This window comes from Microchirus variegatus, assembly GCF_963457635.1.
Source record: "Microchirus variegatus genome assembly, chromosome: 12".
Classification (NCBI taxonomy): domain Eukaryota; kingdom Metazoa; phylum Chordata; class Actinopteri; order Pleuronectiformes; family Soleidae; genus Microchirus; species Microchirus variegatus.
Genome location: NC_139813.1, coordinates 7,098,108 through 7,170,196, shown reverse-complemented (window position 1 = coordinate 7,170,196; position 72,089 = coordinate 7,098,108). Strand labels below are relative to the sequence as shown.

General features: G+C 41.5%; 4 protein-coding genes across 4 annotated transcripts; 1 reads left to right on the top strand and 3 right to left on the bottom strand.

Moving 5' to 3' along the window:
* Positions 1–11,729: 11,729 nt before the first annotated feature.
* On the top strand, positions 11,730–44,226 carry disp1 (dispatched homolog 1). The gene is given in 11 exon segments (XM_083898500.1): positions 11,730–11,834; positions 18,569–19,307; positions 36,807–36,836; positions 37,307–37,430; positions 37,576–37,703; positions 39,061–39,155; positions 39,751–39,848; positions 39,952–41,541; positions 41,667–41,930; positions 42,016–43,482; positions 43,486–44,226. Coding segments are annotated over 10 exon segments (4,701 nt in total). The 5' UTR covers positions 11,730–11,834; positions 18,569–18,609; the 3' UTR covers positions 43,693–44,226.
* Positions 44,227–50,750: 6,524 nt separating this feature from the next.
* On the bottom strand, positions 50,751–57,792 carry tlr5a (toll-like receptor 5a; the record flags this gene model as incomplete). Its single annotated transcript, XM_083898499.1, has 5 exons — positions 50,751–50,978; positions 52,344–52,432; positions 52,585–54,865; positions 57,039–57,102; positions 57,776–57,792. 5 exons carry the CDS (start codon positions 57,790–57,792, stop codon positions 50,751–50,753), a joined length of 2,679 nt encoding a protein of 892 aa, XP_083754625.1.
* Positions 57,793–60,004: 2,212 nt separating this feature from the next.
* LOC310935084 (thrombomodulin-like) lies at positions 60,005–63,399 on the bottom strand. Its single transcript, XM_083898920.1, has one exon. It carries the CDS (start codon positions 63,209–63,211, stop codon positions 61,559–61,561), a length of 1,653 nt encoding a protein of 550 aa, XP_083755046.1. The 5' UTR covers positions 63,212–63,399; the 3' UTR covers positions 60,005–61,558.
* Positions 63,400–65,419: 2,020 nt separating this feature from the next.
* LOC310934703 (thrombomodulin-like) lies at positions 65,420–67,361 on the bottom strand (the record flags this gene model as incomplete). The annotated part of the gene is made up of 1 exon (XM_083898498.1): positions 65,420–67,361. The coding sequence occupies one exon, from the start codon at positions 67,359–67,361 to the stop codon at positions 65,769–65,771; it is 1,593 nt and encodes a 530-aa protein (XP_083754624.1). The 3' UTR covers positions 65,420–65,768.
* Positions 67,362–72,089: the final 4,728 nt, after the last annotated feature.

The window sequence follows — 72,089 nt, the reverse complement described above, 5'->3', positions numbered from 1 at the left end:
ATAGTATCTACAGTGTGTTTTAATATCTGCAGTCTGCTAAACTTTAGATGTTGACAAATGCATTGAAAATTAGGTTGACGCCCACTGAGGAAGTTGTCTCAATATTCTCACAAAAATAAGATTTTTTTTTGTACAGGGAACATTATCATGTGTTGATATAAACACCTGCTGGAAAATGCCATGCTCCTTTCTCAAAAAGAGGATGACACACATGCACATTGTGTTTGTTGAGTATAGTGGCTGGGGGATGTCGAGCTGTTGGCTCTGTGTGTGTGTGTTTGGGCAGTTCCTGAAATGCTGTTCCCCTTTTGATGAGCAAACGCTAACTTTAGTCTCCTCAAAGCCTCTCATTCTTCTCTCCTTCCGACTTTCCCTCTTCTCCCACGGCCTAACTTCCCTGTTGTCCTGTTTGTTTCCAAGATCAAACCCAGGACTTGAGTTCAAACTAATCTTACTCTCCTTTCTCCTTCTCTGCTCTGAGGTTTTGCAGACACTCCTCATTTGCTGCCGCTTCCTCTCTTCAACATGATAAGAACCCTGTGTTTGCATACCACCGCTCTCCCTTCTTTACTTTCTCCTCTCATGGCCCGTCCCTCCCCTCCCCACTTGTCTCCCTCTCAAAGACAATGGAAAGAGGAGTTTGGATGGAACTGTGTCTTTTCCCAGACCAGAAAGTTCCTCTGGAACCTGAAAAAGGGACGAGGGAGATGTAGAAAGGAGGGAGGAAGAGAGGGTCGGTCAGTGTTAAAGAACAACAAAGGCCTGGTTGAGCTGCTCCAAAGCCCCTGACACCATGTGAAATCCTCAGGAAAAACAGATGCAATTAGATGGCTGCGCCCAGTTTTGTGCCAAAAGTGTGCATATTTTAATGCGTTAAAGCAACAGCAGTGAAACAACAGGCCTCTGTTCCTAATTTCTTCACACCGTCTTGTTTCGTCCGCCAAGTAATAGCAGCTGTCCAGTATTGATTCTGTATGCGATATGAAAACCTGATAGTGTTGTTGGGATTCTTCATAATCAAAGTGAGGTCTTTTTATTTCCACTTATTCGAAAGTCAATGATCCTAATCCTAATGGAATAATCATTGTTAAACCTAATAATATTCTTTTAAGATTTAAACAAATGTTTTTACTGTAGAAATGGTTGAGAAATTTCAAGATTTACTTCTGTCGTGCAATGAATTAACTATTAGACATGTACCACTTTAAATCTGGGGTCTGAAACTCATATAACCTGGGGGTCACTGAGCATAAAAGTCTGGTCAGGAGGGGCCAGTTCAGTGAAAAAAAAAAAAATCAAATTTTTTGGTTAAGGCAACTGTTCAGTAGTAGTGAGCTTAAAGTCAATCAATCATATTGCAACATTTGTGATGATATTTCACAGAATTTCAAAATTAAAAAAGTCTGTGTTGATGTGGAACAATATAAAGTTCACAAAAAAATAATAAAATATTATATTACTAATAAAATGTTACAAAAAATAATAATACAACTAATAATTAGATATTAAGTGACAGGTTGCAGGTCTGCTTTAAATGTACTGTGTTTCTGGTTGAAATCAGTCACTATTTGCCTTTGTTCTTCCTTCTGTGGTTGTTAACAATCTGGTAAAATAATCCAGAAATCTACAATGAAAAAAAGGAAAAATCTTGAATAACAGATTGAATTCCCTGGGTTCCCTGGGATTCATTTCGTAACACTATAAGAGGTTTTCTCTCTTAGAAATGGTCCTAATCCTGATTGGAAATTGATGACAGAAAGTCTAGAAGTAAAATAATAAAGGTGAAAATATAAAATTAAGATTTATAAGGTTTTTCTTTTTATATTCTTGCAGACAAAAAGCTATCCTTTAACTAAAATTAGAAGTAAACAAAACCTCAGTCACAGTAGGATGGTCAGGCTTGGTACCAGTCTTGTTGTAACTTTGTGGTTATTCAAAATGAGAGAGAGGAGTTTTTTTTTTCTTTACAGTTTTAAATTATTCTCAATGTAATATGATCATTTCCCCATATGTCAGGATTGTGCGTCTTAAAGTACAACTCTTCTCAGCTAATTACACAACATTTGGGCAGCTCTGGGAGATATAAGCTGTAAAACTGTAGGTTGAGCGATGGCAGCGACAGCGTTTTGGCTCTGTTCTGGTTTATTATCTCAAACTGCAATGGAATCATAGCACATTAAAATCATTTCCTCATCCACAAATCAACAAGTATTTCAGCCTTTGGGTTTTGCACCTGCCAACCAATGTGAGTCAAACATGTGCATGTGATGTCATTCACACCTTTCGAGTTGCCAGCACCTCGGAGAAGAATGTTGACTCTGTGAAGAGCTAAACCGCTCTGCCAGTCTGTTATAGTTGGAGCCAGCTGCTTTTTTTTTTTTTTGTTTAAATTTTATTTTCTCGTGCCTTTGTATCTGTCATTTTCTTTTATCTCCGTGCCGTGTGTGAAAGGAAATGATAAGAAACAGACAGATGGGTCATCTGGATCCCGCATGTTGATGTGCAACCACAACAACATGGCTGCCCCCTCGTTCATCGCACGCCCTCCTTCCAAACTAAAACCAACTGCACAGCATGTGTCATTTTAGTGTGATGTATCGCTATGTATCGTTAAACTGAAGAGGCACATAAAAATCTGAGCCAAAGTCATTTATATTTTAATAGAGTTACTGGATTGACTTTAAGAAAAAAAGTAAAACAAATATAGTATGTGCAAGATAAATATGAGGGCTTTGGAAGTTTGGGAACCGTTCAAAATGTGAGTACTCTGTGCATCACTGGGCAAATTGCAGTGCTGACTGTTGAGAAAGTGCAGAACCTCAGGGTCCTAAAGGATGGAAGCTGTAATATCAGCTTTAATGTAAATAGTAAAAAAATAAAATAAAACAGATTTTTAACCACTTAACAAAAGGCTCACCCAATATAATCTAAAATCCCTTAATTCAGTGATAAATTGAAAATATCTTAATAATTTTGTCTTGCCATTAATCGGCCTTTTGTGACTAGAAATTAAAGATTGTAAACCCCTAAGTCCCCTGTACCAAAGTCCATATGTTTTTAGCTCAAAGTGACACAGGAGCTGCTGCTTGCTCCCTCATTTGCTAAGTGTGGGTCATCTTAATAATTCAAAATGAAGAATTTCAAACAATGCAATCCCAACATAACACTTTCGAACTTACTGAAGGAGGCAGCAGTTCATCAACAACTACCTGTGTGCCGTCATGAAAAATCGACAATTTTCTTATATGGACTTATATGGTGTAGAGGAGAAAGCCATTTTTAAAAAATGACACACGTTTACGGTACCACATCTATATGTATTTCTGTGATACATCTAATAGTTTCATGGCATGATGATCACTCAAAACTGTAGCAGGTTAACCACTTACATGAACAGTAGCTGAGAATAAAGTCAATCAGAATTGTTTTTGGCTGTGTGTAGGTAGGCAGACTACCTGTATGTTCGTGTCCCTTTAAGACACTCGGACACTTATGTCAGGCAAATGGTCAATTATGCAAATTAGGCGATGACGTCATTCAGCATCTTCAAACTTATCGAACATTTATCGCTATCGAGGTGAGCTGCTCAATATATTGTGATATTGATTTGAGGCCATATCGCCCAGCCCTACCCTGAATGTATGTAAATGCATTCTATTAATTAACATCTGGTTGTTTCTGGGACACAACATTCACTCATTAAAGTCGCATACACTGACTACACTGACTAGTTCTATTGATGGAGCAGTTTACAGTAGTTTACAGTGTTATAGTTCACTTATCTTGAGCATGAACTGAACATTTGACTTGATTAACTTCCTCCTGGTCAGTAAAATGGACATCTGTTGCAGTCAAGATTTTTTTTAACCTGACCTTCATATGTAAATCAGCATACTGTTGTCGTTTTGACATCTACTCAGACTTGAATACATGTTGTGACAATAGGCCCTAAATCAAACCAACCGCAGGTCATCCTTCCGTTTGATGTCTAAACTTAAAAGGCTGGTACCGTCAAAGTCAGCTCTACAGCACGTCTTTATCTGAAGCACCATGCATTAGACACAGATATAGTATATACTGGGTATGAAGAGAACTGCAGATGGGCACTCAGCGGCTGCTTTACAGTGCAAACATACAGTAGCTTGCCAAAGAAAAGTCAGTCTATTATATCATCTCTTTACAGCAAACTAAAGCATATGTACAGATTGTTCCCCATGTCAACACAGATTCACGTGTAACAAAAAAAGTGCTTTACAGTCTGTAGACCAAGGACAAAAGACTGTGCACACATCTATGACAAAAATGCAGGTGCAGGACAAAAGGTCTGTACTATACTGTACTATAGAGTACGTCATTTATTTTCTTATCTACTGAAGATGTTCTATTAACAATCCACAAGATCCTCAAATAATAGCTTTAATATGTATTTTGAAGAGGTTGAATTTTTTTCCAGAGATCATGCACACATGGTGCTTCTTTTTTGGGGGGGATTTTTTAAATATTCATGGGTATTTTTAATATACATTTTACAATATTGTTGTTCTATTATCTTAAATCCTGTGCAAGTAACACTTTTCTCTTCTTCTCTTTTTTTAAATGTAATGTTTGTCTAAATAGTACTTATTTCCTTTTAATGTGTTTAATGTTTTGAGTCTTTTCAGTGGATTAAAGTAGGGCTGCACCAGTTTACTGATTATTCATCCATTACTAAATTATTATTTAATTATTTTTGATTGTTGATTAATTGGTTTCTTGAAACTTGAAGCAAGTTCTGTGAACATTTCCTGGTTTCCTCTGGCCTTTCCTCTTTGACAAAAAGAAACTGACTACCTTTATTATATTTTTATATCTTTATATTCACATAGGTGTTTGGACAAAACAAATTAAAAAATTGAGAGAATATTCTACTCATTAATGTATAATGGAAAGCCCAAGAATAAATAAATAAAACACTTTGTGGTTGTGAAAAAAACACACAGTTGCAGATGGAATTAAACGATAGTCTGGGGACATTTCACCTGGTGAAAGCATCTATTAAACAAAACATGGAGTGTTTACAACAACAGTTTGTGCCTTTGCAATGACCCCACTTCATACAGACACTAAAAGTTATTCAGAGCACCAACAGTAATCTTACAGATCAGAAAAGTCTCACTTTTCCTTTGCATTTTTGTATTATAAATGTAATTTTTTTTTTTTTTTAGATTGACGTCATAAAGAGAAGGGGCATAAAACACTTTCACACAAGACCTCTTGTTTCTCAAACTGAATGCAGAGAAACTCGAACATTAGCCTTCATTCATGTTTCAGCCATTCCTCAGACCCCTAGGGTCCTTCTGGGCAGACGTCAGGGAGCTCAGCACTAATTGGGTAGGAGATGTCCGTCCTCACTGCCAAGGTGTCGAAAGGGATTGGGTTTCCCTGTTGTGACCCACAGAAGCCAGAGAGCAGCGTGATCAGAGCCGCCTGTCTGCTTTTTGTCTCAGGCTCTTATTCACCCACTCAATTACAGTCACACTCCCCCCCCCCCCCCCCCGCCCCATTTTCTCTTTATTCAATTATTTATCCATGAACACTCTAAAACCACATTTAATGCCGTCCCCCCTTCTTTCATTACCCTCACTCCTTTACTTATACTAGACGGACATTATCACATGCAGCGTTCGGTGAAAAGCTCAGATGGTTTCTGAAATGACCTGCCACCTTCCTGTACATGTCAAAGCACATGATGGTCCAGCTCCTGAACACTTTGTCATTAAGACTCTGTTGATGTTCCTTTAAATCCCAGAATCATTTGGATCATAAAACTTAACAGGATGAAGAGATTTGCATATACTGTATATTTCCCCTTCTCTTGTTCCCTTATCTTGCGTGCAGCTGTCAAATTTTTTGTGCCCTACCTTTATTTCACACATTTTACACCTTAGTTAGCACATATACATAGTTGTATAGTTGTTTATTTCAATGTGGGTTAAAAAAAAGGCAATTTCCTAGTGATTGGCATTTCTAGCAATAATGCTATTGAAATATTCAACAGTATTGTTAGTTAAATAATGACAGCCAGGCAATGTATTGTATTGTTCAAAGCAGCTTACGAGATGCATTCAAAGACCCTGGTAAGTTTCTTAACTTCTGGGGGATCTATAGCGTGCTGAGCTTAGAGGAGCGGCTTCAAGATGCATTCAAGAAAGCTTGTAAATGTCATCGCGTCCGCAAGCACACATTAACTCCACCAACTAAATGCTTGCTGCTGCCTCCTTGTGGTAACGGATGTATGACAAATTAAATAGTCATGGCAAGATTTGGAGTTTGCCTTTTTTGATTTTTTTGATTTTGATTGGAAATAAATGTATCCAAATCAGCGAACAACAAATGAATGAAACTGCTGTGTAAACCATTGACACACATGACAACAGTATGTCCATGAGAGCTTTTTTTAACTTCTGTCCCCTTTTCAAACTTAAAAGTGGTTCAACCACTTTTCGATTGCTGTTTGAACATTGTGCACTCTAACGTCACACCAGAAAAGCTGCATTCTCAGCATCTAGACTGCGAAAATAAAGTCGTAGAAGACGTTTTGAGAGTCTTGATTGTAGCCAGAGCTGATAAAAACTTGTGTTGATTGCAGAGTCATTTGACCGGGAAGTAAATGCTGATTTTATCAGATAATAGTGGGTTTTGTTGAAAATAAAATCAACAAATAGTAATTTTCTGTTTGGGTTTCATGTCTGCTATGGACCTGCCATACCACAGCCTATAATGGTTTAGAAACACCTTGTCCTCTTCTACGCCCTCCTTCCTTTTTGTTTAATACTAAATTTGTCACTTTGACAAGTTGTGTGCAGTCATCCCTCAGTTGGCTTTCACCACGGCCTCCGTTCTTCCTGGTCCAGTGCAGACTTTGATGTGGCTGCGGTACCAGCTTTGGCCCAGGCTGGCTCAACCCAAACCCAGTTTCTCTCATGTTGTTCAGCACCACATACGAAATCAATGTTGTTCTTGGAGGAGGCAAGAATTTAAGTTCATTTAATTCTGAAATACTTTTGGTGCCATCATTTCAAGGAACTGTCCTGAGCTGACCGGCTGCGTGACCACCATCAGTGGGGCTGGTGATGCAATAATTTACAGGCAGCTCCCACAGAGAACTGGCTCTGAGCCTGAGCATCATAATTTGAAGTATGTTTGGGACCTGAAAATAACTGCACTGAGATGTTTCTAAGAGGCTGTATGATGGGTACAGATTTTTGGGCAAAGTCTCTTGGACAGTGGTGATGTTATAAATCTAAAATATGGTTTTTAAGAGGCAACAGACTTCCATGTCCCGAGTGGTTCCTGTTTGGTCAATGGCCTAAGGATGCAGCCAGGCATGGGAACAGCATGAGAATTTGTTTTTCACCATTAGCCTGACCAAAATAACTATGATTCTGCGATGGCTGGATGATAAAACAACATAATTTGTTAGGGTTAGGCTTAGGGTTTGGTCAATCATTAAAGCTGATGTAGCTTTAATGATTGATTGGTATATAAACATATGTCTCGAATAGAAATGTAAACTTAATTTTATTATTGCAGATGAAATATAAACGGTACAAAACACGATGAGCTCTACACAGTTTATAAAAACAAAGCTATTTTCATTAGCGACAGCTACAAAGCCCTGAAAATCTAAGGTTTTTGGCTGAGCCCTGGGGGCCAGCTGTGAGTGAGTACCTCACTACTGCACATGATAACAGCTTGCTACATGAAGCATGTCCTAATCCTGCTGGACAGCTGAAATGAAAGCCAGGTACGGCCCTCTTCCTTCCCAGAATTCCCTGTGATGAGCCTCCTCCCCTGCTGAGAGGAGTCAGTTGTTTGTGAGCAAAATGTTTTTCCAGAAGAATCTCCAGCTATTTCTCTTTGCTAATCAGGGACATCTGATGAAAATGAAAGATTAAAATGAATACTCTAAATGTCTGCTTTGTTTCCAGCCTAATATTTTAAATTGTGGATGATAAAATTATCCTGTTTCATATCAGGCATTTTAACTGAGCACATTCCCTGGCTCAGCAGACACAATGACTCCACTTTTTCAACGACATAAACCATCGCTGCCATTTTGCTCTCAGCTGTTTATGACATAATTGACAATAAGAACAACACACAACAGATTTAATTTACCACATGAAGCACAGTTGTAAGAAATATAAAAATTGTTGCTGCTTGTTAAACACACAGTATGTAATATCTGCCACTAGGGGTCTCTCTATCGAAAAACAATAACAGAAGACTTAGTTTGATTACATCGTAAAGACCGGTGGAATCATGGGAATTGTTGTTCGGGGAGAGCTCTGGCAGCAGAACACACAGCAAATGGCGATTTCATCCACTTGTGGCTCAGTGGCTTAGTGGGAGAGTTGTCTTTATCTGCAATGTGTGAAAGATGTGTGACTAAGCTGCAACGTGAATGGTTTTGAGAGGTCATCAAGACAAGAAAAGTGATACGATAACATGCAAAAACATAAGACAACACACTGGCTAACTAGACAACTACGGTAATAGTTGCCAGATACTTCTCAGAAGCTGTAGCTGTCATAGATGGTATTTCATAAATTCGGTTGAACAAAATGAAATGGTCAGTTACCTTGAATATAAATACGGATTTCCAGTGTGTTGGAAATATTTTCAAATATATTCCAAAAACAAAACTCATCACTATAGATACAGTATGTAAATGCTGAAATGTTACATATTGTATCTTTAAACTCATGCCTTTATTTTACATCTGTTTTTTTTAATTATTATTTTGCCTTTAACTTACAAGGCTTTTTAGAATTGGGCTTAAATGAACTATCTCATCTGTGTGGGTGTTTGTGTGTGTGTGTAAGTGATGTTCTGAACCAGAATAACCTGGACTGTATATTCCAAAATGAAAATATTCAGTCATCAAGGATTTATTGACTTGGACAGTTTCTACACTCGCTGAGGTTTGAAAGAAACCACTGTTGCCCTGGGCTTTTGTTGCCTTGGATGGAGTTGGAGCGAGGAAACGGAGCAAGTAGTTATTAAGCTAAACCTGGAAGAGCAGCCAACACATCTAAACAGAAATCTATAATTAAAGTAAACTGGTGTGCGAAGAACGGGTGTGGCTGTATTAAGGAGTCATGTGGTAGAGTTTCAGATAATTAAAGGATGTTTATTATGCTTGGGGTTGTTGAAAAGCCTACTGTGGTAATTTCATCAAAATCTACTTAACTGAATATTATCATATGCATATTGTTTATTATGTAGTAAATGTCATACTTACATACTGTTAACTGTTGTTCAGTATGTATACTGTAGCATTTACCATCAAAGCCTTAAGAGACTTGTGTCCTGGTGCAAACATTATATAATGTAGAGATGTATAAAAGTTTTTCACTCACTGTAGCTTTAAAGTTAGCTATGAGGGATTTTTTAAGCAATTCAGCAGGTGACATTAAACCTCTGTGGACGTCTGTGGATTTTGGATTGTTGCATAAAATATTTCAGTGACCAACACAAATGTGTGAAGGTTTTATCCCTGAAGATATATTCTTCGCAAATGAACACAACTGAAATCGGCTTTGAAGCCTAAATACAATCGAGTGAATTGATAGGTGGCTCCTCTCATTTTTCTCCTCCATGTATTCATTGTATCTTCAGACAAATTCCTTATGTCCCAAGTACTTGGCCAATAAAGTTGATTCTGATTCATTTGAAGTGGGATTTTAGTAGCTGATTGTTGTGCTAATATCATCTGCCCTTAAAAAACGAGCAGAACATTTGCAATAAGTCAAAATATCGTTTTTTACAAAAGTTTCTGTGTGGACAAAACTGTAAATGTGAGTAAATGCTATGGAAATGGTTTCAGCAAATAAGCATTAATCTAGCATTACCCCTGTCTTCTTTATTGTTTTATGCTTTGGGTTATCTGCAAAGCCTTTCACCATCATTAGCATAGTTAGCTTCCGCTTAAAAATGTGAAAAGCAATCCATTCCATTCAGGCTCTGTGTAAAAACATCATAGCTTAAGGTGGCAGCCTCCATAAGTCCCCTCTTCCTTATGTGTACAGTGTATTAAAGGCTAAATCTGACCGTGTTCACCCATGACATGACTAAAATGTGTTTGTGCGGCCAAATTACATACAGCGTTGATGCATGTTCTTGTGGTGTGATGAGTTGGAGTAGTTCAACTTCCGTGTTAAATGGTGCCATCCAGTTCTATTTGGAATTTCCAACTTGGAAAATCAGAGCAACTCCACAAACCAATGTAAATGGAAAGCACCCAGATTAATTTGTTGACTTCCGCCAGGAGATATAGCAACATAACTCGAAAAGTTGCAGACGGATTTGGATGAAATTTTCAGGAAATGTACGGAAAGGAAACAAAGGAACAAGAACAATCGATTAAATGTTGGCCATGATCCGTAGACGCCATCACTAATTTTATCGCTATTTTGTGGGGGGCTGAGCTGCCACACGGTCGTCCTCAATCTCCCCTCATTAATGGGACAATGTCCATTGCAACAAAATCTGGTTGTGTGTGTGTGTCTATTTGGGATCAAGCACAATAAAACCTGTGGTAGACTTTGCGCGCACATTGCACATCGCATATCGTGGACCCTGGTATACTGGCGTGTCAGGGTCCTGTAGTATTCCACTTCTCCATCTGGGTGGTGGTGCAAGTCTGGTCGCAGGGAATAGGACACTTTGCTTCCAAAGAATAAGAGGACGATGCTCCAGCTCCCTCTGACACGTCTGATTCGAACGGCAATGGAAATTCAGTTTTGCGCTGACCACAATGCACCCAGCGCGGTTCTTTGCCCGCGGTTCAAATATCTGAGAAATTTGCAGCATGCACGTGGTAAACATTGGGTCTGCGTGCCGTGCGTCCATTACGGTTACTACATTCTAATTCAAAATACAGAGGTCTTCTAGGTTTCGTTTTTTGACGTAACTGACAACCCGAGGTTGCTCGGCAGCTGAGGTTCTACTGACTGCAATGATTGGTAGATGGCGGTAGGTGGCGCCACATGCCAAAACATGATTTCAAAACATAAACATGATTTGCACTCTGCAAAATATATTTTTTATGGAAATATTTTGTCTGTACTGTTGTTGTTGGCGAGTTCAGTTTGTTATATGAACATTATTCTTGAGTCTCTGTGACATTAGGAGGATTTTATGGCTAGTTGATTTAGATTTATTACATAATGCACCTTTAAAACTACTTAAAAAAAAAAGATTATACACTTATTATGGCGAATATGATGAATTTCTGGTAATGTACCCTCCAAAATGTCGCACACTGTTATGTTACACCTTTAATAGCAGTTAAAAAAAAAAAAAGGTTTCTACAATAAACACGTCTTGTGTTTACTTATGATTGGTCATATCACTCATGTTATCATGTGTCATAGCATGGTGATGCTGCTGTCCTTACTGTGGCAGTGAGTGGGTTAAAGCTGACAGTTTGAGCGTCCTATCAGTGCTGCGCAGTGTGTGTGTGTGTGTGTGTGTGTGTGTGGCAGTTTGTCATCCTGGCAGCAGGACACACTCCATGAGAAACAGCCCTCTCTCTCTCTCTCTCTCTCTCTCTCTCTCTCTCTCTCTCTCTCTCTCTCTCTCTCAGACTCGTTGCTGCTTCTCGGGTGAACTGTTTGTTTAAAAGAGCCTCGCGGATATTTCAACTCAAACCAGAGGAGTCCCGAGTGTGTGTGTGTGTGTGTGTGTGGGTGCGTTTCTTTTTTTACACTTGGTGGAAACGAAGCGCCGCGTGCTGCAGATTTCACCGGCGATAACGAGCGCAAAGCACCGGGGAGACACGAGACACGGTAGGAGATCTGTGTGAACGCCGTGTGTGTGTTTGTTTGCGTGCGTGTTGTCCTACGTACGTGTCCACTCCACACTCCGTGGACTCGCCTCCCGTGACTGTTTGAAAGTGGCTGCAGTGCGAGTGTGTTTTTCCTGAAGTTGTGGGGAAACACTCAGTGGCTCCACGCGTCTCCTCTGTTGTTGAGCGTCAGTTACAGTTACTCTGTGTGTGTGTGTGTGTGTGTGTGTGTGTGTGCATCAGGGTTTGCTTTACAAGGTACATTCTCAAAAAACCTGCCCTTATAAACATTTTTGTTTGTTTTTCTCCCCCAAAAGATACTTTTCTCTAATATCTGTCATTAATGCTATAGGTAAATTCGTGATAGGACGATATGGACAAAAACGTTATTACACTTACAAAAGTGTTGATCATTGTAGTTGGTGTATTATAATTAAATATAAATTTGTGTTATAATTGTGGTTTTAACATTCTTTATGGACAGAAAACAACAAACACAACAGAGAAACCTCTATACAAATCTCAAGTCAAACATTTTTGTGATCATTTACATAATTGATTATCTGTCAATCAATTTCTCCATGAATCAATTAGTCATTGGTCCATAAAATGTTGAAAAATGTTGTTTAGTGTCTCCCAAATCTTAAAATGATGCTGTTTTCAAATGTCAAAGTGCATAAACAATATATATATATATATATATATATATAAATATATATATATATATATATATATATATATAATACTCCTTGTTCTATTGTGTTATATACTGTGATTGAGTTATTGGCCGGCCCTCGTCCACTATGACTTTGATGCCATACTATGATTACATTTCTGTCGGCCAAAAATAAATGTAAATCAATTTACCGTCCACTTCATCCCTAAATCTGATGGAAGAATAAATCCATCTCCACCATCATCGTCTGTTTATTGATGTTATGCTTTTGTTTTGTCTGCAGCCTCCTGGATGATGCTGGTTTTAATATAACGAAGGTTGTAGGACATCTTTCGTCATGTATTTATGTCGTGACTGATCCGTGATTTTGACTGTTCCAAGATTTGGACGAATGCTTTAAATGTCGTAACGGATGATTTTTAAATGAAGAGCAGACATTATGCTGCATTGCCACAGAATTAAAAACAAGTTAGGGCTGCGGTTAATGATTAATAGATTATGACAAAAAGAACAGTTTGTTAGTTATTTCTTGATGACGTCCTCAAATGCTGTTTTTTTTTTGTCAACACATGAAAGCTGTTAACTGTCATAGAGGTGCAGAGAAACAAGTCTTCACACTTAAGTTACGACCCAAACCAGTGACTCTATTATCAAAATAGGTAGGTGATTTATTCAGTAATTGATTAGTAATCCATAAACCACCGTAGCCTTAAATTCTGTGTGCGCATTCACAGTCTTGAAGTGAATCATTTTTTTTCGGACTTTGTAACAGGCATTTCTGTGTTGAAGGAATGATGCAAACCGCAGGTTGTCTGAGTGCATTCAGACTCTGCGCGCTGTCGCCTTTAGCCATCACCGTCACTCCGGTGTGTTTAAGAGCCCAGCTGTGAAAGAAACATTCCCTGAGGGGGTCAAAAAATGTGCAATATCTCTCCTGACAACCAAAAAACATGTCAAAGAGTGTGAGCGTCCTAAAGTCATGTCGAGCGTAAACGCTCAGGCCTCCTACATAGGGGCGAGATGGCTGCTGGTGTGTGTGCTGTTATTATTAGGAGCAGTGTGTGGTTATTAACCATCTCTTGACTGATTCCTGGTAATTGCTGCCTATTAGTTTTAATTAAAGGGAAGCAGGGATGCCTCGCCTCACGTTGCATTAGCCGCCTGTCGCCCCGAGGTCTCTCCATCGCTCTCACACCCCATAATCATGACCATGACATGAAAGACGGGAGAAGAAGTGCTTCGTCATCACCTGCTTTTTAACCTAACCACTTGCCCCTGGAATCATTAAACGTATGGCTTTGTTTTTGATCCGCTTTCTTTGTTATTTAAAAGTTTGGTGGATTAAATATTCCTTGTGGCTTGTGGTGGGTGAATAAAGTGCAACTTCATCCCTTCTGGCACAAGTAATCCCTTTAAAGCTGCATGCAGGTTTGGTGCAGAAAATAAGCAGGAAATGACATGTCAAATTTTGGAAGTCTAGACAGAGTTTGATCTGTTGGATTAACTGTGAGTGATGATGTTAGATGCAGTAGAGCTCCACAGTAAGATAAAAAACATCATATTGTGATTAAATTGACCAGTATTGTGACTGTGGCGTGATTCACGGTTGGTAGGAATCATCACTTTTGCATCTTAATCGTCATTTTCACACAATGTTGGAGACAATCAGCCCTGTTATTGCATCTTATTTTTGCATTAACATTTGATTTAGCATTCTGCAATTCTGATCATCTTGTTATTAATAGCGCAGCCCGAGGATGGTCACATGCTATCGTCGTTATGTCACAATGTGAGGTCAAGTTTTGACATTCCTTCCTGCTCTCCCTAATTTTTCCTTCCCCTCCTCCTGAAACATTACTTAAATTTAATTAAAGAAAAGTTAATTCTTGCCTGATTAAAGGTCTGCAGCCCAGATGTGTGTACGGGAGAAATGAGGGAATGAAAGTAGAAAATCTTAATTCCACTACTTAATACACTGCTCCTTCAATACTTCACTCGGTAGCTAGCATTACCTTCCTCTTTTTCCCTCCTTGTAATTACAACCAGGCTACACTCACCACAGAGCTAACATACTTACATCCAGTTATTCTGACTCCAAAATCAAGCTATGTTTCTGAGAATAATAGATTGGTGGCATTTTTTTGAGCCTTTGCTTGGTTCAGCTTAGTCCAGCTGTCAGCTTTTATTTTTGAAGAGAGACACAAGACCCTGCTTGTGTCTGCACAGACCGTCCTAGATGTCTCACCTGCCTGTCAGCGCTCAGCTCTGGTGTGTACACACACACACACACACACACACATACACACAGAGAGTGTTGAGGCTAAATTCCAGACTACACAAACTCTTGGGTGCACATGTATGCTGCAGTGGAACAGACCTTATTCTTGCATCATTGTTTTCATGCTTAATCCCTATTAAACGTTCCTGTTTCCGTGTCGTCCCCCCCCCGCGTCAGTTCACTCTCCTGACAGCTGTGGGAGACATACTAATGACTTCATCTGGACTTCCAGAGTTATTCTTCCTCTCCTCCTCCCCCCTTTCTCACCCACACCACCTCCTCCTCTTCCTCCACCACCCCCTGACCCGGCGAGGCTGTCATGCTCATGTTTCTCCGCTCGCTCGCTCGCTCATGTGGAGGTGTCACAGACCGCATTGGTCACATACACCGCATGTCTTTCGCTCGGGGGTGGGATAGGAAAAACAGGCCAGTGTGATGCATCGCTCGGTGCTCAAATGCAAGCACGTCCATTTTGCGGCAAAATACTTTTCAGGGGTCATGGCATGGTTGAAATGGAATGTGTGTGTGTGTATACGTCGGCTTTTAATGGAAAAAACAGACTAATCATTTTATATGGACATAATAGAATAATTCACTTGCATACCTTATTTAGTTCATTATGTTGTTTCATTATTATGTTTTCCTTAATTTAGCATTTTGGGTGTCTGATCACAGGTGTATGCTTTTTCCATAAGGATACCCAAACAGATTAGTAGTCAATAATTGGCTGATCATTAACGGGAAAGAAATAAAAAGATCAAAATGCACCTCCTTATATACCAGAGCTAGTTTTTTCATAGTTTAGAGCTTAAAGGTTCATTATGTAATAAATCTAAAGCAACTGGCCATAAAATCCTCCTAATATGTCACAGAGACTCAGGAATAATGTTCATATAACAAACTGAACTCACCAACAACAACAGTACAGACAAAATATTTGCATTAAAAAACATGTTTTGCAGACTGCAAATCATGTTTATGTTTTGACATCATGTTTTGGCATGTGGCGCCACCTACCGCCGTCTACCAATCATTGCAGTCGGTAGAGCCTCAGCTGCCGAGCAACCACGGTTTGCCAGTTATGTCAGAAAACGAAACCTTAAAGACCTCAGTGTTTTGAATTTGAATCTAGTAACCGTTTTTGGCCACATTCATTACATATGGCACCTTGAAATATTCTACATTAGCAGCACATTGTGTGACATTAATGTAAGGAATCACGAAAAGAGAGAATAAACTATTAAAACAATGATACTCTTTCATGAGAAAGCAGATATTACAATTGTGGTGTGGGATTGTCTGAGATTAGCAGCACCATAGCCATGAGCGTTTTCCTTCCTTTTGACCGTTTCTCCTGCCAACTATGTTGGGTATGTGATTGAAATTCTCCCTCTGGTGATGTTATACATGTGAGTTACTGGACACTGATATACATATAAACATATAGGAACTAATTTATTCCGTGGTTAAATTGTTTTCTTAGTTAATTAGTGGATCATTAACATCCCTAATATACTATATGTGTAAATAAGTAGTATCTCGTATGTTGGGCTACTGACAACTCTGCATAACACCTGAGACCAGAGCTGAGAGTAGGAGTGTGACCTGTGACTCACTCTCATGTGACAAAAGATTAATATATGACAGGAAATGGCTGCACAGGACATTAGTAATCAGTTTAGCTCTGCAGCATCTGAAACACCGTTCACGTCACCAGCCTCCACTTCAGCGTCTTATCTCTAGATGGCATCACAGATGGCACAGAGTCTGAGCTTGATGTCCACATGCATCAGAAAGTGAGTTATTCACAACACGGTAGCCTGACGCAATCGCGTGACGTTTGTAAAGCAGTTGCAGCTGTGATCCTCCACAAACACATTATTTCTCTTCAGCTTACTTCTAGAAATAGATATGTGTGGACAGGAAAAATAAGTCAAGCAAATTGTGCAAGTGAAGATCTCAACCACAGTATGAAACGCCGTAGGGCTTTTCACACTTTTCATACAAATATGAATTGTAGCACAAAGTGCTTAACACAATAAAATCATCCTCCCCATCCCAACCCCACCCCCTCTTACTTAATGCTTTGATAGCCTATTATAATTGATGCCCTAGCTAAAAATAAAATAAACAATCAGTTCATTCTCATCATACTTAGTAGAGCAGAAAAGAATTGGCCGTATAATCTGTAAGCATGTTGAGCCATAAAAAACACACACATTTGAATAATCATTTAATCTTTTTGGTTGTAAAACCAAAATAATACAATTAATAATAATTTGTTCTTCAATTTTCAGTGTTCATAGAGCATAACTTTTAGCCGCACATAGTGGAATTTATATACTGTAGGTGAGCTATTCTTAAAAAAAAGTTTAAAAGTAACTTTAAAGTCTTATTTGGATTACATAATTATGCATTTCACAGTGTTCAGCCACGCTCTTGTCTTTAGCTCACATTGTTTGGAGGCTTTTCAATTGATTATTTCCATTAGTGATTGATTAAACTGCTCTATGATAATTGTTTTCATAAGTGGTGACATAAACACTTGTTGGTGGAGCCCAGTTTGAAAACGGAAACACATGCACAGGTCAGATTTATTGAAATCAGTTGAAAGCAAACATCTGCCAAGTCAGGCAGTTTACTCCTGCAGTGTCAAAACAATAATATTTCCCATCAACATGGGAGATTGGTTTAAGGACACTTGAGCACATGGAGGAGCAGATGATCGAACCACTGACCTTCTGTTTAGTGGAAGTCCTTCTTCACCTCCTGAGCCACAGCTGCCCACTTTCCCCCATCTAATGTAGCCTTAATGACGCCACTGTGGGTCTGTAATTTGGGCTCAGTTCCAGCACAGCTCACCCTGACCCCGCATTACCTGAGAAACACACCTCGGGCTGTGTTTGAAGTGCATCAAGCATGAAGCAAATCACACATGCTTTTTTTTTTCTCTCCTCTCTTTTTTCCCCCCTCTGCTTCACTAAAATAACACACAGAATGTCATTTGCACACTACGGTCTACTTTGAGAGTTCTGTAGTGAAAGAAAAAAAACCACCAGGGCTGAAACTGTAGCAAAACAAACCTTTTCTCAACCTGAAATCATTGTTTTCTACAAAGCTACTGAATGCAGGACCGTCCCATGCTTTGTAATGTACAGTTTATGAACACCACCAGTTCTAATCAGGTCTTTTTCATGCCCCATACAATAAGATTGGTTTTTGAAAACTTCAATTCATAGGTGTCCTTTTCGGTTTGTTTTTTTGTGCAACCTGTATTACTCCAACACATGTGTGCCAGGAAAAAAAATCCATTAAAGGCAAAATTGTTTAGTCTGGTAAATCTCTCTCTTAATTTCTTTGAAAACTACAATGTGAGACTGCATCTCGGTGAAGTTTTGGTCAGTTTTGGTTATTTTTCACTCTCTGATGACGTCTTTCGGTGTGTCAGTTTAGTGCCAAACTGGATATTGCTACCCAAAATGTTTATATAAAGCCATTAATGCTATTTTTTTTGCTTTGTGTAAAGTGTGAACAGTATCAGTATATAGATAGATATATAGATAAGATTGTGGTATTGTTATTGGACATGAAACAGTGGTTTGGCGCTGTTTTAGGAACAGTCAATCAGAGCACATAATCTTTAACGTACCTTTCTTACTTTTAAGAAGTATCATCTGCTCAAGGATTTTTGATCAATGTTTACGTTACCTCGCATGTTACCAATTCTCCTGCTCTGATAATCCTGACATTTTCCTCTTGTGTTTTTTTCTTTTCTTTCCAGAGGAGTGACAGTGTCCCTGCCGGGCCGACTGGGAGAGGACCATGGCCCTGAGTGATGTGAGCGTAGACCATCTGGCCCTCAGTAACGGAGGCCACCATCCTCTGAGTGCCAACGGGACCGCTGCCCCCCCAAATAACATTACACTTGTCAGCAACAACCAGGATCCTCTCACAGCTTCCTCTAGCAGTGATGGAGATGAACATGTGACTGTGAAGGATGTATCGTCTAAAGCTCACCAGAAACCGCAAAGATCACTTGTTGTCCAGAGAACAAACAGACCAAGCCAAAATGGCGGCGTGGTCAAACAGAACGGCTCCACGAGGAACCTTTCTCCATCCTCTGTCCCCGTCTTAAATTCTTCCTCCGTCGCTGTCACCGAATCGCAGAGGCTGGCCAGCCGCCACATGCCCTCCACGCACTCCACGCCCTCCTCTTCACCACCTCCTCACCAGCCTCCGCCAGTTTGCTGCCAGCACTGTCACGTCCACTCCACCCTCTGCTGCCCCTGTGGACAGCAGGATTGTCCACTCTTTCAGAATCCAGGCACAGGCACGGGGCCTGGCTCTGTCCCTCCTCACCCTGGGACCACTTCCTCCTGCCCTTGCTGCCTCTCTGCCTGCACTTACTCCCACCCTCATCCCCATCCTCCTCACTCATCCTCCCCTCTGTGTCTCCATCACCACCATCACCAGCGATGGCAGGAGCACCTCCAGAGTCATACACATACCACAGGAATCAGGTACGGGAAAGGGAGGGGACGTCATTATGATGTATGATGGTTGACTGATATTGGATTTTTTTTTAGTTAACAGCACAAACAAGGCTATTAATTGGGAAGTTTCCTAAAGGGAAAAACATTAGAAATGAAAGACTGTCAGCCACTACAATTTACAAGGCCAATATTCATGACAGAGTAAAAAAACACAAAACTTGACAATGTTTAATTAACGATTGCAGTAATCAGTACTGCATCTACTGCATCAGTACTGCATCTATTTTTGGTGGCAGCAGCAGCAGCACGTATTTGTTCAGTGGACTGCATTTATGTTTTCAGAAGCACTGAAATGTACTAGTTTGAGTGAACTTGCTAGTACATTTGCAGAGGTATTGACAATTCTGGGGGTCATGAAATGGACCTCATAACAGGCTGTGGACCCTGCATTACGAACAGTAGCTCTCATGTGCTGGAGTTTAATTTTGTTTGTTTTTATGGAGTGGAGAATTGCCCTTAACAGTTGATTTGGTTATTAAACATCAGGAGAAAATCACAATTCTAGAAAAAGTGGCCTGGACCCATAATATGAGCTTGGCCTGCTACTTTAACCTTTTCAGATAGTCACACAGAGCTAGTGCAAACATTAACATGCAGTATTTCAGTTGCCAGCAAGTGATTTGGCGTCCTACCTTGTGGCCGAGGGGACATTTTGCTTCAAAATCACGTAGTTTCATTGAGGTATGACATATTTTAGACATTATAGCCTTCTCAGCCCCTTTTAGCTCTTGACATATCTGTAAACGGTTTATGCAAGTAGCAAGCTAGCAGCATCCACATGAAGTGCAGAGGCAGCACAGCAGTTGGCCATTATTGGAGCCAGGGTCCATGGATACAGAGTAAAATGGCCTACGTATCACAGCCAAATTTGACCATTTGGTCATAGACTCCTGGAAATATGTATGATCAATGACAGACAGCCGTTGACAAGCAGGAGACTAGTTTTAAAGAATTTGGTCGTGTACCAATTGACCAACTAGTGCAAGTTTGAACCTGTAGAGTGACCTGTTGGACATGTCCTTAACAGACAGACAGACGGACAAACACGCCTTGCATTCAAGGGTACAGACCCTCCTGGCTACAGGGATACAACCATCTAAAGCAAAGTTTATCCACACGATGAGAGAAGAGTTCTGTAAGTTGTTCTTGAAATTTTGCAAGACCTACATTCAGGCGCACACATGTGCTCACATGTGGCGACCATGCCTTCTCCAGTCGAAGCAGAATGTCAGCATTGAACTCCTTTGGTTGGCAAACTCCTCTTCCTTTCCTCAAGTGATCCATTTTTAGTGAGTTGGTTCTTTCTCTTTTACTCCGAAACCACAGGCCTTCCACCGCATCTGAAACTGGAACCATTTAATGCCTTGCATAATCATTTGCATAATCCTGTATTTACCATCTCCACAGAGAAGGGGAGGCAGGAGGTGAAGGCTTTGCTGAAGTAATTATTTACTTATGTCCGCTTTTTTTTTAATGGTGGCGGAATCTGCGAGATGAGACCTTATTCCTTGTTACTTCTCATCGTGGAATTTTCCTTAACTCAAATTAAGTCGGGTCTCCCCTCATAACTGTTTCATTAGAAAGAGGGACGTTGTGGGTGGCGTTGAAAGATGAGGTTTGTGTAGCCACAGTGGGTATGTACACCAAACCTGGTGTGCACACATTAAACCCTGGGTGGGCAGAGACTGAGAGCCAAAACAGTATTGTGTTGCAGGCTTTTATTTGCCTTCACGAGCATCTTCTCCCTGCCCTTTGCTATTTAAAGTTTTCTTCCCTCAGTTTTGACTCTATTAACACTCATTCTGTCTTCATTTTAACCCCCCCCCCCTCTCTCTCTCAGTCTGTCTCTCCTTCCTTCGTCTCTTGTTCCACATCAGAATGGAGAGCAGATGTGGCGTGGGACGTATGCGTCGCTAATGTTGAACTGCACTCTTATTTACTAAACAGGTCCCTCTTGTTCAGCGATGACAGGTTTGAATTACAGGGACTGGGTTTTGCTCCAAGACTGCATCCACAACCCCCTCCCCCTTCCTGTATAGTGCTGTTTTGTGTGTGTGTGTGTCTGAATGGGTGAATGTAGGAAACAATGTGTGTGCCTCTGTTGTGTAGACCTAAACAAAAACCTTGAGACTTGAGTCTCATTCTTACTTCAGCCCACCTCCAAAATATTTAGCCCTGCCATAGTTTTCAAGTAGATGAAGCTTATACACCCCCTTCTTCTTTCTCTCTCTCTCAGACACACACACGTGCGCAAACTTATTTCTAATAACCTGATAATGTGAGGGTATGGAGTCAGACGAGATGGTGTCAGATATTGTGATCTGCCTCGGGGCTGTGATTTGCCAGATTAGCTGAGGGATTACATCTGTGATCACAGCACACTTACACGTTTCACACACACACACACACACAGTAATAAGTTGAAACATTAGCTCTTCGGGGAGACCTTTTTATGTGTGTTGGGGAATTTTCATGCCTCCGTTGTCAGCTTCAGAAAACATTAATCCATTTATCAAGATCAACTCGATTTTGCCGTCACTTCCTACATTTTCTATTTTGAGAAGGATCAAAAGCCGCTGGGTCTTGGAAAGTTGTGAGGCACAACTCGGCAGTTTCTCTAAAACATCTTAAAAAAACAAAATACAAATTCAGGCATCCATCGTATATCTGTCTCCTTCTCTCGTTCCCTGCATCTGTTAAAACATTAGGAACCGGTCTGTGTCTCTGCTGAAAGATCTCACAGCCATTTCATGTGTATTATTTAAGATCGGAAAGGGTGTCCTTGGGATGTCGGCTGTTTGGCCCGGGTCAGTTCAGTGTGTGCTGTTTAAAGGCCTCAGGTGAAAGCTTTTAAACTGCTGTGGAAATGGTTGGACCCTGTTGCCTCTGCGCTTTGGCCTGTTCTTTGAGAACTTTCCTGTAAGCTCCGAGTCTCAACCCACAGCGGAGTTAACATAAATGCTAAATTTAGCTTCTTAACCCCCCCCCCCCCCCCCCAACAATGGGGACTAGTTCTCTGATTCAACTTTTTTTGGACGACAACCAAACGCTGCTTTTGAGCAAAGTCCATTGTATGCAATTCAGACACGTTAATCTGGAGTGAAGTATGCACACTTGGATCAGAGCTATAGTTTCAAGACTGTACTTGGGGGTTTAAGTGCACACTTGTCAGTTGTTGGGGACCAGAATGAGATTATGAGTAGCTTTAGGGCATTTGCGTTTCAACTAACCTGCTTCTACCTGCACAAATGACCCCACGACAGCTCACTGCCACTCAACCATCCAGGGTCAGGTTGAGAATTTAACCTCAATCTCGGCTCTCCTGTAGCAAAGTGTTTCTGCCGCCCTCACCAGTACCTCCTGCAACACTTCTAGTTGTTTATGACGTCCACAAGTTTAGTTTATATTCATGTCTTTTCAGATTGCGAGAATTCCTTTGCCTCCCTCCCTTCTTCCCTCCAATGCTGCCCAAGGAAAGGTCAGCTTTTATGATCGTGAGCAAGTGAGAAAAGTGTATTTGAAGGCGCAGGTGGTTTGGTTGCTACGACACATGGGAGAAACTGTATGAAAACCTGGCAGCTCTAAAGCACTGAGCGGTCCATCATGTGTAATTTTGCAACCTTTTATCAGTTGGATGTGGCCAAATATTTGATGCTGGACGTGTGACGATGTGCGCACTGTATTGACCCTCTTGTGCTTCATGTGGTGCGCAGCCTTTCATTGTTATTCCTTTGTTGTTTTTGCCAAATAATATCAATCTCCAGATTTACCATTTGTCTTATATTCCTTTTTTCCCTTGTTCCATTGTGTGCCTTGATCTCTTGCCTCCTGTAAGTCAACAGTAAGGGTGCATCTGTAAGTGATCTCTGTGTGCTGTATTATTGGGTGTCGCACGATATCAAGAACCTTGACTGTAACTTTGGGGCAGGTGTTTGTGTTGCCTGTGTTTGTAGAGACTTAGCTGCTTGGAATTTTTTGATGAGGTACTTGTTAGGCCCGGGTCATCCTTTCACTTTCCGCGTCTGCAGAGACCCATTTCACATTTCTGCATTTGCATACAGGCATGCGGTTCCGTTCATACCAGCCGAAGGTCCACAGCAGTAGAGCTTTCCACTCCTGCATACTGAAACTCATATTCTATTCCAGTAACGGCAATTTCTCACCTGGAGTTTGTTCTTTTTTATGTCATTTTATTCTTTGAGTGCTGAGTATGTTTTATGGTTACTGGGGACCACCTCACATAATCTTGAGTGTTTTTTGACCAAAACAAGTCTACCTATTGGTAGGAGGGGTGTGGGCTGTGCCCAGTGGCTGAGTCAGCGAGATACGTGGTGTGACAGCGACAAAATCAAACGGGACACAACAGACATCAGAGGACATACACCTCTTTTTTTCCATGCTAGGTTTCTCTTTGAGCTTTGTATGAGAAGAGACTGTAGGCGTTTGCCTTGACTTCCATTGGATGTTTAAACTCCCTTCCCATTGCAAGGGAGTGATGTTTTTCTATAATTCAAGTAGCTGACTGTTGTGAGTGGAGCCTGTATAGCTCCACCCTGACCATATCTTACCTTTATACCCCAAGGGAAGGGTGCCAAAGAATGGAACAGTTGGAGCTGGATATCGTGGTATAGATAATGGAAATGCAAAAATATATGTACCATACTGTGCCAAACTGACCCGTTCCACTCAGTGGAAACACTGCCAACATGCAAAGCAACACTTTAGGTGATTTTACCGTATACACACAGACACAAACTGTTCACATCTGTTTGGGATCCCCTCCAACTTGACTCATTTCACCTCATGCATACCTCTACACAGGATCAACAGAGGTAGGTCATATTGTCAGAAGGAGCCTTTTCTTCCCTCAGGCGACCTTTCATCACCTGCTTTTGACAGTTGAAGGCTTTTACACTAATATTTCAGGCATTTAGCCGAGTTTCTACTTCAGAGCAAGTAATAATGAGTGTAACAGCAAATTAAGCTGCTGCAGTCAATGTTATTTGTCTGTCACTGCAGAAATATCATGGATGAGACTAAATTGGCGCATAAAGAGGTTTAGGGAAACACCAGTTTACATATATATATGTTTAAGAATTTACTGATATTTCATGGGCCAAACTGCCAAGCAATAAACTAGCAGCACATCTGAGTGTGTGTGTACGTAACTGTATACATTAATGGTTCTCTAATACATGTTTTCTGCTAAGTTAGTGGATTAAGGTGCGCATTGCTGCAGTTACTACCACAGTTACTTGTGTGGTGCAGCAGTGAAAAGGGTCCCCCAGTGTTTTGCTGTGTCATGTTCTGTTATGCATATATCGGTCTTGTGGTTTACGAAAAATGTATATCATGAGAAAATAAATACCAGTTTTTTGTATGAACGGGTATACTGCTCAGCACGAAGGACACATAAAACATTAAGCTAAACCAGTGTCACAGTGCATTTGGTACAAATCTCTGTCCTCGAATTTTCCAGTCAAAGTCCAGAAGTATATCCCACAGAACAGCTGTGGAGGGAATTGAAGATGACAGACTCCTCCAATTCAATCTGTCTGGGTTTATAATTTCAAACCTGGTGTCGAAAGCTTGTGGAGACTTTCATAAACAGCATTTATAGTAACTGCCAAATGGATTTCTTTTTCTTTTAGGTTTGGAAAATTAAGATTTTAGTCTAGATTGGATCTTTCTCATCCTCTGTTGTATTTCCTGCTTCTCTCTGTGGCTTTCCTGTACACCTCTCTGTCATATGGTATCATCCCTGAGTACGAAGCAAAGCCCATAAAGATGGCCATCCCAGATCAAAGTCCCATGTTGTCCCATAAAGCATGATCAAAGCCTGTATTGAACATGGCATTGACATAATTTCTCATAAGATGGCCGCGCAGCTAGTCAGGCCTCAGCTGCTGCTGTCACTGTTGGCTGGTTAAAATTACTTTCGCACTTTGATCGGGATAAACTACTACATGTGTCCAGACTGTGGCTACATGTGTGTGGTTTTGTAGGGCTTAGTTTTCGTTCATCTGGCCAGGTTGTATAGAGTAGACTAGCTCAATGATTGGACTGTTTGACTGCTGCTTTGTAAGAATTTGCAATATTCAATAATATTAAGTTAATGGATTTTTGTTGCTTTGAACCATGACAGACAAGTTCAGGCTTTAAGTCGCAACTAACCATTTGTTTTCAACCATTGATCAGTTACACATTTCATTTGTAATTTGTAAGTCAGCATTGCATATCTAAATAAAAACCAAAGAAACATGCTTATTTTAAGTCCTAAAGTGTTGTGCTTTCCCTTTAAGAGAGTCAAGGCTCAGTGCATTCATCCTGAACAGGAGCTGTTTGTCCCTGTGGCCTCAGGAGCCTCCAGGTAAAGAAGATGAAAAAAAAATGTGGGCCAATGTGAACAAGCCTTTCCTCTTCTTCCACATGAACTCACAGAAAACATCACTACCACCCACTAAAATAATTGAACCAGATGCACCACATGTAATTCAAACCATTCCATCCAACATGTGAATTACTGGTTCTCAGTATACGTATTTGGGAATCCTCAATGTTTTGACTATCACCACTGTACTTAAAGATATACTGTATAATTGACACAAAACATTAGAGTGTTAGACTTTATCATTTGACCAGATTTCAAAAAAATAATACACAAATTGTAGATTTCCCCTACTTCCCTGGTCACCTTAGATTTTTGTGCAACTGATTATGACTTTCAACTACTATTAAGTTTCAGAATTGATTAATCTATCAATATGTGAGTTAAAGCCTTCCACATATTGGATACTTGGGGCTGTACAGGTCAAGTCTCACAGTCACACAGACTCTTTAAAATAAACCTCGTTTTGAAAGCTACACATCCTCTGATTGTATCTGTACACAGTATTTTAGCATCTCCACATCAGGACAACAGCTGTTGACACAGAAATACTTCAGACGTGTGGATATGATATGTGTGGAAAAAACCTTTTGTGTTTTCTACATAAAAGATTTGACTCCAGGCCTTATATTCTCTTCTTTATGCCATATGCCAAGAAAAATGGGTGAGTCAGAAATGAAGCTGCCATTTTCCTCTGTGACTTTGTTTTACAAAATGTTCTTATACTCAACTTTTCTTGGATGCAGAATGCAGGCATGTGTATATTACTTGAGACAAGTGCAATGGCTTTGACTATGACATATTCTCTGGCTTGTGCACAAAAATGGGGGCTAAAACAAAGTGAGGGCGCACCAGAGTGAAATATTGCGGAAAACGGGGTTCATATGTGGGTACGACATGTTTTATATCACTGGGTTTTCACTGGAATGTACCTGTGGTACATGCAGCAGATTGAATCTGACACATATATATATATATGTATATATTTTTTCAAAAACAAAAGTCAAGTTCAAACTAATTCCAGCTGGGATGATATTCAATCAAACTAATTTTAATACAATCCAAAGACCATACCAGCAGCAGCCTGACCAAACGGTACAGCTGATGTTGCTCCATTATCTCACTTCACCGCCATAATTAATTGATCAACTGTGGTCGGTAACATTCTGTCTACCTGCGACGATACTGAAAAAAGATAAAGTGCATCCAAAGGTCCCTGTTCCACTACATACAGCGAGTTTTTATGGGAAGGCTGATGGGAGGGAGTGCACTGTTTCTGTTGCTTTATAATTCATTACATAAGCAACATTTTGTGAAGTTAATCTCAGAATGTTCCTGTTGTGACTCTGCCGTCATCATTACGTCTGCTGGCCTCAGGTCTCCTGAAATGATCCCACTCAAAACAGCTTCTAATTTCATTTTTGTCCCATGTCCCCTTCATTAGATACAGTTGATCCAATGATCTCATGAGGCCAGAGCAACTGTCAGCAGCAGCAGTAAGCATTTATATCACCAGACAATACCCCGCAGTCATCCTGTCCTCAGATGACCCACAAAAACCACAAAAGAAAGTACTGTAGATTGACACCGTGTTATGTGATCAGGTAATAATAGAGTAAGAAAAGTTCTGCTGAAAATCGGCCTTTTTGTAGTCCCTCTTTGTCTGTGCATGACATCAAAGGATGTTGGAAGGGAATCCGTGGCAACACAAGTATTGTGGCAGCAGTGTGTTTACTGTTTGTGGTATCTAGACGAAATTTCAATGATTGACAGTGAAATTCGAGTGACCATTTTTAGCTTTGAAGTCGCTTGAATTGGCTGAATGGGTCAGTATTCGTATCCTTTTTCGCCTTCGGGGACAGTTAATCACAAGCTGTACTCGGTGCAGTGTTCGTTCAAGCTCTGCACCATTTCCAATCATTGTTTTCCTGTTTTTTTTAATATATAATTTTCAGCCAATTTCAACGTTTCATGCATCAAAAAGGTTTTTTGTAGTTGTTGAAATATTACATTTCGACTGTTTCAGCCCTTATCATAGACAGGCAAGGTAGAATGAGGCAAGAAAACTGCAGGAGTTACTCATTACTGAATGTAAACAAATACTCAGCATTTCCAGTTGCATTTTTTTAGGGAAATGCACATACTGACGTGTTGCCTTCACTTTAAACACTTCCTTTGACATAACATATTTTAATTCAAGCTGCTGTCAGCATGGCAAACTTTTGTCCAACTGCTGTTAGCATTCCCCTCCCTGCTCCTTGCACCAAATCATGCACATTTTTAGTGTTGTTGGCTTTTATTCTCTGACAAACAGCCTCACCCCTTCAAGCAGAGAAGACTGCCTCTTTGTTGTGGCTCCTGACTGGATGAAGAATTGTGGGATACTGGAAAATGTTCGACTAGATTTATTGTTGGAGCCTTACGATTGACGAATCAAACACTCTAGATCAGTGAGTGGTTTACCATATATTTTAAAAATAGCAGTGTTTAACTAATGGCCAAATCACTGATCTTATTTTATTACAGTACCTTAAGTTTTAGAGAGTAACACACTTTCTCAAATAATTGGCTTTTGTATGGTGGGGCTCTGTGCTGGGCTGAGAAAGATGTTACTGTGTACTGCAGTTCATGAAGTTCTTTGGTTTTTTGTGTCTCATCCACATTCCTTCTCTGTGTTCACTGCTGTGTTAATCTTGTTGCACTACTTTATCAAGCAAAGGGCTGTGGGAGGGAGTGAAGGAGTCTTTGGTGCAGAAGCAGGTGTAAACTATCAGTTCCACCATTGGAGGTCTTCTCGGAACGCCCGCTGATCTCATTGACCACACATGACCACTTAAGGTTGACTTGCTCGCAGTGAAGTGTAAGGTTTGCTGGGTAAGAAGGAGTTCTGGATTGAGATTTTCTGCCCAGGCACTTCCATTCTGCACTCTTGCACCCCCACCTGTAGATACCGGCCATCTTTAACTCTGAATTAGCACAACCCTTCCCTGTGCACAGCACTGGGGCTGTGAACTTGAAATCTTAAAGATGAGAGGTAGGCCAGCCCTAATAAAGGCGTCACGCTGACTGACAGCTTGTAACTATTGGCTACAGTGCTGAAGTCAAGTGTGGAATTTGTGCAAGCCCATATTTCACCTCCAAGAATTTAAGGGAATGGCAGGTACAACCAGAAAAGGCCTTGATGCAGCCATCCCAAAAAAAATAAAAGGCATCCCTCCCCCCGACACACAGACATGAGAGCCATATTTCACTGCTGTAGAATATAAACATGATAAAACTAGATTATAGGCTTGCTATGAAATTAATCACACAAAAGCAAACAGTCTCTAGTTTAAGCTCAATGTTTATGCTGTCTTTATCTCAGTCTGAACATAGAGTATTTCAAATTCTCTTTTGTGTCACCCTTAACATGACACACGACAGCCTCAGAACTGGTACCAATATTTCTGGCAGTACTCACTTGTCCTGCAAAGTAAAATAAACGGCGCTATGATTACAGCAGTATATGGAATATCATACCCGTTTCTAGGATTTCTCCACTACAACTTGACCGGGCGATTGTTTGGAGAGTGATATGATGCTCCGACATCGTTCCTGCATTTATATTTGTGTGCATTTTCTCGATTCATTGAGTACTTTTTTGGTCCACAAAATATCTGAACATTTTGCTTATTTCTTGTTTCCCAAACCTTGACATGATGATGTTCTTAAATGTTATTTTGTCCACAAAATAAAATCTGAACAGCCAAAATCTTCTGTGGTTTTAAAGAAAATATTCACATTTAAGTACACTCTTAGAAATAAAAGAGCTAAGTAGAACCATATAGGGTTCTTCGGCTTAGGTAAGGTAGAACCTTTTTGGAGGGTTCCACCAAGAACCCTTTTAAAACTCTTTATTCGGCAAAGGGGTTTTAAAGGGTTCTCTGGATCAAAATGGTTCTTACTGGAACCATTAGTGTTACCAAGAACCCTTGAAAAACCCTTTCTTCGGGAAAGGGTTTTTCAGAAGCAAATGGTTCCAGGTAGAACCTCAGCCGTTGTAGAAGGATACTTTTGGAACCCTTATTCGTAAGAGTGTAGTGAAAAACTCAGAGAGCTTGTTTCGATGATTAAAAAGAACACTCCAACTGATCAAATCTATTATCAGAATAGTTGATTATTCATTTAGTAATTGATTAACAATTGATCAATTGTTGCAGCCCTGGTGCGGACAGCCTGAACAGGTCTGATTTGAGGAAAACAATCCAATTGCATGCAGTCTGAAAACAGCCAAAGAACTCAGATCTTAACCAAAGTATTTCACACACCGCTGCTTTAACCCGTCTGTGACCGTCCTGTCGCCGCCGCAGGATTTGGCATGCATACTTCTCATCTCATTACTTCTCATAACTCCTAGACCATTTGTGATATGTACAAAATTCAAAAGCTATAGACTGACAATCGGTCTAGATCTGTACACCGCCTTTTGCCCTACTTTCACCCTATGTCAGCTGAGATTGGCACAGCACCCCACACGACAAGACAAACATGATTGTTGCAGCTTTGAAACTGTTAAAGTTGCTAGGTTATTTCTAGCGCAGCCGTTTATAAAAGTCAGTTTCTGACTGTGATTCCAAGAGTCAATCATTTCCTCATGACACATTCACACCACGAGAGACATGAATTTGATGGACACACACACTTATGGTTTGACATCCAGCAACATCATGACGATGCTGATGATGTACACCAATGCAGCGACACTCAGACGTCTGTGTGTGTGTGTGTGTGTGTGTGTGTGTGTGTGTGTGTGTGTGTGTGTGTGTGTGTGTGTGTGTGTGTGTGTGTGTGTGTGTGTGTGTGTGTGTGTGTGTGTGTGTGTGTGTGTGTGTGTGTGTGTGTGTGTGTGTGTGTGTGTGTGTGTGTGTGTGTGTGTGTGTGTGTGTGTGTGCAGAACAGAAAGATGCGTAACATGCGTTTCCTCCACTTGTCACCGTTCTTCTGTGCAAACGTGTCTGCTTGTGTTTCCCTCCATGTGATAATGAGAGGTTAGTGTCCCCAGCTGACCTCCGTTTAAACTCTGTCTTTAAACAGCACAGCCTTGATCCGGTGTTTATTGGAGGCCCTGTTAGAAACATGATGCCCCGTGAATCACTAACACTCACTCCTGATTAGTGATGCAGCAGTGGCCCTTAGTTTTGATCCCAGAGGATTTTTTCCTCAAGAGTTCTAACATGAATTTTGCCCTGTCACATATTTGTGGTTAGAATGGTCTGAGTGAAGTGCATATGGGCTGCCCATGGCCAAGTGGAAGGGGATTGGACTTGTAAATGGAGGGGCACTGGTTCAAATCCCAGGACCGGCCAAAGGGTGGGGAGTCCCTGAGCAAGCCACCCAAACACCAAGCCCACTCTTTGTGTGTATGTACCCAGTTTGCTCAGTTGTTAAGGCTGTTAATTAATCATTATCAAATCAAACTGCCGATTGATTATTTTCTCAATTATAGATTATGATTGTTTGGTCCAGAAAATGTAGATCGATGTTCTCAAAAGTTGCTGATTTCTTTGTTATATGAAGCAAACACATCCAGAAAATATTCCCATTAAATATTCCCACTTGTTTTATTAGGAAACACTGATTAATCAATTATCAAAATCAGTAATCGATAAATAATCGACTTATCGTTGCAGCTCTACTGCAAAAGTAAGTCTATTTTTTATTGTGTTTAATTGTCAATTTTAAATATGGCATATCTTTATTACAATTTTTTTAATTATCATTCATTTCTCATCCTTGCATTAGAGTATAACAGTTATTTAAATGGCGTCTCATGTGCTAATGCTCAACTCTGTTTTTAAATCTTCAATATAACAAAGTAAGTACTGAAATTAAAAAGTTTAATTACTAATCCAATCACAGTTGCAATTTATGAGGAGGGGAAAAAAATCCTAAATCAATATTTTACCCAAACTGTTCTGGCAGCAACAGAGCAGGAAATGTGGAAGGCTTTTGGGTATCCCTGTCTTCCATAGATGCATTGCCTCCAAAAGTATTGCGCTGTTAATGTCATTGTAATTCATTTTTAGTCCCTTATGCCACAAGACTTACTTATCCTGTTCTACATTTTGAATTATAGGGATTTTAGCCTCAGCTCTGTTTGTGTATTGTGTATATATACAGTATATACAGTTGTCATTCAACCATGTCTTCATTCAACTGCTTTCATTTCACACACCATTAGCTCTAATGCCACTTTACCCCTATGGGCCTATTTAATATTTACGGTCTTATTAATGTCATCCTAGCATACACACAGGCTCACTCTGGGGGATTGTTAATATCCGTCTCAGTATTCTGCTTTAGCCGTAAGAGACTTTGTGTAAACACAGAGTTGCACTTATCAGGAACAGTGCCGTGTTTTTCTGCCTAACTGGTCTCATGATGTCACGTGGAGGCGAGCGCTGGTAGCCTGGGCCTATTTCACGGCTTGGTCGAGCCTCTAATTGTGTGCAGTGTTCCAGCGAGGCACTAATCAGGGCGAGGCAGACCCAGCAGCCTGATGCTTGACACTAATTGCTCCTGCTTTAGACCTGAAGACCTCGGTCATGAAATATTTACCCGCCCATCTGTTGACAGTTAAACCCCCCCGCCCCTCTTGTCTCTGATCCTGCAGATCCTGGCATGGATAAAGACTCATGTTCAATAACACACACACACAGATGTAGACAACCAGGCACATTCATGAACAAGTATGGTAGCATTTATGAATCAGTCAATAATAATCTTTTATTTTGTTAAAGTAATGTGTTAAGTCAAATACTAGAGGGGGGGGACTCAAAAGAACAACCACTGCTCTAATATGTATATAAGCTGTCACACAATATGACCCATGTCTTTCCTACACATACTTCATTTGCAGTTTTATTATTTATGTCAGACGCTATAAACCTGCCATTAGATCCATGAGCTGTGTCCAATAAAGGCTTGAGCCCAATTTATACTCCTGCGTAAAGTGCTCTACGTAGGTTACGCAGAGCCTCTGCGGCGTCTCCGACTGCACAAAATATTTTTTAAGTGTCCGTCACTCCGTCAAGGGACAACGGAGACGGCAAGAGCTGCGATTGGTCCTCAGGACAGCCGAGATAACGCTGCTCTGTGCCGGCTCACAGTGCGCACCGAGCGTCCACAGAGGGCAGAGCTGATCACCGCCGACAACGTCGCTGCCAAACTATAAATACGTCATATCTTAATACACAAACCACATGTTTAGACTCTAAATGGCCAATTTCTCGCCTCAAATTATCTTAAAACTGCGTTCCGTCACACAGAAAAGTGTGAAACGGCCACTGTTTCAACAACAACAGTCTTTCTCTCTCGCACGCCATTGCTCACTGTAGCCAAAAGCACAACAACCTTGCGCAGCGACCACTACTGATCGGGCGGGAAATTGCAGCGCGTATCCGTCACCACGACGCAGAAGTATGAAGGCTCGATCGGGTCTTCGTGGTTGCGCAGTCGTATAACGCATTACGCAGTCGGAGAAGTATAATGTGGCCTTTAGTTATACATGTCAAAAAAGATGAAAGTAAAATGCATGTTGGACCATGTTTAGTTTTGAGCATTGGCACCTGTAGATTTTCTTCTCTATCCTGATAGAATTCTGCAAATTGTCTTGAATTTCGCTTCTGTGCAAAAAAAAGAAGCATCAGCATCCTTAAACTGCACTGTACTGCACATCTGTCTGTGCTGTGATCCACTACTGCCATTTTGAAGTTCCCAGACATTTCGCCACATCTCCCCTGACCTTCATCGTCAGCTGCACAGACGCACTTGTTCACACTCAGTCGCCGAGTGCTTCTCGTCCTCTGTCAGCACAGTGCTGAGTGAGTGGCCGGTGGTCTGTGTTTACCTTATTAATTAGCCCAGTGATCCAGAAACACTCTCCCTCTGGTAAATAGAATAACACTGAAAGGTTACTCAGGGCCTGGAGGGAAGAGGGTAAAGAAAATAAGAGGGAGGGCAGGAGCCAAGGAAGGGAAGAGAGAGGAGTGCAAAGACAGAAAGAGAAGAAGAGAGAGAGAAAGTTGGATAGCAAGAGGAAACCTGACACGGTGCGTTGTCAAACTGCAGAGTGTAGAGCCTCTATGATTATCACACAACACTTCTAATCATCTACCACACAGCTACCTTAATGTATTTTTGAATTGCTGTGATGGTGCTGCATCTTTGCCTTTTTTTTTTGTAGATAATGGACAGATTAGGACTAAAATAAGGATTCAAGCACAATAAAATGTGTATTAATTACCTGAAAATGCTTCAAAAATATCCTGTGATTTGATAAAGTATGGCTTTTGACTGGACAGATTGTTGGGCGCTCTCATTTTATGTCGTTTCAAAGTCTGGGGCCCAGGTATGCTACGCGTCTTTCCAGTTGGCTGAAGTAGATGCGGCAGATTGGGGCGCCGGAGAGCAAAATTCAAAACAGACCTTTAGTAGACAAAGAGATGTGCCTGAGAGCTCTTTTATGATTCCATTCCAACTATTTCCAATAACTCACCTCCTCCATTTTGGGCCACATCACTGTCCTGAGGTCTGCAGGATCGGGCCATACATGGAGAACTGAGAGAAAGGGGAAAAAAATAGAGAGAGTGTGCATTGAAAAGAAATGTATTAGCAATACGGAGTTTTCCCTTGGCCACTGCTTCAAAGAACGGCTGGTTTTCATTAGGCATTGTTGGTTTAAACCGGGTTAAAGGTCATTTTAAAAGAGAAACTAACTTTCAACTCATGAATAATTCAATATTTAGTAGTATGGACGATTGTCTTGAAGCAAGAATCAAGCATGACTGATTCTGTGTGTCTGTGTGTGCGTGCGTGCGTGCGTGCGTGCGTGCGTGCGTGTGTGTGTGTGTGTGTGTGTGTATATTCGCTCATAAGGACCTTTACTGGCATCAACACTGACCTTGTCAGGACCAGTAGTCCTCATGGAGACCAAAGCCTGGTCCATTTTGAAGGGTTTAGGGCATACATTTGAATTGTGGTTAGGTTAAGGTTAGGGTTAGGCATAACTGGTTATGGTTAAGGTTGGGGATAATGATTTATGTAGGCTTTCCAAATGAATGGATGTCAATGCACTGAGGAATAGCTATGTAAACCTGTGTGTGTGTGTGTGTGTGTGTGTGTGCATGTGTGTGTGTACTTTTAGGACTGTGTTCTAAACCTGTGCCACTTTACATCTGGCTGTCATGTTAATGTGTCCAGTGAAACTTTGATCATCCCACTACCCTCCCCCATGAGGTAGAATTCCTTTCCAATAGCTCTAGTTATTTTGTGCTTCCTATTACCACTAATTACAACATTCTGAGGGTTTTTACTTTGATGGCAAAACAACCTAGAATGCATCATCGTCCTCTTTGGCCTCTCTGGCCCGATTGCTCAAATGTCCGTCGTGCTAATGACCTGATTGGCTGTGACAGAGAGTGAACTCACTCGCTCAATTCCTATTCCTTGGTGCCATTTTGGGGGAAAATGAAGGCGTCCTATGAAACCTGGAAAGGATATGGAATTTAAAATCATATTTTCCTGGCCTGGAAAAAAAAAAAAGGTTTTGGAAAATGGGTTAATGGTTGCACTTTGAGCAAGATGATTTCATGTTGTTTGGGTTATCGTTTATCTGCTGGATTCTTGCGTCACACATGGCCCACTGCTGCAAAATCTTTCCAGCCGGACTGCAGTTGCCTTAGGATGAGAGGTTTTATTTAGCTCTACCTTAACAATAGAAGCTTCATTTGATGGGCACAATGATTTTAATTCAGATATAGTGTGGTACTTTTTGATATTGATTTTTGATTATTATTCATTTATTCATACATATTCATGGTCATGAAAATTTGGTTTAAAGCTTATTTAAAGGCAATTAGTAAAATAATAATAATAATATATCAACCTTGTTTTGTTTCAGTATATACATGAATGTACAGTAGGTATTCATGAAAATGAAAATATCTGGTGTAAATAGAAAGTAGAGCTGTCAATAATTTTAAGTTATTATAAGTTTTTTTTTTTTTTTTTTTTAAAGCATATTATCATTATTTTTGACAAATATCACAATTGTGATTTCATAGCCCAACAAATTTTCATGAAAAAGGTTTTTGGGCGGTTTAAAATTTCACCATAATCCTGTTTTTATTTTCATCTTCAGCAAATAACATCTTAATAATAGTCTTTCAGTTTGGATATTGCATGTGAGTTATTTTTTGCCAGTTTGAGGATATCACAGGACCTCCTTAACTTGTTGTACATCCTCCTTCTGTATGCTCCTCACCTGTGACGCCTTTATCCTGTATTTTATCTCCTGCAGCCCTGCTGTGACCACGTGGCCATATCTGATTGTCCTATTTCCTCTTCCCTCCTCTTAAACCTCCACCCGCTACTGTGCACAGCATACCGGACGCTAGTGTATTACTCCCAGGAGGAGCTAATGAGAAGTCCAGATAGATCTTTGAGCAGAAAAAGACTCCATATATGTGTGTGTGTGTTTTTGTCTCAGAAGGCCAGATTCATCAGTGGAGTCATAGCTTGTGTGGCCTTATGTGTGTTTGAGCTGAGTTTTGATTGGTTTTATTGAGGTTGCGCGCTTCTCATGAAGTTTTTCTGGGTGTAGATTTAGATTGAGGAATGTTGTTAAACAGTTATTGGGAGCATTTGGGACTTTAGTCTGGTTCAAGCTGTCAATCTTTCTCAGGTTTGATTTTGGATCAGTGATAAAACCTCCAGCCTGTATAGTCAATGTTTATTTTTAGCGTGTCGACCGAAGTTGCCTGTGTGTGGTATGTGTTTTAGACGCACAAGTAAGACTGTGTGTCATGTCTTGAAAAGATTTCGGAGTATTAAGGTCAGTTCACTGAAAAATGTTTTTGACAGGCATGTCGATTTTAATGGTTTCAGGGGTCCAGTACCCAAGGTTTATCCCGCTGCTGCTGCTGCTGCGGATCATGAAGTTGTCCAGTTTTTCCTCAGAAAACCTATTTTCACATTGCTTTGTTGCTTTTGACTTGGAAAGCAGAAACCTGATTTATCTCCCTCTTTTTGTTTTTCAGCCCTGCAAGGCCCTTTCGATTCCCCAAAAGGTATGACCTGCCAAAAACAGTTTCTCTTCTGTTGATGTTCTGGATTGCTCAGCTCTTTCTTCCTCCTCCTCCTCCTTCTCCTCCTCCCTTTATTCCTGACAGCCATCCATCACCACTCTTGTGGAGCTATCATTCCTCAGTAGTGAGTCATGAGAATTATCGACGGGAGTTGTGAGTCTCTGTGTACCTGGCCTTTGTTAACCAGCAGTTTATTTCTTCATGATGATGCAGTAAATGCTGCTGTCTCGGCTGTTTAATAGAGGATTAAGACTGTAAAAGAGCTTTGGGGTTAGAAAAGTGTGCATGCGTTTAAAGTGGGGCACAGTTTCTCTAAAACACCTGCTTAATAACCAAATGCATTAAGCTGGATATATTCGTGATATAGTATAATTAATATTTGACACTGCTTTTTCATGTCTCTGTTTTGTTCTTTCTGTCTTGGCTAACTGTAAGTGTCCTCCTTGTTCCAGCTATGCTGAGCTGATAGCTGATTGGCCGGTGGTAGTGCTGGGAGTGTGCACTGTGCTCATCGTGGTGTGTGCCCTAGTGGGCGTCCTGGTGCCTGACCTGCCTGATTTCTCTGACCCACTGCTGGTGAGTACAGACTCACACTGCTCAAACCAAAGCTTCCAAATAACCAGCCTCACCACACAAGTGTTTTAAAGTTTAATTTTGAGTTGTAAAAAATATTGCTTTAGAAACTTACCCTGTCTCTCTGTCTCTATCTCTCTTCGCAAAGGGTTTTGAGCCACGGGGAACAGCTATTGGCCAGCGACTGGTCACATGGAACAACATGATTAAGAACACAGGCTACAAAGCCACGCTGGCCAACTACCCTTTCAAATATGCTGATGAACAGGCCAAAAAGTAACTATTGTTTTGTCATTTCAGTTTTTGTGACATTAAAAAATGGTGGGAGTGATGTTTATAAATGCAGACACGACAGGTACACAGTACTGGGTTTACAGGAAGTTATGTTTTAACACTGATCAATTTTTTTTACCCCCATTTTCTGACAATCCATCAAAAAGTTTTTTGTAAACCTCATGCCCGTAATACTAATAATTGCCTTGCTCCATGGGAGGGTGGGAGACCGAGGTTAGTGGGGGAGGAGGGTGTGATATGGGAGCAGGGGGCCACAGGAGTTGAAGGACACTGTTGACGGATGCGCTGAAAAGTCTGAATCCCCTCATGAAAGAGAAGGGGGCGATGTAAAGATCTGTCCGTCCACAAGGTCATCGTGTGTCCTGTCAGTGGGACTCTACTCGCTAATCAAGGGCACGTCTTTACATGTTAATCTCTTTCCTGTGTCTGTCTGTATTTATATTTGTCCCTCTGTGTCTGTCATCTCTGTCCCCCTGTCTTTCTGTGTGTCTCTTTCATACCCTCTCTCATATTGCTACTGCCTACTGAGCATCCACTCTATTATGTGAAGCATATTCTCCAGCTGATGTTCACAGTGTAGTATGAATGACACTTCTATGAGATCTCAACTTCCTGAGTACGATTTTTGACTTCCTGATAAGAAAACGGATCCTTTCAGCTGTTCAGCCTGCATTTTCCTTTCCGTCCCCTGCTGTCTTTGTCTTCCTCTCTGTCTCGCTCCCCGTGTGTCTGCAGATATAATTGTGTACCTGTACGTACTGTCAGAGAGCATCCCTGCCTCGTCCTCTTTATCTCTCAGCCCTTCCGTCTCTCTCTGATAGCAAAGTTGCTTTTCCTTTCCTGTTTGTGGCTCAGGATGTGCCCACTGTGATGACCACACAAAAGTGTCTGTCCACAGTTGTGAGGACACTCAAGGACATAATGCATTCCCTAGTCCTCAGCCTTAACCTCATTCTAATCCTTAAACCAGGTTTTAACCCTCAAAGCTAAAATGTCCTCAAAAAACGTAGGAAGGCATGCATACACACGGCACACTTCAGGGACATTATTATGATTATTATAATAATGACAGGAGAATCATTTATCTGATTTTGGAGTCAACACTGCTGCTCAATTACTGCTGCTTATTCCCTCAGTTTGTATCAAGCCAAGTTTTGCTGCAGCAGACAAAAGAGCAGCTCTGTTCATGCATGATTTCAACATACCAAATTACTCTTCTGGACTGATTAGTTTTAATATCCCTTTACCCTTTTCAAGAGGGTATTTTCATTTTTTTCCTATTTTACAGTGTTTACAACATAATAGATTGTTGGCATAAATCTATATTATTATTTTACAGTCACCAAGAGCCCAGATGGGTTGAAGACCACTTTGACAGAGACAAACGACAAGCAGAGTGGGACTTCAGCAAGGAGTACTTCTGTGACGTGCCTGGTAAGTTATATCAACACAACCTCAACCACAGTAAAGGTAAAATGAAATGGAAAAACGACATAAATAATCTCTGTACACAACTTCCAAACATGTATCTGTTGATTTAAGAAGTCACACAGTAGATAAGCCATATTACAAATTATTATTAGTGTAACAGTGGATTCTCAAAACTGGCTAGAACTGAAACACTGCAGGGTGCAAGCTTTGTGAGCTGTTGCTCATTTACATGAAGCTGAAGCCCAGGATTTTTCTTCTTCTTCCTCTTGCTTCTTTGGCTTGTGGGGTCACCACCGTGGATCACCTCCACTCCACCTTGCCCTGTTCCTTGTGTCCTCTTCTGTTCTCATATCCTCCTTCACAAAATCCATGAACCTTCTCTATGGGAGTTTAAGCTCAGGCTACGCTGTGTAAATCAGAGGCGTCTAGAGTGATACGGCCTCAGGAAACACCACACCTTCGATCTTAACTTCTGGTTTTCTAAATAAAACAAACTGACTGCATGGCTTATTTCTCATCAAAAATAAAGACAGTTGACTGGGGCTATGGTGTCACTATGTATACTATCCACTTATACAAACATACTTTCTGTGTGTAGGTGACAGCTACTCCAGACTGGTGTTTACATCAGCTGAGGGGAAGAACCTGTGGAGTATTCAGGCCATCAAATCAATGTGCAATCTGGACAACACCCGGGTATGTATGTGGAACAGCACAGACCTTGGTTGATGCATTAGTAGCCATGATGAGTTTCTTTTTTAAATCCCTGTGTGCATTAACTGTTTGTCTATGTCCTCAGGTACGTTCGCATCGCGACTATTGGAGTCTTTGTCAGCGCACCAACGATGCCTCCTGTTGCCCCAGCTGGACACTAGGTAACTACATTGCGGTCCTCACCAACAGGTCGTCCTGCCAGAAGATCACTGAGCACGACGTATCGCACACGCTCAAGATTCTACGCTCATGTGCCAAGTACTACCACAATGGCACACTGGGCCCCGACTGCTGGGACATGGCCCTGAGACGGAAAGACCAGCTGAAGTGTGGCAGTGTTCCCCGGAAGTGCACCAAGTACAACGCCGTCTACCAAATCCTTCACTTCCTGGTGGACAAGGACTTCCTCAGTCCCAAAAGCCTGGAGTATCCTCCTCCTGTGCTCAAGTACAGCATGCTCTTCTCCCCCACAGAGAAAGGAGAGTCCATGATGAACATTTACTTGGACAATTTTGAGAACTGGAACTCGTCCGATGGCATCACGACAGTTGCAGGGATCGAGTTTGGCATCAAACACGACCTCTTCCAGGACTACCTTCTTACAGACACTGTGTACCCCGCCATTGCCATTGTGATCGTCCTGCTAGTCATGTGTGTGTACACACGATCGATTTTCATCACACTAATGACAATAATTGCCATCATCAGCTCCCTGATTGTGTCTTACTTTCTCTACCGAATGGTCTTCAACTTTGAGTTTTTCCCCTTCATGAACCTCACGGCTCTCATCATCCTGGTGGGCATTGGTGCTGATGACGCCTTTGTGCTCTGCGACGTGTGGAACTACACCAAATTTGACAAGCCCAATGCAGAGCTATCGGAGACGGTCAGTGTGACCCTGCAACATGCTGCTCTCTCCATGTTTGTCACCAGCTTCACCACTGCTGCAGCTTTTTATGCCAACTACGTCAGCAACATCACCGCCATACGCTGTTTCGGCATCTACGCAGGGACTGCCATTTTGGTCAACTTCATCCTCATGGTGACGTGGCTCCCGGCTGTGGTGGTGCTACATGAGCGCTACCTGCCCAACATGTTCACCTGCTCAAAGCCTCCACACCAGCAAGGAGGTTTCTGCACCCGCACGTTCTGGGCTGGTCTTTGTCAGAAGGCCAGCAAATGCCTGTTTACCATGTCTGAGGCGTCTAGGATCTTCTTTGAGAAGGTGCTACCCTGCATTGTCATCAAGCTGCGCTACCTCTGGCTCTTCTGGTTCCTTGCCATCACAGTGGGTGGGGCCTATGTCGTCTGTGTCAACCCAAAGATGAAGCTCCCGTCTCTGGAGCTGGCAGAGTTTCAGGTGTTCCGATCCTCTCACCCATTTGAGCGCTATGACGCAGAGTACAAAAAGCTTTTCATGTTCGAGAGGGTCCATCATGGTGAGGACCTCCACATGCCAATAACTATCATCTGGGGTGTGACCCCTGTGGATAATGGGGACCCCCTGAACCCCAAAAACAAGGGAAAGCTCATGTTGGACAGCAGCTTCAATATTTCCAGTCCGGCATCTCAGCTGTGGATCCTCAACTTCTGTCAGAAACTGAGGAACCAGAGTTTTGTCTATCAGTCAGAGGAGCAGGACTTTACCAGCTGCTTCATCGAGACATTTAAACAGGTCAGTACTGCATTTTCAACAACTGTCTGTTCATTAATTAAAGTTTTTAAGTAAGTAAAACAATTCTCTCTGTCTTAAGTTCTGAAATTCTTAATCTTTAAGTTTCAAAAACTCTTTTTAAACAGTGGATGGAGAACCACGACTGCACAGAGGGCGCTGTCTACCCCTGCTGCAGTCAGTCGACCTTCCCCTACAAGTCTGATGTCTTTGAGTTGTGCATCAAGAGAGCCATTATGGAGCTTGATCGGAGCACTAACTACCATCTGGACAGTAGGACTCCTGGACCTCGCTTTGATATCAATGACACCATCAGAGCCATAGTTTTGGAGTTCCAGAGTACCTATCTCTTCACTCTGGCTTATGAGAAGATGTACCACTTTTACCTCGAGGTAGGGCCCTTGGTATTTGACATTTTATATATGTTCAGCTGTGTTGCTGCTTTAAGTCTCCTGACATGATTGTTTTTTGGTTTAGGTTGATGCCTGGATTGCAGAGGAGCTGCGTTACGCCCCCACAGGCCTGAGTCATGGCTGGTTTATCAGCAACCTGGAGTTTTACGACCTGCAGGACAGCTTGTCTGATGGCACCTTGGTTGCCATGGCACTGTCGGTGGCTGTGGCTTTCAGTGTCATGCTCCTGACCACCTGGAATGTCATCATCAGTCTATACGCCATCCTATCAATCGCTGGGACCATATTTGTAACTGTCGGCTCCCTGGTGCTTCTGGGCTGGGAGCTGAACGTCTTGGAGTCTGTTACCATTTCTGTGGCAGTGGGTCTGTCAGTGGACTTCGCGGTCCACTATGGTGTGGCCTACCGGCTCGCTCCAGAGCCCGACCGTGAGGGGAAGGTGATTTTCTCCCTCAGCAGCATGGGCTCTGCGATTGCAATGGCTGCACTGACCACCTTTGTTGCCGGAGCCATGATGATGCCCTCAACTGTATTAGCTTACACACAGCTGGGCACATTTATGATGCTGATCATGTGCATCAGCTGGGCCTTTGCTACCTTCTTCTTTCAGTCCATGTGCCACTGCCTTGGACCTCAGGGTAAATGTGGCCAGATTCCACTGCCCAAGTGGATGAATTGTCCGGCTTTCCCTGTGGACACGTCTGAAAACGTCTCAGCTCCAGGGAAAAGCTCTGGCCAAGCAAAGTACCAGCTGGACAGCAGGGGGGGGCAGGCAGAACACTATGAGTTAGAGCCACTAGCGTCCAGTCAGAAAACTGAGGACAAACCTCGAGAGGAGCAGGAGGCCTGCACTCGGCTTTATAATGGAATCCCCCCTCAGCACAACACCCTGTACTCTCACATCCATTACAAGAATAGAAGTGAGACTGGCAGAGCGAGTGCTGAGAACGGGTTTGTCAGGTGCCAGTACTCTCAAAACACAAACTGCAACTGTGGGGACTCCTCTGCTCCTCACCTGCCACAGCAGTTGACCCCACACTCCTGCACTCAGCCTCCACAGGACTCTACTTCCTGTCCTCCTACCCCTCAGCTCTTTCCTCACTCAGGAAACACACAGTGCAAACAAAATACTTCTGTCTTACCACCAAACCTGGACCCAGTCTACACACACATGGAGTGTCGCATGCACTATATACACTGTCACCCCGCCCATTTCCACCATTGTTCCCAGGGAAGAGCGGCGCCCAGGCAAGGACCTGTGCACAGCTGCCATCACAGGAAGTACTGCGTCCATACTGCAAACCTGCAGGCCGCTTCAGCACGAGAACAGCAGTCCACAGGACCAGATCCAGCCTCTGGTCCAGAGTCTACGGGACAAGAAGAAAATCATAGACCTCAAATAAGTCAGTCAACTCATGACAGTAGCCAAAATAACAGCAGCGGAGCCCTGACACAACCTCACTCTCAGTGCTCCTCCCCCTCACCGGACTCACCGCACACAGCTTGTCCTGAGAGACAGAAGGTGAGGGACTGAGTCCATTGTTGTGGTGATAACCATGTATCCACCACGACCACAGAAACAACAACGCAAATGGACGCTTGTTGTAAAATCCCTGGCAACCAGGAGAAGCTCGAAAGTATTCCCGTCACACGGGAGCAAAGTGTCAAAGAAAAGTGCAAGCGGACCTCGGGAAGTGAGCGAGCGTCCTCTGCCTCTCCAAAGAAGCTCTACTTATTTTAAGAGGACGTTGAAAGTGAAGTTTAACTTGCCAAAAAGTCAAACCAGAGTGCCTCCTAATCCAAATAAACGCTTATCCCCCCTGTGAGAGCTTATGTCGGCGATAAATGAAATTTAATAAAGGCTCCATCCAGAACATAGTAATTATTAAAGAAGAAAAGAAGGAACGACACATTCAATGTCTCTGTGTTTGTTTGGGGCGTGTTTGCTGACCAAGTGCCTCAGTGTGTTTCATAGAACGCCGCGTACCCACTCACCAGTTCTACACGTGCTGCATTATGTTTTCGATTTTTTTTTGATAAAGCTCCATCACAATGACGTCTCATGTTGCTCATCTTGCAGTCTTCAGTGTTCACCGTACAGCAGCCGTTTGCACAGACAGGGAAATCGTACAGTATGTGTGTGTGTAATCAGGATTATTACGTTGTCAGATATCACCACACCATCTTAAACGAACAAAAAGAAAAACAACAAGCCACGTTTTACAAGCTGAAGAAAACAGTTGTTGCCTGACACTTTTTTTATTTTTTATTTTATGGGAGCTAGCGTTGAACTCTCGGCGTGCTGTCGTGTTCAAGTGGTCACATGCCTCAGATAAAAAGATGTATGATTAAAGTGTCTTTTTTATCACCATTGTCCAGCTGTCTGCTATTGTCTGCTCTGTATACACACACACACACATAAACACACACTCAGGCCATACAATGAGGTGAGGCTCAGGTGACAGTCGGGTAATCGCTGTAATAATAACAGTGTTCACCTGTTTCATTGTCTCATAACTGCTGGCGCCTGCACTCGTATCTGTTACATCTGGCCTGAGGTCGCTGACTGGATTTAAACAGGATCATGTAAACTTTATTTACACAAGACGAGAAGATCATGTTTTATTACTGACTCCGATACAGAAGCTATTATTTTAGGATTTCTGCTCAGGAAATGTTGAAGTTAATGGGTGGGGGAATGAACTCTGTGCGTAGTCGACGGTTTATTAATAAAACAAAAAAAACAACCACATTTTCTGTTAAAGCGGATTTGGAAGTCTGGTGGCTGTTTTGCCTTTTTTCTCTGCAGAGCTCCCCCTGCAGTTTCGGAGTACATATTTTTTACGCCACCACCCCTCCATCGGCTACTGCTTTATCTTCACTAACTCCTTCCGTTCCTCCCTCTGGACCTTGTACATTTGTTTTCAACAGAGCCAGATACCTGTCCATGCCAGTCAGCATCCATTTTGCATGTTTTGTTCGGATGTTTATTCGTGTTCGGCCCCTCGCTCGCTTGGTCAGACGATTATTCTTCCTCGCTTCCTTCGGCAACAGTTTTCCCTGCTTCTTTTTCGTCGGCTCTGCCACAATGAACATCTAAGATAACAGTAAAATAACACTGCATAATTTAGCAACTCGTTTAAAGCCAGTTCTGTAACACGTGATATCATTTCCAAGCGAGGTTTAGTAAATGACTTACAACTGTTTATGTTATGCATGTTCTTTAATCTCATAAAACTTAAATAAGCAGTTTGGAAAATTTCTTTGGGGACCCCCTAAAAAATTCCCTGTGACCCATGTGTGGGTCCCAACCCAGTGTTTGGGAATCAGTGAGCTGGTGTACCTACAGTATGTGTCACTAACTGATCTGGCCACCTTTATGATTCATTATAATCACCTTTATTGATCTTTATTTTATTTACAGGTGATTTAAACAACTGTACTTTGTGTAATGATGACCGCGCTTTGACATCGTCTGCCTCCTCCAGACTTTCTTTCTATATTATTCTGAAAATACTTTATTTATTGATGGCTTTAAAAAAAAGTGTTCCAGAAACAAATTGCAGACTTGAACTTTACAAAAGAAAACTAAATACACTGAGCTGTAACAGCGAAAACTTCTTCATCGAGGCTCGTAACATGAAAGAAATGCTTCTGGTCTTTTTGTGAGAATATTAAAGGAGAGCAGAGATTATGCTTGTTCTGTTTTAAATTAGCTCTGGTTATTGTGGTCAGCGTTGTTGCCTCACAGCAAGAAGGTCAGGGGTTTGAAACACAGTTCAGTTGAGGGCTGTTCAGTGTGGAGATTCAGATTGAGAAATACTTTATTGATCCTGAGGGGAATTTGCTTTATCGTTTCAGCTACTCCTCCAACAGAGAACATATGTATGTTACATATACATATATATGTATATGTAAGTGCAGCTGCATTGGTAGTGAAGTTTGCATGAGCTCCACTTGACTACAGCAGGATTGAGAGTAGACTGATTCATCAGTTAGGCCAATTAATGGTGTATTTGTTTTTTTTCTAATTATTTGCATTGGTGAATTATTATGTATTATGACTTATTTTTCCATCCAATTTCCTTTTATTGTTGGTCAATAACTGGTTACTAAATATAGGCAATTAAAAAAAAAATACTAATATGCTGAAACAAATCTGTAACATTTGCCCTGATTTCTAAAAATCAGCAGTGATCACAGTCCTCATATCAGTTTCAAAATGTTGCAAATGTAAATTACTACATTTTAAGGTGAAGACATGTTTTAATGTTAGGTCGGGGTTAGGCCAGTAGTGCTTATGTGGTGGTTAAGGTTAGAGTAAGTCTCCAGGAAAAAAAATGTAAGTTAATGCAATGTCCTCTGAAGTTATGGAAACCGTGTGTGTGTGTGTGTGTGTGTTTTTTTTTTTTAGCTGATTTGAGAAAAATATGTCTGTGGTAAACTTTCCCACCGTCCATCTGTGGAGGAAACAAAAGCTAAGAGTTGAATCAGTGTTAGTTTTTTTTTCATTCATCGAGACCAATCAATATCAGCACAATTCTCTGTGAATGCTAACATTAGAATATTCAACTTTTTATTTCATGATTTACACCAATTTGAAAATAGATCCAGCAAAGTCAGCTAGATTTTTCACAGGAGGCAGATTTATTCCCAATAAGATAATTTGTTCTCTCATCATCATCTTCCTCACATATACTTCACACACTGCTATAGTGACATCAGATTAAGATGGAACCAGAGATAATTTATTATAATTTGCTTCATTTTCTACGCACCCTGGTCAAAATTCCTCAGCTCCACTGTGATGTCATACACCGTGGTAAATAATTTCCTACCAGAGGACGCTTGTACCACAGTTTGAGAACCGTGGTCCATGGTTTATTAGTCCAATAATAAATAGATTGTATGCTCACAGGTTCAGTTTATCACCGCTGACCCAAGTGTCTGCACAACTGTTCAATAATGTGCTTTATAAGACAGCGGTGGCAAACGTCCACTTTCTGTCTCACCGTTTCCACGCAAACTGGGATGTTCTCAGCCAACAGAAGTGCTGCGAAGTCCACACTCCCCCTGATTGAGTCGTCTCTCCGAACAGCTGACAGATGTAGACATAATACCCCTCCGCTTCCTTTTCCCTCCTCCTCCTCCCGACCCCTTCACTTTCTCCCTCTTTCTTTCTGAGCGAAGTGCAGAAAACACCTGTTTCCTCAGAGCTCAGCTGGGAGAAGAAGCAGCCGTCGTCCCCGATCGTCTTTCTGCCGCCCGTCTGTGCTCCAGCGTGGAATGCGGAGAGGCCGCCGATCTGCTCCCAATTTGAGTTTCTGATGAGTTCCACTCTGGCTTAGGCCTGTTCTTCATGCCTTCTACACCACACTTTGAGTTTGTCATCTCCTAATTGGCTCCTTGTTTGTCTCGTTCAGGCTTCAGAAAAGTCACTCCACAGATCAGACATTTCACTGATTGTCCTTTGATGTGGGATCTCGGCAACTAATCTTCTGACTGTTTTCAAGGCCCGCTTTGAAATCTCTAATGTGGTGTTTCATTCTGCAGCCCAGACACTTCTCACATTCAGGGGGATTTCTCTGGAAACATAATTAACCCATCACAAGGCAACAGTTTTCACATGAAATGCCAGTTTTGAGACATCAGGGGTTGACTCCGTCGGCAGCGGCTGGTGCTGATGCTGTCAGAGACGGGGAGGAAAAGTACTGCGCTGCTTCTTGCCAGTTGCTCCCCCCTCGAACCGTCACACCCTGTAACCCACAAACACACTCCCATAAACAAACAAGCCATATAACACACATTACATAAGCCACGCTGGGGCTCGGTCGACGCTTCTGTGCTGAAGGAAACATCTGATTTTAAAAACCCTCACGGCTCAGACTGGTGTCGCCCTCAGCCCTCAGATCTCTCTGCTCAGTCACTGCACTGAGGACCAGTCCACTCCCCTGGTGAGGATCCCTCCTCAGGCTTGCGTGAGCGTCCCTGTAATTATATTTACTTAAACAGAGGTCAAATATTAACTATGGCCGTGGGGCAGGGTTTATTACATTCCCCTGCGAGGGAGAATCTCAGAAGCATGTGTGTCTGTTCTAAGTATATTCTGCAGGCCTGAAATAACTGTGAAGAGGCCGTGGAGCCGGAGAGCTTGTTTACAAGGTAAACATTTGCTTCCACTTTTCAAATTAGATTTTTTTCGGCGGTGCTGCTGTAACTTCGCCAGATTCAAGGAAGTGGAACAGGTTTTTCCTTCTTTCTGCTCAGATCAGCGGAGGAGCTGAGGGATTCTTGCTAATCCCTCATCTCCGCTCCATAAAGTTCCACTCAGAATAACCAGCACTCATTGTCAATCAAATCCACACTGTGATTTTTTTCATGTTCCACAGAGGAGGAATGTTATGACGCTGCCTGACTGTTTCTATGGCAACATCAGGTTGTCATTTGTGCTTTTGAATTTCGATTTCCATGCTCAAATATTCTTATTTCCTTGAGGTGAATTGTCAAAACATTTTATTTTAAACTAATGCTCACACAAAAAATGTGAAAACACATAGAAAAAAGTCAGATACAGATAAAACTAACATGATAAACATAAACGTATTACAGAAATGGAAGTAAATAGAACTTAAAATAACACAAAAGTATAAACACTTGTTCTATATACAGTACGTTGAACCTGCCTGCACCAAATATATACTGTATATAAAAGACATAAAAACATTTCATCTCATTTAAATCCAATCAAATACATTATGATGCTCTAAGTGCTCGACAAATGCAAGTTCTAAAAAGTCACACAGTTTCAAAAAAGTACAAAGAAGGATAAAACAGTACATTAAAACCATAGTTTCAGAAATGAATTATGCTTCTTAAAAAACAGTCTGGTGGCATAAATGCTTCTTGTCCCTGCCTGCCCCTGCTCTGCTGCTGTATACATACAACAGCTCCCTCAGTCAGGTCTGATAGTATTACCTGACGGAGCTTGTTTTCAGCTGAAGGACAAAAACATACAACGTTTCTGTTCATAACATCAACGACAAAAATGACCAAAAGTTTTAAAACAAATGTAAACGCGGTGTGTTAAAAGACTGCTGAGCTTAGTGTTAAATGACTGGAATTTCAACACTTTTTGTGTCTCTCAACTTTAAACAAAACCACCACGATACGTTTTCTGTCACATAGAAATGGACGGTGTCCTTAATGTAGTGCGTGCAGTGTATAAGCAGCAGGGGCCGAGGACAGGCCGTAATGTCGAGAGCAGCTGTCTCATAAAGGCCGGGAGGATGGCGGCGGCCGTCGGGGCCAACAGGACGGAAGCTTTCCTCTGCCCAGTGGCTTCCTGTTTTCAGACAACTCACACACACACACACACAGTTAAAATGAGAGGAAACTCAAGTGACCTCAGATTCACTCTCATCTCACAGAGCCACAAAACCTTTCTGAGTCTGCAGCAGTAGATCATGTGACCAGCAGCAGTAGCCATGGGGCTGTAGTGGTGACGGACACACCCAGTGCACTTATTATAAACACACACAACTCTCACTAATTATCACTGAGCTCTCACTGATCACCTTTGACTCATGTCAGTGTCCAAGTGGATGACACACGCGCCATCTAGTGGTGAAACAGTGTACAAAACTACAGAAGACTTTTTTTTTCTATGCGTGTATGATGCAGGTTTTGTGATGAAAATAAAGAATTCAGTAAATATTGGGAGTTTATAAACACTTCCATCCATTGAATCAGGAGTCAAACACCAACCCATGAGGAGCAAACTTTATTGTATTTATTTATTTTAAAAAAAGCTTATTGAAATAAAAAATAAAAGCACTTTACAGAGCTATTTTGTCACATTTGGCCATTTTGAGAATCAATTTCCACATCAGTCACACAGTCGGTCATTGATAGAAACATCAAATGAGTCCAGGATTTAATATCACCATATATTATACAACATATAAACAACATATACAATAGATATACATACAGAACTATCATTGAAAACAATAAATAAACAACTAATAGCAATCACTGTCCATTTAGTTCAAGTACCTTTATGGGCATTAACCAAAATATTGTTATTATTATCACCAAAACATTTAGCTGTTACATTATTCTCATATCACCAATTATACATGTTTTTTATATACAGTATCTATCACATAGTATATAGTACTTGTAGGTATTTTTGCATTACGTGTGTAATTGAGTGCAATTATTATGTATGTATTTCTTTTTTATGCATGGTACATCAAACACACTTTGAGGTCATATATATACATATATACATATATATATATATATATATATATATATACAATGGTAACACTTTATTTGATAGTCCACTGTTGATTCTCTGTTAGTAACCAACAGCTGTTCAGTATCATGTCAACAGATGACTATTATTATCAGTTTATTCAAGTGTTAAGTGACAGTGGATTATAAATCCTGCTTCAGTGTTGATCTGCATATTTTAATCCTAACTATGGCACATTCTTAGGTGATTGGCTGTCAAGTAAACATTAAATCATAAACCATGCTCTTGTGTTTGTAAATGTGTGTCAGGATGATCTAATTTAAGTGAAAACCCTAACAGTAAATATTTTAGTGTCAACTGATTATGTTGCTATGATACAGAATACTAACAGTAGACTATCAAAATAAAGTGTTACCTTTGACATCACATGTTTTCAGATTTCTGTTTATCAAATGTTTGTAGTTTTTTCTCTCCATGAAGACATTTCTTTTTTTTTTTTTTTTTTTAAACCCCACAAAACTGAAGCTTTTAAACCTGAATCACAGTCTGGTTTCCTTCAGCTCCACGTTGTCCTGAGGTTGGACGTCGGGCTGTGCAGCCTGATGTTTGTCATCTAACTTCTTCATCTTGTTGTTTTTCAGTATCTGTGTGATCAGTCGCTCGTAAAACCAGTCCAGGTCCTGAGGATCCTCGGGCCAGACCAGGTACTCTCTCTTCTGAATCAGATTCCTGATGGCGTTGCACTTCATCAGCTGGTAATGAGCCACCTTTGGAGAGAGAGTCAGGTCAGCAGTGAACACTTATTCTCAATGAGTAAAAAAAAACATTGCAGGTCTGAAAGCAAAGCTAATTTAAAAGTATCAGAAGCCTGCCCTCTGCTGGTGAACAGCAAGCACTGCAGTACCCATGATTTGTTACTGATTCTGGCACAAGAAGAGACCAGACATGTAGGGATTAGACTTAGAATTATTGTTTTGGTTACTATATGTTTGTATAAGAGTATTGTTGTGTTAAATAATAAAAAAAAGGCATTTCTTTACAGAAGTTGCCATCTTGCACTGCCATGTTTGTACAGAAGCTTCTTCAGATGTGTTACAGAAGGCTTTACTGTGCAAACACATACGTCACCGTAGTTCCCTGATGTGTTTAGGAAAGGGAGGAGTGAGCAGAGGAATCTTCTGTTTGTTACAGTCTGCAATCTCATCTGAGGAATTTGTTCTTTTATATCAACAGTGTTTCACATATATTCATCCGTTTCTTATGCTTAATTCTCCACGTGAGGGTAACAGAACAAGCTGGAGCCAATTCCAGTTGACATGTGGTAGAAAACAAAGTAGTATTTAATGATGAGAAATAATACAAATACAAACAAAAACACCATCTAAAACAAAGAGAAGCATACTGAGATCTACAGTATGTCCTTTAGGGGACCACATACACATATCTATATGTTGATTCCCAATGACATGGCATCTGTGTTGCACATGTGGATATTTTTTTTTTTGTTTTTGTTATTTTTATCTGTTTGCTTTTGCCACATTTAACCCCTTTTTTTCACCTTCTTCCCCTTGATGAGCACCAGTGGTTTGAAGGACAACATGAGCACTCCTTCTGCCATGTTGTATAATACATTAAGCAATTATTCAACAACCCTAATGGTTTTTCTCTCTAATCTACATTTTATATCTTCACTAAATTGCAATTATTTTTCAATAAAAAATAATGTATAAACTATTAAATACATGAAACACATTATAAAATAAAATACAAAAAAAAAAAATGTTTTGATTAAAGATTTAACTTTTAGTGACAACAAGTTTCTGAGAAGAAAACGATTTAAATATTGTGTAATAATAATAATAGAAAATGCAATAAGAAAATAATCTTCCTGTAAACTTCAAGTTAACCAGGATCCAAACAAGCAACCCTCTTGCTGTGAGGCAGCAATGTTCGCCGTGCAGCTCCAACATATCACATGACTTCTGTAACTCATGGTGATAAATCCACGGAAAATGACGAACCAAGTAGCAGAGTAAATATTAGGTTTACATTTGCTCTGTGTTCACAAACTCCATGCCAACGTGATTTTCTCATTATCCACTGAATAAATCTTCACCAAATCCTTTACACACCTTCCCCACCACCAATAAGACCAGGATGTCGGTCAGCTCCTCCAGCATCCGACTCTGGGCCACAGAGAACGCCTCCAAGCACCAGCCGTCTACAGAAACACATCACGTATTTATGTTTTTTATTTGCTTTTTTGAACTTTGAACTCAGCTTTGAACTCAGCTCATTTGTAAGCTAGTAAAACCCAAATGGACACAGTTAAACCCTTAAATGTCTCTTATCACAAACAAATAAAAGCTCTACCTTTCAGGAACTCCTTGGAGATGATGCACAGCGTCTTCCTGCTTCTCCAGACAGCACCTCTGATGTTTGAAAGGTGATCCTCACCAGGCAGAAAATCTCTGGCTTCAAAACAACAGTGGAACATGTTCTCCTCTGAAAACTGGTCGTCAAGTTTTTCCAGCAAAGCGGCCTCTACCCACACATAGTCATTGTTGCTGAAGCAGAGGAAGGCGTCATACTGCGACTCCTCGACAGGAGGCGCCGCTTTCGGGCCCTCGAGAACCCGGCCAACGATCTTTTTGTAGACATTGAATATGTGGCCACGGAGGCGAGCGTAAACGATCCCACCGAGGGTGACGGTGATGACGAGGAGGGCAGAGAAGAGGAAGAGGACGAACTTGAGGTATTGAACGGCCTGGTCATCGTCCTCCTCGCATGGTTCCACCACCGCGGTGTAATTCACCAGCGGAAGGTCGTGGAGAGCGGCCGGAAACCCACATCTCATCGTCTCAGCGGGGCTCAAGGTGACGTTCGTCACGTTCAGCCACTGCAGGAAGCCCTCCAGATTACAATCACAGTGAAAATGATTTCCTGCCAAAGTGAGAGTGACGAGGGACTGAAAAGTCGTGGGGTCCGGGGAGGCCAGGAAGTTGTTTGAGAGGAATAGGCTTTTCAGGCTTAATGGGAAAACGTCCACCTCCAAAAACGTCAAGGAATTGGACGAGAGGTCCATCTCTTCAATGGAGCTGAGACCTCTGAAAATCCCGTGGGGGAGTGATGCGAGTGAATTAAAGCTCAAAATGATACCGAGAAGATTATTGAGACTATTGAACAGATCGAGGCATTTCCCCTGTTCCCAAATCACCTGCAGGGAACTGTCACGAAGATCTAGCACTTGCAAACTGTTATTATACGGTATTGCATCATCCACGTTGGGTTGGCACCACTTGATGAAGTTGCCGCTGTAGAGAAAAGTCTTGAGACGCTTGAAATGAGACACTACGGCATAAACATCCTCTAAATTTGTCAATCTGTTGTCACTTAAGTCCAAATGCGTGCTGCTCAAACCCAACTCGGCGATGCCGTTCAGGAATTTCAACTTGTTATCATTCAGGAGAAGGTATTCTAAGTTTGGTAACGATGCCGGGAAACCGAGGTCTCGCAGTGAGTTTCCTGTCAGAAATAACGCTCCTAAATTGGGAAAACCACTGAACGCTTTGTATCCCATCGCACCGATGTGGTTGTTAGACAAGTCTAATATTCTAAGGTTTGTAAGGTTGGCGAAGGTGTGAGAATATACCTCTCCGAGCAGGTTGGACGACAGGTTGAGCATCTTTAAATGTTCCTGAAGCCCATCGAAGGCTTTTCTGTGAATCTGATTGATTTTGTTATGGGAAACGTCGATGATCGTCGCAACCTTCAGGGCACTGAAAACGGCCTTCTGCAAAGCAAATATGAAGTTTTTCGACAGATCGAAAACGTTAACCGCGCTGTTTGCTAGGTCTTCAAACGTGCTCTCGTCTGGATCGGGTAAGTTGTCGTGTGAAAAGCCTTTGCCCATGTGTCCAGAGAGTGTGAGATGAGCAATGGGAGTCCCCCGTATTGCTTTGAAAAACGCTCTTGTTTTATCGACGTTGAAGCCGTTGGTGGATAAGTCGAGGACTTTAAAGGCCATGTCTTTGAACGGGTTTCCACAACCGGTTAAATTTCCATCATACATTCTTCCGATGTAGTTAGACGACAAGGTGAGGAACGTGAAGTATTTACCCCGAAAACCAGCCAGATCCTCCTCACAAAGTCTTTCAATCTGATTCAATTTGAGGTTCAGTGAAGTTAATCTCGTGAGTCTGGAAAAAAACAGTCCAGGTCGGAGTCTCGTTATCGTGTTCCCAGAGAGCTCGAGCAGCTCTAAGGAGAGAAGGGGCTGCAGGTAGTTGCCCTCTAGTACGGAGGAACTCAAACCACAGTGATCTAAAAAGAACACTTGCAGCTTGTACAGTCCTGCGAACGCCCTCGGCTCCAGCCGAAGGCCGACGTTGTCACCGAGAACCAACTTTGTTAGTTTTCCTTGTCTGAGGAAAGCGTTGTTCCTGATGACGAGCTGCACTTTCTGCGATCCAAGGTCCAACTCTTGCAGCTGGTTGTACGCCCTGAGGGAGGTGCTGTTGATCTCACTGATGTAGTTCACTTCCAGGTACAGATGGGTGACGTAGGGAGGAAGAGCAGGAACCCAGTACAGGCCTTTTGAGGCACAACGAACGACAGAGCCACTGAAAGTGCACGACGGGTTCCCTGTGGTAACCTGCAGGACAGAAGATTGATTGTGAGCTAAAAATGATGTATAAAACAGAATGGAAGGAAAGTATTTTTTACAACCCAGTGTGTAAGAAAAAGGTCCTGTACATGAAATAAAAGTATTTTAAAGGTGCCATATGTAAGAATGTGGCCAAAAACGGTTACTACATTCAAATTCAAAATACCGAGGTCTTTTAGGTTTCGTTTTCTGACGTAACTGGCAACCCGTGGTTTCTCGGCAGCTGAGACTCTACTGACTGCAGTGATTGGTAGACGGCGGTAGGTGGCGCCACATGCAAAAACATGATTTACAGTCTGCAAAATATTTTTTATTAATGTAAATATTTTGTCTGTACTGTTGTTGTTGGTGAGTTCAGTTTGTTATATGAACATTATTCCTGAGTCTCTGTGACATATTAGGAGGATTTTATGACCAGTTGTTTTAGATTTATTACATAATGCACCTTTAACAAATGTTTTGTATCGTGTCAGCTTTTTATCCACAAAGAACCAGCATTTTGGAAAAGGGGTTTCCCAGAGCAAATAAAAATCAAACGGGTAACTTTGGGAAAATATTGATGTCGCTTTCTCTGTTTTTGGTTTATTTCTGTGGCAGCGTTACAGCACCACATACAGGCCTGGCATATACACTACAGTGTTTTGTGGTTTTGTTCTGGCTGGTATGGAGACATTTCTTGAAATAAACAAAAAAAGGATCATATAGAGAATGCTCTGTTTCCGTGTTGATGAGGCCTTAGTGACATCTAATGGTGAAAGTGCATATTGTAACAAACAGAGGACTCTTTTGAGCCTTTCACATCCCAGAAAGTGTTTAATCCTCTGTCTATTTTGCATAGCAAGCTTCTACTTTAATATGCACATGTAACTTGCACAAGGCCCTTGACTACAGTAAATTTAGACTAAAAAGGCTCCTTTTAAGGCTACAAACAACAAAGTATGTTCATTTCATAGCAATTCTTGACTTGTAGTAACATAATTATGGGTAGTTTATTCATATTTTGTATAAAACCCCGGAAGCCACATCTCCCCGGATGCTTTAATATACAGTAACAGTTAGCAAAGCTACGAGGCAGCATTAGGTAATCTACATACCTGTGCTTTATCTGTATGTATTCAGTGTGTAGTATTTGAATATATCTGTAGGTTGGCTTGTTTGCCTTCATTAAATTACTCTTTTTTTTTTAAAGAGGACAGTATAAACGGTATATGGTATGCTGCTTCATGCGCCTTGTTTAGATTAAGAAGTTGTCTTTTTTTGTTTTTATGTATTTTTTTTACATATTTCCTTTACGTTTATCCATTATTATCTGTTTATTCTGACACCATAACATATGTTCACTAGAATTTACAGTCATACAATATCGTAAGCTTTAGCTTCTGTGGAGATTTATTTCTTCATCTTTGGTTCTCACCAATGTCACAGTGTTGTTTGTTCTGCAGTTTGTACGTCATCTCCTTCTACTTCTGGGTCAAAGACCGTGAAAGAAATGTTGGTGCATGGCACCGAACACAAAGTCTGACTCCAGTTCGTTCAGGGCCGTTTCTAGCTGTTTGGGGGCCCTATGCGAGGTACTATTTGGGGGCCCCTATTTTTTCAAACTCGAGGTAGAGATTCCTAACTTTACCCCACAAACACTTACATGCTTTGCAAACATATGCATAATGAATGCATCCAATACATGCAAATAAAGACAGGTACTTTTCATTCTATAAATATTATAAAATGTGAGTCTGCAGTTTGAAAACTTGCAGTTTGGGGGCCCCCTGGTGGCTGGGGGGCCTATGCAGCTGCATAGTCCGCATATAGCAAGAAACGGCTCTGAGTCCGTTTATGTGTATACATGCAGGAGTAATCAGACTTTGAATATCTCTGATATTTCTCAGTGTCACATATAGAGGGTGGAGATTGTGGAAGAACACAATCTATCCAGTTTAAGATCAGTGAACTATACATCTGTGCTACATACAGCTTCATAATTATGATACAAACGAGTGGAATAAATCTTTTCACCAAACACTTGGCAGGAAAGTGAAGGAGCATGTTTAGAATTTAAATGAGCACATTTCCCAAATATACTGAACTATTTGTTTAATCATTGACTTTAACTTCATTTCTGATCACAATTAAATAAAAAATAAAATTGTGACTCATAGCCTACCTGTAGATATAAACCACTGAGGACCAAGTGAAGAACCGGTTTCCACATGTTCTCCTCACGAGACCTGCACAGAGACAGGATGTGATGTAACTGCAACAGCCAACCAACATGTCCAAATATGAGTGAGGTCAAAAAAAGAAAAAAGAAATGAGCTGTTTGCTTTAACAGGTTCATAGTTCAGTGGTGCAGACACACTGTTCACTCAGTCTGTGGCACAACAGCTTTGATTATGAAGCTCAACACAAAGACTTGCTGTGTTGTGTGTTTGCTTTAAGCTAATAATACACCAGAGTTCACACTGACGGAAATTAACTCTCCAGAGTTTCATATCTTGGCTTTTTCTATGGCACAAATCCCGGCAACCCATGACCAACAATAATGCTGATGATTTTTTATGGTCCATATGTTTATCAAATATCCTTTATTCTCATAACAATAGAAGGACAATCTCTCATCACATCATTACAGTGTCCGACTATGAAACTGTCCTTGCTCTTCTTGTGCGTGAAGCTCTGAACAGAGAGATCTGAAAATGTCAATGAAGTCATGCATACTGCAGCTTTAAACACCAGACTCATCATTAAATAACTCTAAATCATGGATCATGTGATTCTAGCCAAAAACATGATATTGCAGCATATTAAAAAGAAACCATGCTATTTTGCATAAATCATCACTTGATTTATTGATTTTACTGTAAATATTCGACACTGTGCAGAAGACACGATGCAGCTCACCTGTTTAATCGTGTCATGTTGTCATGTTGTCATCTTCATTTCATGATCATAAATGAATGATCCCCCCGAGCTGGTCTTCAAAAAGTGAAGTGGTCTCTTTGACGAGCAGTTACACAACGCAGGATGTTTTTAAACGGCACACTGGTCCAGTCGGAAATGACACGGGCGTGTTTAAACAAGACAGCCAGGTTTAAAAAAAAAAAAAAAAAAAGGGCTTTCAAGAATTCGAGAGAAGAGATCATAGAATGTCTGTTGCTTCTTCTTGTCTCAGCCGCTTCTCGCAGTTTTGGCCTGAGGAGAGATATTTACCTGTGCTGCTCTGCTGCTGCAAACCAGGGAATAACTTCAGAGTTCCTCCTGCAGCCGGAGGAGGCGGTAACACACACACACACACACACACACCCCTTACCCTTTTTGTGTATAAACAGTACATGTACACATATACAAAAAACAAAGTGGATACATGTCTGTATAGACTCCCCCTCCTTTTTTTTGTTGCCAGAGCAGCAGGAGGAATGACACAATTTCCCATGTGTCTCAATTCTGTCTTCCTCTTCCTAACAGTGGCAAACACTCTGAGCCGGTGGCGTTGTTGCAACTCCATACCAGATACCAGGTGAGTATGTGAATAACCTCAACTAATATCACGACCCTGAGTCGTTACCTATGTCAATATTCTTCTGAAATAGCCTTTAAATTGTATTTGGACCTCCTATACCAATGCTCAGTAAAGTATCAGCTCATCGCTAGTTAAGCAAACATTCCCAAAGCTGAGAGACGGCCCCTAAAAACTGCTTATGACCTTTATAATTTACTCGTTTTTTGTGTGTGTGGTTGAAAACATGACTGGCATGGGCACACATTTAATTTAATGAAAAAAAATAAAACAAACTATTAGGTTTATAACTAATGGTGTGCTAGGAATTCAATGGTAATAGATATTTTAATAATTTCACAAAACCAAATTTTCTGCACCAAATTTTTATTATAAAAGGATATATATTATTGATAATGCATTTTTCCTTTCAAAAATGATCATGATTCATGACTAAACGTTTAAAGTGTGTGTAAATTGATGAAAAATATTACCCCTGAAAATGTTACCTCACAAGAAAATGTGTTAGTAACCACCTTAACAAGTTTGAATGGCAATAAAGTCCCAAAAAAGTGTTTAAAAATGAGGTTTCAAATCATGAATTGAATTCTGCTCCGAGACTCATGAGGAGCCAAATGCTTTAGTGCTGGCTTTGGTCAGTGTTTGTACAGAATATAAATAGAAATGCTTCTGTACAAACATGTACACAGCTGTTTTTTTTATTTTTATTTCCTTCCCAGATCCAGGTGACTCGAGCTCAACAGCAGCGTTATAAATATTAATCTAAACTAAACTAAACTAGTGTGGGAAGTATTATTCCTCTCTCCTCTTTGAGATTTGTTTCAATGTAAACAAACTCGGATTTATAAACTCTTCTCTTCTGAAATCAAACCTGCAAAATTATCGATTACATTTCAAAATGCATTCAAACGAGGATTCTAAACCTATAAGACAAATAATGAATCAGACGTAAACATGATACACAAACAAGTAACACCTCTTAAACAATAAGGTTAATATTGTCCATTTACAGGACAGAATGTTTGTTTTGCTGTATTTGAAAAAAAGAAACGAATTAAAAAACAAATGAAGAAAGTGTAAATACTTGTATCGTTATTAAATATTTCTTATCTTCAATAAGCCCCTCCAGTTTTGTTTTTTTATGTAATTATCAATATATTTTGTAACTAATCGTTTTTTATTTAAAAATAACATAAACACCTGTATCAATGACTCATTTTGTCAATAAAATAAAGAAGCTCCTTTTTTTAATTACATAAAACCAATTAATGTTGTAAAAAAAATAATTATATTAATTATAAATCGATAATCAATAAATTGTTGCAGCTTATTAGTTTTTAACTGACCCGTGTATTTCTTATTCACTTGTATATTCCAGTTTATTTTGTTCAATTGACAGTTTTAACATTTAGGAAAAACACAAGTTTTGTGTGTAGTTGTGTTGTGCTGCCGTTTCTCTGCACTTCACTGTTTCTGCCTCATGGTGGCGCAGTCAGCCTGTTTGTGAGGCAACAATCATCACAGAGGGAGAAACACACACATGCACATTTTCATAATTGAATAAATCTCCAAACACACACAAAGGAAAAAAGTTCCATGTGGTTTTTATTTCACTGAATCTGTTGCACGAAATCACTGCGGTGAGGTCATGAAAACCTGTAGCTGTTCATTTCTTATGTGTGTTTGTTTTTCAGCTGAGTTCATCGTGGTGACCTTTGACCTCAGCACATCTGTTTCTCTCTGTTCCTCTCATCTTTACATTCACACGTGGACATGCACGTATCGACCCACAGGTGGTGCTCAAGTCCCAATCATGCATTCATCAAGTAACCATTTCTGCAGGACAGCAGCACTTTATTTAGACAGTAACGTTCTATTAACGTGTTAACTTATCAAACATCTGCTGTTTTTGACTGTTTTATACAAACCTTTGCTGAACTCAGGCTGCCGTTTTTTGTCCAACTACAGAATCTCCTAAAAAGGGGGAACCTATCACAAACCCCTGGCAACCCTAGACTGAATACTATGACGACAGAGGAACAACGCCTCGCTCAGTGGTCACCAACATGGTGCCCGTGAGCACCTGGTAGCCCGCAGGCAGCCAATGAGGAGCATCCATAGGATCACTCAGTAAAATATCATTGATGTCGTTTATACTGTAAAACTGTGATAACTGTTAAGAGTAAGCACTGGAATGAATGTGTATGCAATCGAATGCATAACATTCATAATTTAAATGGTAAATTGCATAAAAGCGGTTGGTGACCACTGCTCCAGCAGCTTTTGTTTACATCCAGCATGGCTGTCACTGAAGAGCAGCTCTCTTTTCATTCACCTGTTATTTCCATTTGAAGTGAAGCTCCTCGTTAGACGCCATTAATAGAAAGCCATCGCAGTATGTGTCAGTGTGATCATTGGTCTATAAGTAGGAGGTGACGACACGCTCGCCAGACTTCTGCTCAAAAGCTAAATACTGATCTGATGCAGCTCATACGAGACGCTGATCGTCGATCAGATCGGTTTTCATGTAAACAGTTGGTACGATCGCGACTTCCTGGTTTGTGTGCGATAAACGCAAGGTATTTCTGCGATGAGACGGATAGTGGACAGCGAAGGCGGACGAGCAGACACATGTGGAGAGTTTGTTTACTATTGAAGCTGAAGTGTAGAAGCATCTACTACTCCGAGTAAACACTTGCACGTGTCAAAATACTTAATGCGTGTGTGTACGGACGCCGCAACCGGGGCATTTCATTTTGCGTCCACATAAACGACGGACTTGTAAAATTCCAACGTGAACTATTATTTTTCAGAATAAAGACATTTTGTACATGCAGACACAGTTAGTTTGTATCTCTATAATCCTTGTATTGTACATGTTCATATTTATTTAGTGTCTCGTGGGAATGCTGCGTCATGTTCGAGCAATATTTGACTTTTTTTAAACTGCTATCATAAGTGCCGTATCTGACAGAAAAATTGTAATGATCTATTTTCCCTGAAACCATTTAGCTCAATATCTAAGTACAAAATTTGCCACTGTTAAAAATGATGAGGGGTGCCATTCATTCACTTGAGCCCCAGCCCCCTGAATGTCTGTGCACGGCTTTACATTCACTTTCTCTCTATCTCTCTCTCTTCCCCCCCCCCCACAGACAACGTTCGTGTTAAGCGTCACTGGTGACGTGGTGCAAGCCGTGACCCTCACCCTGGAGAGCCTTGAGCGCGCCTGCGCTCTGCATCCTCCCTCTGCGGTTCAGCATGTGATGGAGCAGACAAACCACCAGCACAATGAAGAAGGTGGTGAACATGATGATTGCAACGAAAGCTCCGGTTGACACTCCCGAAGGTCTCCTCGTGGGGGGTGTATACGCTGCTGTTGTTGTTATTGTTGTTGTTGGAGGAGGGGGAGGAGCAGGAGTCGACGTATCCACATAACCTTCGATTGTTTCGCACGTGTACTCACCAACCAGCCTGTATCCACGGTCGCACGCGCACACGTAGCCACCGAATGTGTTTTCACAGTGTTGGTCACAGTAGAAGAACTCACACTCGTCTATGTCTAAGCAGAAGGTTCGATCCCCTCTCTCCTCTGCGACGTAACCGTCGGGACAGTAGCATTGGTGCGGGTCGTTGGGGTCGCACTCGGCAGCGCACTCCTCCTCCCCGCAGTGAAGCTTACACCTGTGCCGGTCCTTCGGGTCCACCTGATGTCCGGGGTAACACGAGCACTCGTAGCTGCCGGGAGTGTTGGTGCACATGTGCTCGCACGGCGCCGCCGCGCACTCGTCCTCGTCCGTGCACAGCGCGCCGCTCCTCCTGTATCCATTCTTGCACACGCACTGGAAGCCGCCCACGGTGTTTACGCACACGAACTCCTCTCCGGGACACTGGCGCTGGTCCGTGCAGTCGTTGAAGTCCACGCACGAGCGGCCGTCCGCCGCCAGCTTGTAGCCGTGGTCGCACGCGCACGCGAAGTCGTCCCCGTTCTGATAGCAGGCGTGCGCGCAGCGCAGCTGTACGCACGGATGATCCGGCAGCACCTCGCAGGTGACTTGGTTTACGGGGCTGACGTTTTGTCCCACGGGACAGTAACACGAGGGCACGTGTTTGGGGTCATCTGCGCATTTGTACTCGCAGCCGCCCTCTGCGATCTCACAGCTCCACGGCGCCTGCAGCCACTGCTGAGAGAAACACACGTATTTAGTCTCCGATGGCACGCGGGTGGCGATGCTTCCAGGAGGCAGAGACAGCAAGTCCTCTCCTCCGAGTCCCATGGGGGTCATGTAGGTGACGGACTCACCCTCTGCAGCCGGGAGGCTTTTGCACGGCTCAGTGAAGCTGTACTCACAGAGAAACCCGAGCCCCTGCTCGCCGCATGGCTCCTGGATCCATTTAAAGTCACTCTCTCTGGAAACTGAGACGCAGCTATGAGAAGAGCAGCTGCTGTCAAAACTTGGCGCCCAGTTGAAGAAGTCGCTCTGACCGTCTTTGGTGACCCACTGGAAACCTCTGAGTCCAGCAGCAGCAGCAGCGTCTGAGTCTGGACAGCCGCTGCTCAGATGCAAACCGATCCAGAACCGCCCCGTTGAGTTTCCCAACAAGATGTAGAGAATATCTTGTGCCACGGAGGAGCGCACTGTCATCAAGTGACCGCGATTGTCACTGCATTGTTTCTGCGCTGTTGTGAAATCGCTCGGCTCCTGGATCACAGCGAAACACTGGTTCCCAATGCAGTAGCCGCTGTTCGCCTTCGTCCCGCCGCCTGTTTCCACCAGAAACAACAGCGCGGCAACAAACAGTCCCGTTACATCCTTCATCTTTGAGCCGCGGTGTGTGCTTTGACTTCCAGCGCGCTCCAGTTTCCCCGGACTAGACTCGTTTGTTCCACAAAGTGTTTAGCGCGCATTATAATCCATCCGCTCCACGATCCATGCGGAGGAAGGAAGTCGGCATTAATCAGCCTGCTGGGCCGCTCACTCACTCACTCTCTACAAACTTTCCCCTCGGCTCGGCGGACCACATCCCCAAATTACGCATGACTTTTTACGCACACACGCACGCACGCAAAAAGACGCGCTCACGCAAGGGTCTCTTTTTTTTCTTTTTCTTTTTTTTTTTGCACCATAGCCCCTCCCAACTCCACTCCAAACAAAATGTCAGTTGAAACAAATGGTTCAGTGTCTTTGGGTTGAGTTTAAAATGTGACCTCGAGTGTAAAAGTTTACTTATGTTTAGAATCTGAAAGAGAAAGAGAGTGGAAACAAGGAGAGAAGACAACAGAGATTCACAACATATAGAAACAGCATATTCATAAAAAGAAGAATTATTTACAATAAAACTTTTACATCTGTGTAATAATATGCAAGAACTGATCTGAACTGAACACATGAAGTGCCAATATAAAACCCACAGTACACTTGCAGTGTCACATTTGAGTTAAAGTTACACTAAAGAAGTTAGATTTGTGTTAAACAGGTTGGTCTTATTTATAATTTGATTTCTATTGACTCTTTTTTTGTTACTTTAAAACTGCACAACAACAAACACATACACACACAAAAATGAAATGTGCACAATTATACACAAAAGCACATGTGGACATGCAGTAAATGTTTGCTAACTGAGACAGAAATTCACTTTTTTTTTTTTTCCTGTTACTATAGTTGTTGCTGACAGTGCGTCTGCCTTATCATATAGATTATTCTATACTGTAGATTTACAGTCCAAGAGGACAGTGAAACAGAGACTACTACACAACTACACAACTACACAACTATAACGACACAAATAACAAGAATGTGTAGTTACCTCTGTTCATTTACAATATTTGATATCCATGTTTCACACATCTGTCCAGGGTGTACCCCGCCCATCGCCCCATGTCAGCTGAGATTGGCACAGCACCCCCCACGATCCCTAAAGCAGTAGATCATGTATGGATGGATGGATGTTTCACACATTTTGTTTCCATGGTGTCAAGCTTGAAATACCAAAGCATTTTCATTAGTATCACATTAAAAACTCTCAAGGAGTTTTTCAGTGTCTATGAAAAGCTAACGTGACGCCGGCAGTCAAGGAAAAGGAGCAGTGTACATGTGAATGAAAGGAAAACACTATTCCAAAAACAAAACCTTCATAACACTGTGAGTGTTTATTCTTCTTTTTAAATGACAGTGTCAGTGATACAGACGTTCTCTACAGCGGCTGCAGAAGTAAGTGCATGGCTCTGTTACATACAGTATGTCAATGTAAATGCATTAGCAGCAGCGCAGTTTTCAATACATTCATGGTTTTTGAACTGGCCTCTGGTGATGTGCAGGTCACGCAGAGAAGCTGACGTTACATTCAGTCTTATGATAATGTCAGTGGTAACTTAAGTGGACAGCTGTGACACGTCTGCCTTCATCTGGACACATGGAATGTTTCCTTCTCTCATGTGATCTACTTTGGTTTTTGTCAGGCCGTAAAATGAAGGATTCTCACTATCATCATGTGAGGAGTTTAAAACAGCATCATGTTCCCATAAACACACATTTATCTACATTACATACCTTTAGTTCAATAACATATAACATAACATAACCCCATGGCAACCAGTGCATCCACAGAAAAATAAAAAACAACAACAGTGGTGGTCCAGTGTCAGTGTGTTTAGGCTCCTTTTATCAACGAGTTAAAAGTATGAATTTATATATATGTATATATATATATATATATATATATACACATATTTTCTTTCATTTGTCTTATTTTGGTTTCTCGTCACTTGAGGATGAAAACATGAATAAAAACATTTTTAAAAAGTGTACATGTAGACAGTGTATACAAACAGTTGAGAGTGTGTTAGAGGGGTCCATTCACTCCTGTGACAGTGACCAGACATGTGACGTGCAATTATCTGTTTAACCAGCAAGTGATGACTTGTTTGGTTGCATAAAATGTCAGAAAATTTTAATAAAAACAAGTCAAATTAGTGTTTCTTACACCTCAAGCAAGGTTTTAATAAGGTGTAAAATCAGACAACTTGTTTGTATATTTAAAATGTAATAAAATAAGTTAGTTGTCAATTAATAATCATAATTTTTTTTACATTTTGGAGGAACCTAATCAGACATAAAACCTTCCATTTAGTACCTTTAAATACACATGAAAAAAAACATATTTTGTTTCTTATATATTATTCAGTGGTAAAGTGGAAAACAAACAGTAGGAGTGAGAACTCGCAGCAAAATGTATAAACTGTATCCTCCTCTTAAAAAGTCTTCTTTTTTAATGCATTTGTCGCAGAATTGCGAGATAAACTGTGTCCGGTGAACGTTTCCCAACACTATAATTGTGTGTGTGTGTGTGTGTGTGTGTGTGTCGGTGGTGCGTTCACAGTCTCGGCAGGTCGTTCTTGAACTGTTTGTCGAAGGACAGCCGCTTGTAGGTCTCTGCGGTCACCTGCTGCAGGTAGAACACATCTAAGTCGGGGGTTCTGAAGGAGGAGGGGAGCTCGAAGCTGCCGCAGCGCTTCGCCATGTTGCGCACCACGAGGCACAGCAGCGCCGCGCACAGTGCCAAGAACACGGTGATGCCCAGGACGCTGCCGGTCTTTATGTAAGAGGGCAGCGTGGCTGGGTGAGAGCTGGGGAGCGCAGGGGGTGAGCCTGACCCGGAATCCCCCTCATCCTTGTCCTCCTCATCCTTGTCCTCCTCCGTGTCCCTGACCGGCACGCACCTGCCTCTCTCGTGCAGCTCGAACCCCTCGTTGCACGAGCACCTAAAGTTACCATACAGATTTTCACACTTGTGATCACACTCCCCGGACTCACACTCGTCAATGTCGGTGCAGAGGTGCGTGTCGTTCCTGCTGTCTCTGACGAAGCCGCTGGGACAGAAGCAGTTCAACACCTTCTCGCCCTTGCTCTCCTCGTAGATGCACTCGGCCACGCAGCTTTCCTCCTCGCAGAGGCGTAAACACTTGGTGGGGTCCAGGGGGGACACCCTGTAGCCCCCCCTGCACGCGCAGGCGTAAACCCCGTCGGACTTCTCACACTTCATGTGCTCGCACTTATCGCAGATGGAGAAATCCGTGCACACGCCGTCCTCCCTGTCGTAGCCGTCTTTGCACCTGCACTCGTAGCTTCCGGCCGTGTTCAGACACTCCTCGCCCGCACTCGTGCAAGGATCGCCATCCGTGCACTCGTCCACGTCCACGCACTTCGTCCCGTCCGGCGCTGGCGTGTAGCCACCGGAGCAAATGGTTGCATTAGAGGTGATCTCCTGTGGATCGCTGACAATGGTGCAGTTGATGTTGTTGGGATGGAGAGCGTGTCCCGTGGGACAGGTGCAGGTGTTGCCGTTGCTGTTGCAGCTCAACTCGCAGCCGCCCTTCAGCACCTCACACCCCCACGGAGCCTGCAGCCAGCTCCCTGCGGCACACAGATATTTGGCGTTGGGATATTCGTCGCCAAACTTTCCTACCAGAGCGATGGTTCCTTGTGGAAGTTTCTCCGATTCTCTGAGCTCCCAATCCATGTGCGCGGTGGTGAAAATCACCTGTGTGTCTGCGGCTGTCCACCGGCGACTGCAGGGGTCCTCTAACGCGGAGTGGCACAGAAAGCCGTCCTGCTTGTTACGGCACTGCTCCTGTGATACCGTGACGTTGTCTGGCCCGGACATGGACACGGCGAAGCACTGTTCACCCGGGCTGTCGGTGCTGTCGCTGCGCAGCTTCAGCCAGTAACGACCGCTGCTGCCTCTCATCAAACCCGGGAGTGACATCTCTGCTTCCCGCAAAGTGAGTGCGAGGATCTGCGTGTTGGACTTTGTGCAGCCTGTGTGCGCACCGTCAAAGTCCCGCGGCTCACTGTGGAGCACAAAACACGACGTCCCGGAGCAGCGTAAGCGCTTTGTCTGCGCCGTTCCCTCCAGCCCGCAGAGGAAAATCCCGCACAAAAGCGCAACTCGCGTTACAACAGTCATGATGTGAATGTCAGAAGAAGCGACAGTGGTTTAAACAGTGGATCCAAAGACGATTCACAGACTGAAAAAGTGAACATAGCCCCCATTTATAAAAGCCTCACAGTGTGAGAGGCTTTTTTTTTTTCTGTGACCAACCGAGGAAGGAAGTTCAGTCCTGGCCAGTAGTTTTTTTTGCCCAGCACTGATTGCTCAACCCCCAACTGTCCGAGCTGCTTATCAGAGAGCCTAGCCCACACACACACACACACACACACACACACACACACACACACACACACACACACACACACACACACACACACACACACACACACGCACGCACGTGCGCGCACACACAATATACAAATCATCATTCTCTCCCTTGAGTCAAGATGATAAATTACAGGTTTGTGTCACAAAAACAGATTCATATTCTTTTAAACGTCCTCAGAATTAACACCATTATGTCAGTGTTTTAAAATACTCTATAAATTCAGAATATTATACATATGTATATATATGTTCTTTCATGGATAAACTAAGCAGCTGCTTGTAGTGCGGAGTTAGTTATATTTTGACTTCTAAATACAGAGCTTAAGTTGTTATTTTGGAGTTGAAGATTGCTTTGTTCTAAGTTTTTAAAAGTCACTTTTATTTAATTTTATTGCTCTCCAATGTTAAAAAAAACAAGAGTGGTGTAAATAACATAACTATAATAATTAATGAAATTTAAAGGCTTGGAACGGCCCTGCTAAAGAATAAATAAGTAATTCAAGGTCATTTTAATTAAGTCTTATTGAATAAAAATCAGTCTACACTGAATACATTACATAATAAGAACAACCACAAACATTTGATCATAATAATAATGTATTTATATAATATTTCCAAAATAAAATTTTAAATTGTGTGATAAATAAAACATAAAAGTGAAATCACATAAAAATAACAATGAACATTTTTCTTTTAACCCATTTAAGTTCTGCCCCCTACTGGTGAGAATCTGTAACAAAAATTGTCGCAGCTTTAAGAAGCTTAAACAGGGGCGACATCTACAAAGTTTATATTTAACATCTTTGTGTTCATCATTTTCAACATCCTGTTGGAGCAAATTCTATTTCAATATGTTCTAAAATAGAAAATGTGATTGTCTTAAAGCAACCACTGACTCACACTTTTAAGGTGGACAGACTTCCTTGAGGCACAGTAATAATTCCAGAGGTAGAAAGACAATTGTTTGAATTACGGTCAGTCTAATCCAATCATCTCTCTTCTTGAAATTACCTTCTCTAAGATTAGCTGAGCTGTCAGAGGAGGAAGAGAGAAGCCTTCCTTCCATCTTCCTCAAGGGGGGAAGTGACTGGCCGTGAAGGAGGAGGAAGTAGGAGAGGAAAGCTGGAAAAGGCGTCCTGTCGTCACAGGGTGTAGGGAGTGAACAGGACGGGGAGCATGTTAGCTAAACACGTTGTGTGTGGATGTGTGTGTGTGTGTGTGTTCTAATCCCTTGAGCTGCTTGATTTCCAGGTGGAGTCTTGGTCGATGAGATCTAAAAGAATGTGATCACGTCTCAGTGGTTCACACCCACAGTGACACAGAGTGACTCAGTGGATGAAAGAAGGAGGAGATGAACAGAGTGATTCAAACATCTTTGACATGAAGTTTGCCTCAGTGCTGTTCGGGCTCAGAAGAGAGCGGGGGCTCGGGTCCTTGAAATATCTGAAACTGCCGCCACAAAATTCCAAATATGAATCCCCCATCCTAAATGACTCTTCAAATCATTTAGGGAACACCCAAATCACACCAAAAACATAATGCCTGAAATGTTTCAGCCGAAAAAATTATAATTGGCCTGAGTTCCTGCATGGTTCAAACCCCAATTGGAACAACTTCCCCAGTTGGAACAAGAGCCTTTCTGCAAGGAGTTTGTATGTTCTACCCGTGTGTGCGTGGGTTTTCTCCAGGTTCTCTGGCTTCCTCCCACAGTTCGAAAAAACATGCGATGAATGTATGGATGAATGATCGTGGTGGTCGGAGGGGCTTCCGTCAGTCTGCTCCAGAGGAGCTGTGGCTACACGTAGCTTACCACCACCAGTGAGAATGTGTTCATTAATAATAGGGAATGTGTAAAGCGCTTTGGGTGTCTAGAAAAGAAATGTAATGAATAATAATAACATTAGTGGAAAACAAAATCCCCAACATACTGAGGGCTGAATTCAAAATCACAGAAAATCAAAGACTGTAATTATTACAATTATTTATGCTTTTTTTCTTTTAGCACTGTTGTATGGAGGACGGAACCTGACATATCAATAAATAAATAAATACAGGGATAAATAAATGCATAAATAAATAAATAAATGCATAAATAAATACATAAATAAATACATAAATACAGGAATAAATAAATAAATGCACCAATAAATGCACCAATAAATGCATAAATAAATAAATACACAAATAAATGCATAAATAAATAAATATAGAAATGCATAAATAAATGCTTTATATTTATTTCTACATTTCTGTTCACCTACATTTATTTATTTATTCATTCCTGTATTTATTTATTTATTTATGTATTTGTTTATGCATTCATTTATTCCTGTTTTTATTTATTTATTGATATGTCAGGTTTCGTCCTCCATACTGTTGATCGTTGTTAACTCCGGCCTCACATATAAATGGTGAAGACTTCATTTAAAACACTTCTCATTCACTTTGAATGAAGCAGCATCAAGTATCACCAAAATGCATTGTGGGACGGTAAGGTCAGGGGGCGGAGCTGGACAGCCGACAGCCAGCTGATTGGTCAACAGAAACAATGTCTTTCTCTTCACGTCTACTGTCTATTCTCATATAAAAACTTGACGGACAAACTAAACATCTTATGAGTTTTGATGCTAACTGAAGGCTACATACTGTAAGTTCACCAACACACAAAGGAAGGATGAGGTCAGGGATAAGCAGCTATTCACCAATACATTTGTCTAGATTTTACACACTGCACCTTTAAAGCGAGGCCTGCTCAGCATCCGTATCACATGCAGCTCATGCTTCTTCCACCCTTCAATTGTTTGGAAGGGCATTAAGCGGAGAGCTAAGCTAACTAGCGAGCCTTTCCGCGACACTCAAGGTCACCTTACATAAAATACAAACACATAAAAAAATAAAATAAAATAAAAGGCAATGCAATTGGACGGTGCAATGTGGTTATTGGGAGCTTGACTTGAACCAAACAGAGTAGAAACAGAGCCTGGATGAAATAGATACTGTTACTAAAACACATTTTAATGTATTTCCATTCATTTTTATCATTTACATTGTTATGGTAGTGCAATTAGCATTATATTTCATTTCAAGTTATTTCATTCTGTTTGGAAAACCTTGATAAAATGACACACAATGGCCCTGAAACATATTTTACAAGTTAGTTTTCTATATCGGTGCTGTTTCAGGGCCGTCTTATTTCCCCTCATGAAAGGGGTGTGGTGGAATGGAATGGGGTGGAGGGGATGTGACCTTTGTTCATTCTGCAGACATAAAAATAATCACTTCACTGTTTTTATTTGAGCAGCCACTGATGAAGTTTGCCAGGATTCCTGCCAGCGGTGAGTGAGCCTCGAGGTGTGATGCAGTGACACACACGTATGTGCCAATGTTAACCAAGTGGCAGCACACTGTGACGTGTTTTGCAGTTTGGCCGTCACCATCCTGGTTTTTTTCTTAAACCACAAGGGACCATATTTGGACGAGAGGAAGCTAGTGTGACATCTGCTGTCAGTCACACAGGGCACGTCCATACCATCCTGTTTTATTTAACCCTTTAACGCCCGAGACTCAAAATGTCTGTTTGGACTTTGTTTTTGCTTATTTTAACCATAGTAAATGATTTTGCCCATTTTCCAGAATAACTTTCAATATATGTTATTTACTAAACAATTTAAAATGAAGGAAAAACAAGTTTCATTGAGAAATAACACTGTAGTAACCAGATTTTGCATGTTAAATTGAAATTTGAACAGCATATTTAAAATAACATTTGTTTGAGTCTTTCTCTCAATGTACTGTTGTTTTTCCAACTCTCTCCTCTCTGGTGACAAAGACACCTATTTTCCTGCTTCCTGCAACAGTGGGAGTGAAATGGGCATAATAATCGCATATTTGGCTTTGGCATGCAACTTCTCAGCTTTCAGAAACTGTTGGAATTTTTCCGATAGCACAAACCGTCACGTAATTTCCGACAACGCTAAATGTTCAGATGTGTCGCCTGCGACGCACTCTGTTTTAAAGGGTTAAAAATGCATCAGTTCTGCTCTAAATCAGCTCTTCACTCTACTCTGGCATTTTAGATCCTGAGAATGCGAGATAATCAAAAAGGTATTATCAGCTGTGAACGAAAACACACTTATTTTTTAGTTTGGTTTGACATCGTCATTGGCCTTAATACATACATTTATGCTCTGATTTTCACCATTTTCTTTCTCATCAGGGCCAAACAGTGGGAAGCACTGTTGCCTCACAGCAAGAAGGTAACACAAGAGAAACACAAATATCATCCTCTTCACAAAACGAACCAGTAACTTGAAGGGAAACTTGAGTAAAAGCACAAGTATCTCTCCAGAAAATGACTTTGGTATAAGTTGAAGTCACTTTTTAAAATATTACTTAAAGGGACACTGTGTAGTATTTATGGGTTTATATGACCCAAAATCCACGGGAGGGGGGTGAGCAGAGGAGCAGTTCTTTGTT

Coding starts and splice junctions, on each gene's coding strand:
- LOC310935084 (XM_083898920.1), bottom strand. CDS start 63,211: ATGAAGGATGTAACGGGACTGTTTGTTGCCGCGCTGTTGTTTCTGGTG.